Below are 72,089 nucleotides of genomic sequence, written 5' to 3'. Positions count from 1 at the left end.
CAGAACTCGTATCAGTTCGTGGATAAGAAAGGATGGAAGGAAGATTGGAAGGATCCAGATGAAGCGGTAACCATGGTTAACGAAATAAACCCACCCTGGTTATACACTATTCCTAAGAAGTGCTTCCCTTTAATATATATATATATATATATATATATATATATATATATATATATATATATATATATATATATATATAAAAGAATTCTTCTATTTTTTGTGAATAACTATTTTATTTATTTATTTATTTATTTTCTTTTTTGTAACCAGCCCTCCGACTTTACGATGGAAACAAAAATTTACCAAGAACCTGAGAGGGATCCATAAACCATGGAAGCTTCAAAGGAATCAAGAAGAAGAAAGCAGCAGCAGCAGCGGGGGCCTGAGATTGTTCGGGAAATCTGCTCCAAGCCCGGTATGAAGATGAATTCAATTCCAATCCCCCCTCGTTTGTGTAAATGACTGAATTTTCCAAAACCCTAGAATTTTACAACCAAGGCCATCTTCTCCTTGTTGATCTGCTCACTGTTTCGACCTGCCATCTCTCTCGCTCTGCTCTTTGATCTGCCCTCTCGCTCTCCTCCCCATAGCATCAGGTAAACAACACCTCCTTTCTGTAGCTCCTCCTTTCGTAAACTGTCTGTTCGGACACTCTAGACTGTATTTTTCGAGCCATGGAATTATCCGGGGTTAATCTGGGTAATTATTTGTTTGGTGATGGTGAGTTATGCGTCCTTTAAGTCTTGCCCACACTCGTCATTTTCACTCGCAAAACACACCACTACTCAATTACAGAGCTCAGGAAAAGAAGACAAGTATAGACAAAAACACACATTCTGTATCTATTTTGTTTCTGCAAGATACACCATAGCAGATTAAGAGTATGCTCTTCAACTCACCATCACTACTTTGTCTGTGCTTTGTATCTGCAACACATTCCTTTAAGCCCTGATTTTGTTTTATGTGTTTTGTGTCTTTATAATCATGAACTATACTGTATATTTAGGTTATTACTTAGTTGATGCCAATCACTTTTTCAAAACAAACATCGTTAATGGGTTTACTTTAGGAGATCAAGAAAATGTCTGTTTGAATTTAACTCTTGAATTGGATGTAAGATTAGTAAGAATCTTGGATGACCAAATCCAATTCCTTGAGGATTACAAAACCATTCTTTTATACATTTTGCACTTTAAGTTTCTATTCAATTCCACCTTTTGATTACATTTTCATGGGAACATATTTTAGCTTATGACACATACATGAAGCCATGAGTCGACATATAACTGATGTTATCGATGAAGAAACAGACAGAGATGCCCAAATTATCACATCTCCCACAAAAGACACCACAAACATTGAAATGGAAAAAGATCTTGAAGTCCCCGAAGGAATCGTATTCGAATCCCACGAGTCAGCATATTCCTTCTACCAAGAATACGCAAAATCTATGGGATTCACCACATCAATAAAAAACTCGCGAAGGTCAAAAAAGTCAAAAGAATTCATCGATGCTAAATTCGCATGTTCAAGATACGGAGTCACACCAGAATCCGATTCGGGGACAAGTAGGCGTCCAAGTGTGAAAAAAACAGACTGCAAAGCAAGCATGCATGTGAAAAGAAGAAAAGACTCAAAATGGTACATTCATGAATTCATAAAAGAACATAACCATGAACTCTTACCTGCTTTAGCTTACCATTTCCGCATCCACAAAAACGTAAAATTAGCCGAAAAAAACAACATCGATATTCTACACGCGGTTTCTGAACGAACAAAAAAGATGTACGTTCAAATGTCACGACAATCGGGCGCGTATCGTAACGTTGACTTTTCAAGAAACGAGTTAAATTACCAATTTGACCGTGGTAGGTATCTAGCACTTGAAGAAGGTGATGGTCAAGCTATGCTCGAGTATTTCACGCATATCAAAAAAGAAAATCCGAATTTTTTCTACGCGGTTGACTTAAACGAAGACCAACGTTTAAGAAACTTGTTATGGGTCGATGCCAAAAGTAGAAAAGATTACATAAATTTCACCGATGTTGTTTCTTTCGATATTAGTTACGTTAGAAGCAATGACAAAATGCCATTTGCTCTGTTTATTGGAGTGAACCATCATTTTCAAGCTATGCTGCTTGGATGCGCGATTGTCGCAGACGAATCTAAAACAACTTGTGTTTGGTTAATGAAAACGTGGTTAAGGGCAATGGGAGGGAAATATCCGAAAGTTGTGATCACCGATCAAGGAAAGGCGGTGGAGGCGGCCGCCATGGAAGTTTTTCCGGCGAGCCGCCATTTGTTCTCTCTTTGGAGTATCTTAGAGAAGGTTCCGGAGACTTTCGCGCATATTATCAGACGACATGATAAATTCATGACCAAATTCTTCAAGTGTATTTATAAGTCGTTAACAGACGAACAATTCGATATGAGATGGTGGAAACTCGTGGGGAGATTCGAGCTTCAGGATAACGAATGGTTTCATTCGTTATACGAAGATCGAAAAAAGTGGGTCCCGTCGTTTATGCGGGACGTATTTTTAGCGGGAATGTCTACACCTCAACGTGGCGAAAGTGTGAATTCTTTTTTCGATAAATATATTCACAAAAAAGTTACATTAAAAGAATTTGTGAAACAATACGCGACCATTTTACAAAACCGATATGACGAAGAGGCGTTAGCGGATTTCGACACGTGGCATAAACAACCCGCGTTGAAATCACCTTCGCCATGGGAAAAACAAATGTCTAGTATTTACACGCATACAATTTTTAAAAAATTTCAAGTTGAGGTTTTGGGGGTTGTTGGGTGTCATCCTAAAAAAGAACGTGAAGACGGATGCGTTACGATATATACGGTTGATGATTGTGAAAAAAACGAAAGTTTTAATGTTACATGGGACGAATCAAAATCCGAGGTTTGGTGTTCTTGTTTGTTGTTTGAGTACAAAGGTTTTCTTTGTAGACACACGATGATTGTTCTTCAAATCTGTGGGCATTCAGTGATTCCATCTCGTTATATTTTAAAAAGATGGACGAAAGACGCAAAGAATGATGATCAAAATAAAAATGGGGTGATGGAAAAAACACAAAATCGGGTGCAATTATATAATGATTTATGTAAACACGCGATTCAATTGGGTGAAGAGGGATCTTTATGTGAAGAAAGTTATGATATTGCATTTCGTGCACTTGTGGATGCTTTAAGAGCATGTGTGGATGTGAACAATAAAGAATCTAGTAATGGCACTGTTTTGATACGAGATGTTGAGGATGAAAATTTAGGAGGCGTTTCTGGAAACAAGAGTAAAAGAAAGAGTGTAAACAAGAAACGAAAGGTTTTTTTTTTTTGGTTTCATGTTATTGTTTTTTATAAATAATTTATACATATATTTAGTATAACTTGTATTTTGTGTGACATTTGTAGATACAATCAGAACCTGAACCTGTAATGCTTGAGGCACGAGATAGCTTGCAGCAAATGGTTAGTTTTCTTGAAATTCTATTTATAAATTGGATGTAATTTTATATAAAAAAAATGTAAGGTTTGTGTTTGGACTTTGGATTAAATTTTTTTTATCTGGATATGTTGGTGATAGGAAAGTATGAGCTCAGATGGAATAACTCTTCATGGGTATTATGGGGCCCAACAGAATGTACAGGGACTGGTATGACATTTTGTCAAATAATTACAATTTTTATTTTTGTTAATTAAAAAAAATTCTTAATTGGGTCAAATGTAGCTGCAGTTGAACTTGATGGAACCACCTCATGATGGTTATTATGTTAATCAACAAAGCATGCAGGGACTGGTATGTAAATTCAACCTTTACTTTTGTAGATATTTAGTCAAATTGATTTTTTTTTTAATTTTATTTTGGTATAGGGTCAATTAAATTCATTGGCACCAACTCATGATGGATTCTTTGAGGCTCAACAAAGCATACATGGTCTGGTATGTTATCAACATACTTTCATTTATTTTTCTATTACAACATTGATTTATTTTTAGATTTAAAAATTTTCATTTGTATGTATATAGGGGCATTTGGATTTTAGACCACCAAGCTTCGGTTACAGTATGCAGGTTGGTTAGCATGTGCATTTGTTACACATGACTGGACTGGATTGAACTGAACAGAACAAAACAAACTTTCTAGGGCTATTTTCCATGATAAATATGAGGAGGACATTCACGTCTTTTGCACATACGAGAGACTCAGAGAGTGTCCGTGTTCACCCACCATTTTAGGTGGGACAAAAAATTGCAATTTTTGTCCTATTGATATTAGTCTCGGTTTCAGACTAACATTGGGCTAAACACAGTACAACCTGTTTTGTTCTGAGAAGGATGGAATAAGCATATAACTTTGATTTTTGTTTTGGTGGGCCCAGGATGAACCTAGTTTGCGAACCAATCAGATGCACAACAACCCGTCTAGACATTCATGAGACATACACACACGTCATCTTTACCACGTTCTTTGATGTTATATATGTAAGAATCAAACCAATTAGGTAGCAATATTCCTAACATTTTTAATCTAACATGTTCATATATATATATATATATATATATATATATATATATATATATATATATATATATATATATATATATATATATATATATATACCAATCAAATTTGATTTATTTGTTGTAATGTGATTGGTAGTTTTTATTTGCGTTTTGGGCTTGTGGCACCGTATATACGAATCAAAGAATGTAACGATATTTATAAATTGGTAACAAAATTTGTTTTTGGAAGGTAAGATTGTCCACATGGTTTTTATAACTCGATCCAATCATATCCGAAATCCTAATAAGGATATGACTTCTTTTAAGTAATACTTTAGGTCAAGATATCGTCCAATTAATCCAAAATCCATGTTATGGTAACATGAATAACTACCAAATTTACTTTGAATTGAAGTTCGATTAATTCGGATTGTGGCAAAGTTACACATTTAGTCCTAACTTTATGAATAACTACCAAATTAGCCCAGAGAAATTAAATATCCTTTTATTTTTCTTCCTAATCATCTTTCTATCCATTTAAAATAATGACAAGTGTTCTCAAATCTAATGAATTTTATCAAAATATGATATTTGTTATAATTTCACATTGATAGAAAGTTAAGTAAGAGCAAAGTAGAAAGATATTTTGGGCGCATGATAATGTACAAACTTTTAAGTCAGAATGTATATTTTTTGAATTGTTGCCCTTAAACTTAAAAACATATGTTGAGATTTAGCCACTTGACTAATTGTTGACATGACTTTTTGTTTTTTATACTTTCCTAATGATAGAATGCTTTTTATTCAAATTCTTTTGTGTTTTGTCTTATTAACTTATTGAAGCACTTGACCGTTAATTTGCTTTTAAAAGATTTTGGTTATTTTCTTTTCAAATTTCCGTTTATATTTCAATAGATTAGGGACGAAATCTGGCAAAGGTAAATAGAAGAGGGGGCTAAAGTGAAAGTTTGATATCCAACGAGAAAAGAGAAGAAGAAAGGGAGCAGCGAGGAAGCCGGTCTAACACACACACAAACACACACACGCAGACGCACACGCACACACACAGAGAAGTCCGAAACCTTGAAATACATCACGCCACGGGAGTCGGGCTCTTACAGAAGAACCAAAACAGCCTGAATCATCGTCGGTTTTCCCTCCGATCAAACCAGGAGATCGAGAGAGACGGCAGAATTCCGTCTCCGATCACCGCTCTCTCATCTCCAATTCGACCGGAAGGACACATACTACTCAGATCATAACTTCTGCGTGTTTAATTAATTTTGTGAACTGTACATGTTCGTATGGTTCACGGATAAGTTTTTTGGATGCGAAGATCGAATGCTCGTGTGGCGCCAGCACCAGAAGCAGTCGATCGTCCGGATATCAACAATAAAGTGAAGAAGGAAATGGATAACTCCATAAAGCTTAAGTTTCGCCCTAATCAACCTCTGCGATCCACTAATCTCTTCTCCAGAAACCAAAAACAATCTCATCTTGCGAAATCGAGTATTTTTGCGATCGGATTCCTCACTTTGGTTTTTGTGTCGTGTGGTTATTTCTATCTTAATTCGCAGAATCCGTCGGAGAAACGATACCGAGTTGTGATTGATGGAGGGAGCACAGGGAGTCGGATTCATGTGTTTGAGTATGTGATTAAGGATGGAGCTCCTATTTTCGATTTGAGTGCTAAGAAGGGGTTGGGTTCAATGCGGGTTAGCCCTGGGTTATCGGCGTTTGCGGAGGATCCCAAGGGAGCGGGTGAATCTATGTTGAAACTTTTGGAGTTCGCAAGGAAGAGGATTCCGGGGGAGAACTTGGGTGAAACAGAGATCAGATTGATGACAACGGCAGGGTTAAGGATGTTGGAATTGAGCGTACAGGAGCGGATTCTAGAGTCTTGCAGGACGGTTTTCAGAACTTCTGGGTTTGCCTTTCGCAATGATTGGGCTTCAGTTATTTCAGGTATGAGGAAACTCTATGTTCAATTCATGATTGTTGTTTTAAGTTTGTGCATTTGTTTGTTCAACTTATACTTTGAGCTGCTATCAAGGATTTGGGACTGAAAAAGTGAGGTATTGTTTATTTTGTAAGGACTAGACACACTTGGTGTTGATTGTCTTTCAGTTTATGGTGTCAATATTACTGTGGGCATACCTTTGCTAATTCTTTTGATCTTGGAAGTGAATGATTGATGATTATAGGACAAAACAAGTTACCATATGTTACTTATTTGAGATGCAATTTCATGCCTCTGTATTGATTTTATCGATTTAACATTCCTTCCAAGAAGAATACCTGTAAAATCTAGCTGTCCTTCGAAAAATGTGTCAGGTGAGTGGTGACAATTTAGGCTGATTAGTGAGTATAGATGCAAATGTGAACATAAAATCTCATTAAAGGTGAATGGAATTGTTTAAGAATCCATTTCAACAAGTATTTGCAGGCTTAGAAAATCTTTCCTTTTTGGTATGTTTTGTGAGATACATAAACATAATGAAAGTCAATTTTATTGGAAATATCATTGTTTCAGGGTCTGATGAAGGAGTTTATGCATGGGTTGTGGCTAATTATGCTCTTGGAACTCTTGGAGGTGATCCTCAAGAAACAACAGGGATAATCGAACTTGGTGGTGCTTCTGCTCAGGTTTTCATTATTCTTCTTTTTCTCTACATTTCTAATAATACAAAAAAAAAAAAAAAAAAAAAAAAAAAACTTTATTATCGATTCTTGTTTCTCAAAAGAAACATAATCATATATGATTGTCTTTCAGGTAACCTTTTTCTCAAACGAGCCAATACCCCCTGAATTTTCAAGAACAATTAATTTTGGAAATGTCAGTTATAGTCTTTACAGCCACAGCTTGCTTGAATTTGGTCAGGTAAAACATCATTTACCATTCTTTATTCAATTAAATATTCATATTTTTCATTCTTTTTAGTACACCATATAAATTTTACACTATCTGATTGACTTTACATTCCTTTTTTTTTTCAGAATGTTGCATTTGACTTGGTTCGTGGGTCAAACTTTGCCAAAAGTAAAAATCTGGGTAGGTACTACATATGTTTTTTACTTGTTAATCTCCTAGTTTTGATGAGGAGGGCATTTACGTCTTTATATTTGTACAGTGGATCCATGCTCCCCAAAAGGATACAAAAACAATGTGATAATAGGAAATAATATGACTCCAACTTCTTTACTCCAAACAAATCACCAATCACCAGTTCTACATTCAACTGGCAACTTCACTGAATGCAGATCTGCCTCCTATAAATTGTTGCAGAAAGGCAAAGGTACAACTTTTTATTCAACATTCCTTTTTTTTTTTATTTATTAACATTTTATTTAAAAAAAAAAAAAACAGAAGACTGCGCCTTTGACCAATGCTCCATTGGGTCAACATATATACCCAAGCTCCAGGGGAAATTTTTAGCCACTGAGAATTTCTTCCATACATCTAAGGTTTGTTTCACTTTCTATATTAAATAAAAGAGTAAATTACACAAATGGTCCCTATGGTTTAGGGTAATTTGCATGTTTGGTCCCTAACTTATTTTTTTAACTCGGATGGTCCCTATTGTTTGTTTTTGTTACACGTTTGGTCCCTGTCTTATCTAAAAAGACTATTTTGCCATTGATTTTTTAATTTATTTAAATAAACACACCCCAACCCCACCCCCTCACCTTACCTTACCTACCCCACAACTTTTTCCTATTTAAATAATAGTTTTTTTTTTTTATGTAAGATAGGGACCAAGCACGTAACAAAAACAAACAGTAGGGACCAAACACGTAACAAAAACAAACGGTAGGGACCTTCCGAGTTAAAAAAAATAAGTTAGGGACCAATGGCGCAAATTACACCAAACCATAGGGACCATTCGTGTAATTTACTCTAAATAAAAAATAATAATATTTTTTTTTTATGTATAAATGTTTTTTTTTTTGGGTAGTTTTTTGGGTTGTCACCTAAAAAGTTTCTTTCGGAGCTGATGGTGGCTGGAAAAGAGTTTTGTGAAGATGATTGGTCAAATTTAAAGTCAAAATATCCAGGAATTAATGATGAGGATTTACATCGATATTGCTTTTCTTCTGCATATATTGTTGCTTTTCTTCATGATAGCCTTGGGATTGCTTTGGATGACAAAAGGTACACTTTTATTGGAATTAATATCCAAACATTTTTTATTGAATATATAAAATAAAATTAAACGGTTGTATACTACTACTTTGAAACAGGATTGGATATGGTAGTGAGGTAAATGATATTCCACTTGATTGGGCATTGGGAGCCTTCATTTTTCAAATCATGAAGGATTTAGACCTCGGGAAATTACACCCAACAACAAAGTCAAAATCTATAACACTCGGTGGTGTTGACTTTACGACATTAGGTGGATTAATATTTGTGATATTTTTAATATTTGGTGCGTATTTTGTATCGAAATGGAGGAAGCCCCACTTAAAGACAATATACGATCTAGAAAAAGGAAAGTATATAGTGACACGAGTAATAGGTAGACACTCATAGTTGTTGTTGTTCCTTTTTCTTCTTCCTTTTAGGCTCCTTGATTTTTCATTAGTGGCCTCAATGTGATATATATATAATACTTATGATGATAAATTGACAATATGATTTGAAATGGTATCGAGGAGAGGAGACGCCCGTGTTTTGCATATGGGATGATGGTAGGAGTGATTTTTCGGGGGTGGGAAACCGATGTAATTTAGCATTTTCTTGTTGTCGATTATTCTTTTTTGCTAGATTTGTAAAAGAGGGTGCTTAATTTTGTGTTCTATTGGCATCGATAGATATATTCATATCATATTGGTGTTGTGTTATTGTAAATGTTTGTGGAATGACTGAAAATCATTTTTCTTTTCATCTATATACATTGTCTTCTTCACCACATCTTTCAGACTTTGATCATATTAGGTCATTTAACGTTTTGACAATCGTTTCGGCAAAGTGCTAATTAATAATCCATCAGGTAAAGTATAATCTTATCATCTTCTGGTTAGAATTTTAAAATTCCATGAATGACTTATAGACTTTCATTTTTTCATTTATGGTTTGCAATTATGAGAGCAAAACCTAACTCCAAATCATATTTAGATTTTAAATTCATTGTCCGAATATTATTTAAGGAATTAGTGAGAGCTTTTCCCAATTGTGAACTCAAAAAACTTCATTAAAGCTCCTAACATTCCCATAGAATTCACCATAGGAATATGATTACGTCACTATAAATTATTAGAATTTAACCAAAACTAATCGACATCAAAACATCACTTGGATACATGAATGAATGGATTTTGGAAAAGACAAGTAACTGAAATAAAAATGTATATATTGTACTATAAATTATTAGTAGTGATCATATATAAAAAGTGATCGGCATTTATATTCGGTGCTGGTGGTTTGACTTTTTGAGGAACTAACAAGAAAAAGAGACCGAGTCATTAACTTCATAGAAATTAGAAAGAGACACGTCCAAGAACCTACTTGTTCATTTCGAGATTGACTTCTATAATTCAGTTTTTTGGAATTTATTTAATCACAAGTGGATGAAAACTATAGATTTTGTATTTTCAACTTATTTTATTCCAACAGAAAATATGACTATATCAACAAACTATATATATATATATATATATATATATATATATATATATATATATATATATATATATATATATATATATATATATATATATATATATATATATATATATATATATATATATATATATATATATATATATATATATATATATAATATTTTGTTTCCATATTATTTTTCATACAATTTCATAGTCATCCTAAATTGTCTTTTGAAAGAATGAGGCTTTCTTAATTACTATATTTATAATGAAAAAACATCTTTTTAGTCTTTATTAGGAGGGAAGAGGAAGAAAATAAAGAGAACATGTTTTTTGTTTTTTTCTTTCAAATCTTTCCCTATTGAAAAAGAAAGGTAGGGACATCTTTTTATGATAATTTAAGTTTTGTTTTACACATAAAAGGCAAATAATAAAAGTGTAAGTTTTTCCAGTCTTTTAATCAAACTTAAAAATATATAAAAACTGTCATTTTTTCTTTTTTAATTGTGATTCCATAGTAAGAGTTTGATTTTGTTTCTTTTTTTCTTTCTTTCTAAAAAAAAGTCAAGAACACAATGAAATATTCAATGTCAAAAATACTCACAATCGTACCTAGTTTCATTGCAAAATAACCATGAAAGCCTTACTATTACAAAAATAAGAATCCATTCGTCTCAAATATCACAACACTTTCTAGATTAATCCATTCATTTTATCTATTTATTTATTTATTTATTTATTTATTATTATTATTATTATTATTATTATTATTATTATTATTATTATTATTATTGTGTGTGGTGGTGGTGTGTGGGTGGGTGAGGGGAATCCAAAATGCAACACAGTTTTTAGTAAATTTTCAATCCCATATTTAGCGATCTATACGTTTAGTGTTTACTAATCACTACTTAAAATTTATAAATACTATGTGTTTTAAATGTAAAAACTAAAATACCATGTATTTTTTTATATAAAAAATATGACAATTACAATCAAATCACTAACTTAACTGAAATTTCCGATTTTGACACCGTATTTTTTTTCTTTAAATTAAATCACTATACTTGCAATTTTGTTGCACTATCAACCAAATGACCGGTTCTTCATGCTCTCCGGGTAACTACTTTTTCCAAATTACAATGAAGTCACTAAGTTTACCAAAATTTTGATTTTGACACCGTGTTTTGCTTTTCCCAGTTATGTCATACATTTACAGTTTTGTTGTAATGTCAACCAATTGAGTGGTTACCATCAATCTAGCATGTTACCAAATAAATGACATGACAATATTGTGATGTGGAAGCCACGTCATATCTTATTTGGCAAGATTGAGTTTCAAATATATGGTGTTTTGCATGTGCCTGCTTTAGTAAGAGTAAGGAAAAAGCTTAAAAAGCGTACTTTCTTTAACAATGGAAAAAGGTTCCTTCAGCGATTCAGTTGGTTTGCATCAAACCCATCACATATCTTCTTTTCTTCTTCTCGTCAAAGTATTTATTCACAAATGACGCCCGAAGGTCGTTCCAATGGTTCAAACTCACTTACTAGTCAACAAAAAGGGCATAGTCACCATTTTAGGAGATGTTATTGTGGTTTAGAATTTTCATTTGTATAACAAGTAAATGAAGACCCCTACAAGGTGGTTCATACTCACTAAGCATCTTCTGGATCGACCTTGTAAGAGGCTTCATTTAATTTTTGTAAAAATCGAGGTTCTAAACCACACTAACATCTCCTGAAAGGGTGAGAACGACCGTTTCGCTGACATTTAAGTGAGCTTGAACCACTGGATCGACCTTCATACACCATTTCGTGAAGAAATACTCTAATAAGAAGAAGAGAAGAAAAGAAGAAGATATATGAAATTAGGTTCGATCCACACCTTATATTTGAAACTCAATCCTGCCACATAAGATCTGACATGGCTTCCACATCACAATATTCTCATATCATTTATTTGGTAACTGTGACATTTCCAAAATCACGGCCAGAAAAGACCGGTTCCATTTATGCTTTTAAAATAGTTTCAGAGTAAATCTATTGATTTAAAAGAGTTGTAGAATTTGTCCCCAAAACATTACATGATAAATAAGATTTATCAAAGCATTTCTTAAAGAAATGTATTTTCATTATATATCAAAACTCTGGATGTCATGTTCCGATACAGACAGAAAAGCATAAACAATAAAACATAGACCTTACATAGTTATATACAACTACTGGTCTATAAACAAAAACATCTTCACAAGTTCCCCAACTTATGCTCTCGCGCCACTACCTGTAATACAAATTAAACTGAGTGGGTCAAGTTTGGGAGCGTGGTGAGCATATAGGGTTTTCAACCTACAATAAATAATTATATTTAATTTTCACCAACCAACAATAACCCGATTACCCATTCCCGTTATTCTCACTTTACGTCCCTATGACAACAACTATTACAAGGGACCTAATCTAGGGTTTTCATCGGTGCAGGCACTACTACAGAGGGGTTTCCTCAGCAATGAATGTCCTAAGGCAACCATGAGGGGGATATAATACAACGAATGAACGCCCAAGTTCACCAACGCCTACAGGTTATGAGCCTGCCAGCATTCCACAGAACTGTCTAGAAAAGTCTGTGGTCGTCATCCATATTCTGCTGAATGACTAGATCACAATCACATCGAGGAGTCTCATCATTTTTATTTCATCACACATCACTATCTACCCATGTTCTACCCAACATATTTGTAGATAAAAATATATACATTTATATACAGCTTAAAACCTGTACAAATCATTCATTCAATAATTATTTCAAATAATCAAATAATATACAAATACATAACACGTATTTTGTAGAGAATATTTCGTATCTATGTGTTAGAAGAAAAGGAATATACACTCACCTGATCAGAAGATGATCGGACAGTACCACGGCTCTAAGAGTAGTATTCTTCGGTAAAACCGAGAGATCTTCACAAAAACCAGGCTTCTCGCGGGCAGATTTTCTGTCACACCCCAAAACTGAAACGGCGGAAACGTTCTGGGGTGGAGGACGTCATGTTTAGTATCACAAGACATGCATCATAGTAATCAAAGTAAATAAACAACCATTTCTTTAGAAAGAAAGTGTTTACAAAGTGTGTGTTCACAAAACATAGAATACATAAGCAAATAACAAAACAAGACTTGAAGCTATTATGCTCCATCTTCTGAAATCCCAATACGAGTACCTTCCTACTAGTTTCCTGAGAATACAAGTTATTTGAAAGAGTTTATCAGCAATTAAGCTGGTGAGTTCATAAGATTTTAGTGATGTAAGTATGTTGTAGAAAGTTTAGTAAGTTGTAAGTTATGTTTTAGAAAAGTTCGCATGTTCCTCTAGAAAATCCTATATTTCCTGCTTTCATGAAAGATAAGTAAAATGACTCTACAATCCTTTCTATGAGTACTAAATGGATACAAGTTATATAAAACTCAGAGTAAACAAGCAATCAATTGTGTGTATCTGCCCTAAGCCCACAACCAAACAAAGAACAGGAAATGGGGTGGATGACACGCATCCCATTGGTTGTTAGATCATTGTTGTATATAACCCTAGTGTATTCACTTGGTACTCACGGAGTTAACTGAAATAGTTCCTTTATATTTGATGAAAAGATCCTTTAAGAAAACCCTTATTTCTTATAATAAAATATTAACCACAGTGGTTCCTCCTATAATCTCTTAGGTTATACATGCTATATATAATCTAATATCGAATAGATAGTTAATTGTGTGAATCTGCCCTAAGCCCATAACCAAACAAGGAACAGGGAATGAGGCGGAAGACACACATCCAACTATCTATCGGGTATTAATTATATATAACCCTGATGTATAAACTAAGTTATTATAGAATTAATCACGTAAGGTCCTTTAAGTTATGCTGGTTTAATAAAATGGATTAAACCCTTTATTGGTAAGTTTCTAGCTTTGAATACCAAAAGTTCTGTTTGAAAAGTATGTTTTGTACTAGAAAATTGTGCATTGATTTAGTGTCCTATGCCCTGACTCATACCTGGTACCCCTTATGATGACTTAATGTATACGGAACATATATATAACTAAGATCGAATGGATAATAGGCTGGGTGAATCCGCTCTAAGCCCACAACCAAACAAGGAACAGGAAATGAAGTGGAAAGCACACATCCTATTACCTGTCGGATCCTATTAGTATATATCCCTTTATGTATACATTAAGGAATCATAAGGTTAGCATTATGGTCCATTTCTACTGAATGTACTAGACTTGACTGTTCTGATTGTCATTTGTAAAATGTAAGTTTTCCCTAGTTTATAACAATCTTGACTCGAAAATAGTTTGCATTAACTTTCAAGTGGAACTGTCACTTTATGAAAGTAATGGGAAAAATATAAGTACTCAGTGTCTCATGAATTGACATCCTGACGTACTAATTACCTTAAAACATGTTTGTTTTATTAAGGTCATAATGTGGAGGCTAGTTCCCATACTAAACGCTCTCCCTGTCAAAATATTATGGGAACCAAACGCGACCTCAGCAAACCAGCTGCTAGCCGTGTAATCCATATTAAAGTTATATGTAATGTATACCCAATAAGTTATCACCTTTTGTTTAGAACAATGCGTTAGTGATTATTTGTATAGTTAGATCCTGTAGTGTTCCATGTTATAGCATCTTAGTATGTTCGTTATGTTATAGTATCTTAGTATGTTCTTTCTGTTATCGTGTATTGTATCTTTCTCCCTGTTTCTTTTTATTGTGTGTTCTTTTATGTTATTGTGTATTGTATCTAGTGTAAACTGACTCTCTAAACTATACCCTTTATAATTTACTAGTGTTTTGCTTGAACTGTTATTGAAAAGACTCATTTTACTACTAAGTTATGCTCGTACTTTAAAAATGGAGTTTTGGTTAAACTAAAAGTAACATAACTTTAAAATAGTTTTTGAAATGTTTTGATCACTTATAAAACGCATAAGCAACCTTTTGAAAGATGTTTATAACAAACAATTACACAATTATAAATTGTTTTCAACTTGTATCCCCCCTAAAAGCATTTAAAACAGTTTAAAAGATTGATTACGGGGTATGAACTCACCTGATGTGGGTGAATCAAACGAATACGTGCATAAGGATGAGAAGTTCATCGAATGAACTCCCAGGACTTAACGAGTCCTAAATGACATACAATGGCATATATTGACATAAATATAGTGTTTAGAAGCAACCAAATGCAAGGAAACACCTCACGGGACTAGCAAACACTTTGACCAAGTGTTGGAATCACATGTGATTCACTAAAGAGGAGTGTACAGCCACATGGAGGAGTGTGCGGCCAGGAGTGTACGGACAGGGAGTGTACGGCCGTACACTCATGGTAACAAGTGCACAAAAACCTTTTCCAAGGATAAGAATGTTTGTGGGACAATTGCTCTACAAGTCTTGAAGCTAGAAAGGCATTTTGGAGGCCCTTTAAGGGTGTTTTGAGGGGTGTACGGCCGTACACACCTCATGACCATGAATTATGGGCATTTTCTACAAGTCTTGAAGCACTTAAGCATAGGGAAAGAGTACTTACGATATGAAGGCTCAAAAGGGTTCACAATCACCAACAACAAGTGTGTGTTCTTGGTGTTTTTGGTGAAATTGATGAAGATTTGAAGATCTAGCCAAAGGATGATTTCCATGGATGAAATCAAAGGGTGTTACTAGGAAAAGAAGTATAACAACAAATCAAAACGGAACAAAGGCTTACATTCTTGAAGACCAGGATGAAAAACGGATAATAGTTGAGAGAGAAAGCAATGTTCTTGACCTTGAAACTGAAGAATGATTTGAAAATGAAGTGAATGCATACTTATGGAGGGGTGTGTTGATGGGTTTTAGCTATAAGAACTTTTCTATGTGCGCATGCAAAACCCTAATGCTTGGATCTAGGTTTTCTAATTAAACATGCTTTGAATCCAAGACTTCTAATAACTAATTAGGTATAAGAACAATACAAAATCAGATCTAGAAGTTTACCTTTGAATCGCTTGTTTGATCTTGTTGTCTTGGAGCTCTAGAGTCACAATTGTCACTCCTCTAATGGCTTACAAACACAAACTAGCAAAGAGGATGATTTAAGAGAGAGGTTGGGAAGAAATCGGCCAGGGGTTCTTTTCCTTTGAAGAGATGCCGATTTCCCTTGCTCAAGGGGTCTATTTATACTTGTAGATTCCTAGGGTTTCACCTTTAAACCCTAGCTGGATAATCTTTCCTTAAAGTAATCCAAATTCTTACCTTAGATAAGCCGTGGATGATTTTGAGTTATCCTAAGCCCTAGAATCCGTCCATCTTATCCCTTAAGGATTTACAGTCTAAAGTGTAACTATCAAACAATTGACAGTTTATACCCTCTTATTTAATTAATCTCTTTAAGTCACCAAATTAATACTAATTAATTTATGACTTATATTAATCAAATAACAATATTATTATTCATTATATTATTCTCATAATATATCAATAATATTTATTCTCTCATAATAAATCATCCTATCAAGTTGCTATGGTGAACGCAACCCAAAAGGACTATGCACAATCGGATCAAATACTTGCCTAATATAGTTGCAGCCTTAGACACTATTCCAACAGTCTCCCACTTGGATAAGTCTAGTAACTATATGCACAAGTACAATTCGATTTGCAATCGTAGCTCTCAAAGACGTTGTCAAACTCTGATCTAATCAATCTTGTCCTTTAGATAAGGGATCGTACAGTTCTCTGTTAGATATCATGCTAACAATTCTATGGAATGAATAGTCAAGCATTTAGGTTTCTCGATCTCCGATTTATTTGACATAGAACTTAATCGAACACATCAATTCAATTCTGACCGGGCCCGGCACATAAGTCAAATCAAATCATTGAGCGGCCGAGATATCGCTTTTACCTTCTTAGGATAAAAGTTACAGATAAACTTCGACTTATATGCATTTACTTATTCATTAATCAACTATACACAACAATGCGTTTTATAACACCGAGTTACTGATGCGTTTTCGCATTATCAATGTACAATCAATTAACAAATAACAAACCATATATCTAGGTTTTAAGACTATATGATATTATCGTCTTGCGATCACCCTTTTATATCATATTCCATAAGGTGATTCCAGCAAGCACGGGTTTGTTCCAATGCTCAAAACCAGTTCATAAGCACTCATGAATGTCGCAACAATCTTTTGCCATGTCTAATACCATTTAGACAATCTACGCACCAATTCACGACAATCTTCATTCATATCTACTTCCAACATATGAACGATTGTGGACAATTTGAATAATTCGATTATTCTTAATAAATTCAATTATTCTGGAAGTCAAGACATGCAAAATGAAACAATAGTTAAACAATTAACATAAGACAGTAACATTACTCATAAATAAAACTCCTTTATTTAATCATCAAATGTTAATTACATTTATCTATTACACGTTTCTACTACTATCTAATCTATGCTAATATCATCCTTCAGCCCAATACTCCTAGCATGCTGCAAGTGCTTAACCCTACTCAGTCCCTTCGTAAGCGGATCTGTTGGGTTATCTTCTGATGATATCCTCTTCACTACGAGTTGTCCTAAAGGAGAGTTATAGTTCTAGGAAAGAGCTACACAAATATATAAAGAGGGTAAGAAACAAAGTTCATATGAAGAAAATATGAATTTTTTAAAAATGAAGAAAGGGTGCACGTCAATGTACGTGCCATGCCCGTCACACATGACTGACCACATATTCGTCGAAGATTTGGAAACGTGGACCACTCAAAGGGTGACACGTGGTATGATTTGGATGGGCCACGAAGCGAGTGTACGCCACGCAGGAGTGTACTCGGCGTGCACCACCACTATAAATAGATCTGCTTGCTTCCTGATTTTTTTCATCTCAAACCAATCTCTAAACAGTCTCTCTATCTCGATACTTCGATACCTTCTCGATGGCAAGAGACTCCGGTTGCATCGGTTCAGGTGGTTTTCGATACGCTACTAGTGTGATTATGGTAAGATAAAAGATTAAAATATAAAAGATAAAAACCTACAGTTAATGTGTTAGTGAGTTGGTTATTCATCCAAAAGTCTTAATTAAATACGACATATCTCTAATACCTATAATTGTTAGTCTTGAGAGAGCTAGAAAGTTATGTATAGATCTATGCGGGGTCATGACAACCCCACCTATGATTGTTAGCTACAATCTCGGCATGATACCTTTCATATAAGTTATTATTCAATGTCCGATGAAGCGTCGTGATTGGGGTACATTTACAGACATAACGTCGATTATAGGGGCTCACGATAATACATTAAAAATTGCCTTAGAGTTTAGATTACCATTAGGGATGCCTGGAATGGTAATTAAAATACTTTAGAATTGTTACATATCCTAAAAAGATTGTAAATTAGGATTAATAAAATATATTCTAATTAAAATACGTTAGGATCGTTAGATATCCTAAAAAGATACTAAATTATGATTAATAAAAGATATCCTAACTGAAATATGTTAGGATCGTTACATATCCTAAAAAGATAGTAAATTAAGATTAATAAAAGATATCCTAATTAAAAATACGTTAGGATCGTTAAATATCCTAAAAAGATAGTAAATTAGGATTAATAAAAGATATCCTAATTAAAAGACGCTAGAATCGTGACAAAGTATTTTGTTAAAAAAAAGTGGTGATTTATATGAGTTTGGTTAAAAGAAACTATGTTGAAATGGGCTTTATGGTGAATTTTGGAGTTAGGTTATATATATGGGTCGTATCTTTCGAATCTTAAAGGTATGATGTTTAGATGAAATGTGTTTTTATTTTCGTTTGTAAAGATGTGGGGGAGGGGGTGGTGTTCGATTGGGTAGTGGAGTTTAAGCATTTTTATCCATTTTGAAAGAAAAAATATGTATAAATACAAAACTGGTAGAAGTCACAACGCACATTATGCCAGGGAACTCCTTTGCAGTTCATATATAATATGATTTCTAAATATCAAAAGTTCATATATAGAAAAATGTCGATTACATCATATCAAGTGGAACACAAAAGAATTAACATAAATTTTCGATCCAATAAATTAAGTATGGAGGAAGTAGAAGAAAATAATGTTTGAAAATGTATCTTGCTTGCTACAACACCATATAAATTCATACGTTTAAATAATAAAATTAATAATAACATCGTTATTTAGTACAAACATATTAAATAAAATTTGTGGTAAAAATGTGTACAATCTATTAAGTTAAAATGACAATAAATATCATAATTTTTCATTAACCATTATATAAATTAGGAATACGTAATAATATAAATCAATCACAATTAATTGTACAAATATATTAAATGATGTTGATATTAAGAACATATAAATTTTGTAAGTTATTACCATAATAAATACTATAAGTGTTTATAATGTTAAAATAGTTAGAAACATTGGATACTCCCTCCAAATGAATCACAATTAATTGGTAAATTATATTAATAAAAAAAAGTTATAAAAAATATATAAAGGGATCAAAATCATAACTTCAAATAAGGGATCACGCATCATGACTTTATATAGGAGACAAACATATATGGTTCGTCACTGGGGTGCAACAAGGCGATCCTTTGGGACCTCTTCTTTTTGCCCTTGTTTTGCACCTGCTAGTGCATAAGATTAGAGATAATTGCAAGCTCCTTCTCCATGCTTTGTATCTAGATGATGGGATTGTCATTGGGGGTGCAGAGGTGGTGGCTAGAGTGTTGAACATTATTCGGGTGAATGTCCAAGCTTGGGTCTCGAGTTTAATTTTAAGAAAACAAAGATTCTTTGGCCCTCATGTGATGATAGGAAGCTTCATGGCGATTTATTCCCAACACATATAAGGAGACCGTCGTTGGGGGTGAAGCTCCTTGGGGGGGGGGGGGGGAGGGGGAGGGGGACGTTAGCAGAGGCGCGAGGTTTATTAGTAGGTTGGCCATGAAGAGAGTTGACAATGCTATTGATTTGATGAGTCTTCTTCCACACCTATGTGACCCGCAAAGTGAGCTCCTTTTGCTTCGATCATGTATAGGCATTGCAAAACTTTTCTTTGGTTTAAGGACATGTCAACCTGTACACATGGACGAAGCAACTTTGTTCTTTGACAAATGATTGTGCGGATCTATCGAGGATATGGTGGTTCGTGGAGGCCCTTTATTTGGAGATATCCATTGGCATCTAGCTTCTTTACATATTCATTTCGATGGTTTGGGCTTGTACTCAGTATACGAGGTTTCATCCTATACATTTGTAGCCTCGAGGGCTCAATCCTGGACTTTACAAGATCACATCTTATGTGTTGTGACATATGTGGTATGGAATCTGATTACCTTTGTGCTTTGATTCGTCTTCATTATACGATTGTATCGGTTTCACTAATAAGGACAACCCCTAAATTCCAAAAAGCATTAGCATGTGCCTTTTTTAGCAAAATCGTCAAAGATATGGAAGTTGACTTGGGCATGACTGTTAGACAGAAAACAGTTTTTGAGTGTCTTCGAGCGCTTCATGCTCAAGATTTTATGCTAACTATTCCTATTGATGGCCTCGGCCAGCATATGTCTCCTATGGAAAACCATACTATCATTTGATATCGCTTCATGATTCCTGTATTCCCGATTGATGAGATATGCCTAGTTTTCCGCAAGGCATGTATAGAGACATTTAGGGAACATGTGGTTCATTATAGAGAGCTACATGGCTTTAAATACTGACATGATGTGGTTAGAGATTTTCTCTTTGATGTCTATCATCATGTTGGTATTTCTGTAAAGAAAGAAGTGTCTGTGCAGTTTTTGACGGACCCTATAGATGGAAGATCCACACTCAGAGTGGCTGAAAATTTTGTTCTTTAGATGAGTAAGAGGGAAGCACGCTTATGTGGACCTTACTGGGGCCTCCCCTCTCATTGATTTGATGATCGGGAGTTTCACAGCGGGACATGCTCCTTTGAAAGTTGTCGCCTGCAAAGTGACAAATCACGAGAATGCATGTATTGAAAATCAACATGTCTTTATACCTTTCACATTTGATGCCTTTGGTTTTCTCACACTAGAGGCGATGAAGCTCCTTTACAGATTTCAACGGGTCATACATTCTAATGTTATATCTCCTAGATCCACAGTTTTTGTTTTCAAAAGAATTAGTTTTTCCATCTAAAAAGGACTAGTGGCACAACTTATTGCCCGTTTGCCTTCTGTCAATATATATTGATATTTTATAAAAAAAAGATATTTCGTTTAAAAAAAAACTATAAAATTCTGAACGATGAGAAATATTAAAATAAAAACTTTTTGAAAGGAAAAAGTATAAATGTGAAAATCTCTTCGGGTAAATCTTTATTTTTAGAGAGATTCTTATTTTTTTATATTCGATTATAACTATTGCGTACCTATAACGTTGATTGTGGACCAATCATTTTAGTTATTTTAAGTAAGTGGCTAAAAATATTATTAAATTTAAGATCATACAAAAACATCATCTGAATTCATTATAATGTATTTTAGTCAATTAAGATAAATTAAAAAAAATGAAAATTCAAAATTTTCGGAGATAATTAATTCTCTTGATTTAAAAAATCTATTTAAAAAAAAAAGGTTAACTTAATTTCAAACGTAATTTGTAATCACAACCGATTTTATTCTATCAAATTATTATTTTGTTAGAATGATGTTCGGTACTTCTGTTAAAGTATTATTTTATTAGAATATTACTAATGAATAAAAATTGAATCCCATATAAATAGTAACAATATTATATATATATATATATATATATATATATATATATATATATATATATATATTCGAACTTAAATACAAATTCATACATATTCTTATAAAGTCGTAGTCTTATAATTATACAAATTCTAACAGAGTGTCTTAAAATATGAATAAAATTCTTAAAAAAATAACATTCTTAAAAATACAATTATTGAAAGAAGAACAAATACATTACTCATTAGTATTACCATTATTGATCTTAAAATACAATTATTGATCTTCTTCAGTGGTCCAAATAATCGACTTGATTACAATCTTTGATTTATTCTTCAAGATATTCTGAAAGAAGAACAAATACATTCCTTGTTAGTATTACTGGTTGCCCTATGAAATACAAATTATTAATTAATTTTGTTAAATAGATCCTGATGAAATCATATTTGGAAAAAATACAAGATATTTCGATATAAACATCTATTAAAAAAAAAGACAAACAAAGATTCTAAAAGAATAATTGCCTCAATATGCCCCGACACTTTCTTCATGTATCATATAAATCCAAATTCATTGATTTATTATAAAAATCCATTCGCACATAACAAGAATTAAACATATGAAATTCATTTACTATTAGTAAAATCAAAATCGTATATTATTTTCCACTTGTCATCTTCTCCTTCATTTTGACAAATGTCATTTTCTAGGATTTTTAAAATTGTTATTTTCCACTTGTCATTTTTTGGGGAATTCTTGATTTTCTTAAAATAATTTTTTCAAAAAATTCTAATGGGTTATATATGTAAGGTTATATTCGCACATGTCATCTTCCCTAAGGTCGAATGACTCCAACACTCCATCCTTTTGGAGTTGGGCTATGCGTTTCTTGTTGACATGTCCAAGACGACAATGCCACAAGGATGCTTTATCCATACTATTGGAAGAATCTATGTTCAAAACATCATTTCCTAAGTTATCAACAATTATAACAGTTTCATATATTCCATTACATGGTATAGCTTCAAAATAAAAGACACCATTTAGATAAGCTAAAATAGAACCATTCTCATTATTAAAAGAAAATCTAAAACCTTGTCTAAACAAACCATGAAATGAAATGATGTTTCTAGCCATTTCTGGCGAATAGCAACAATTGTTCAAATCTAAACATAAATTATTCCTAAGCACTAAAGAATACACTCCAATCTTGGTCACAGGCGACAATCTTCTGTTTCTCATGATTAGATTGATCCTTCCTTGCTCCACATCCCTACTTCTTCTTAGTCCCTACACATTAGAACAAATGTGATAACCACAACCGGTATCAAGAACCCAAGAAATAGCATGATTAGAATCGTTAGATTTAATTGTGTATATACCTGCGAAAGATGGCTTGATCTTTCCTTCCTTAATGACTTGCAGGTACTCTGGGCAACTTCTCTTCCAATGTCCTATCTTATGGCAGTGGTGGCACTCTGCCTCCTTTGGGTTAGGGCAGGGCTTAGCAGGATCAAATTTGGTCCCACTAGAAGAGGCACCATCTCGGGCTTTAACCTTGTGATAGTTCTTAGACGAAGCCTTCCTCTTTTTTCCCTTTCCTTGACCAATAGCCAAGACAGGAGCAGTGGACGGATTGGAAGTTGGTGCAACAGACTTGTCTTTGAAGTTGCTCTCAACGACCCTCAAGAGACCTTGGAGTTTGCTTAGGGTGACCTCTTCTTTGTTCATGTGGTAGGTCATCCTAAATTGATTATAGCTTGGAGGCAAAGAGTGAAGCACCATGTCGATCGCCAAGTCTTCCCCAAAGTCAACATTCAACTTGCGAAGGCGGTCGACATACCTTTGCATCTTTTGCAGGTGCACGGTAAGAGACTCTCCATGACCCATTTTAGCAGAAATCATGTTAGTGAAAATCTCATAACGCTCTTGTCTCGCGTTTTGGTGGTATCTCTCCAATAAGTCTTGATGCATCTCGTACGGGTACATGTCCTCATAGGACTTTTGAAATTCGGAGTTCATGGTGGCTATCATGATGCAATGTACCTTTGTTGCATCGCGCTCATGAGTTTCAAAAGCGGTCATTTCAGCCGGAGTAGCGATTTCAGGGTTAATTTTCTCGAGCTTCTCATCGAGGACATACTCCTTATCCTTATAGCGAGCAATGGTGCGAATGTATCTTATCCATTCGCTAAAGTTCGTCCCATCGAAAGTGACCTTTTGAAAAAGGCTCATCAATGTGAAAGAACTAGCAGCAACGTTATTTGCGTTCGACATCTACAAATAGAAGGAAAAAGATAGATTAGAATATGAATCCCTAATTATCACCCAATAAGAAAAATTAGGGCTAGGATCCAACAACAATATTTACATATTAGAAAAGGGATGTCGTAATCCAACATGCAAATAATATGAAGGTAAGTGAATGACGATTCACTAATTCTCCACCACAAAAACATAACTTTAAGTCCTAAATGTATTGAGAATTCCTAGGTTCGGATGAGAATCATTGAAACTAATCAATGGCATGTTTAAATCTCGATATGCCCCTCTTGTTTGTGACTGGGATACCGAGGATCACAAAGCGGGTGTGAATTACCATGCAAATTCACATGGTGCCTTCATTGTAACGATCACCTATTCGATGTGCCGGTAAACCACACACGCTCCATCGAACTATGATAAACAATGAATCACCCTTTGCCACCTTTGCTTAGAACCAATTAGTGTGCCGGTAAACCACACACGCTCCACTAACTTCTTAGCAAGGGTGCAAAGTGTAATTTCATGGGATTGCATCAATTCACTTTTCCTAAAGTAACTAAGATTGGGAAATTTTAAAAAAAATGTAGTTACTTTGTATTTCATATTATACTTTTAATGAGAGGATGAGGATGCCCTATCCTACCCGTTCGGCTAACTACCCTCCACCGATCAAGCAAGCGGTGGGTGTGAGTGTACACCCATTAAGCGCTATTTTATAGGCCGCAACCTTATACCCACCTTATAGATCGGCTTCATGAATGAGGCCTACTAACGGTAAGACTAGCATTTTATAGGCCGCAACCTTATACCCACCTTATAGATCGGCTTCGTGAATGAGGCCTACTAAATTAAAACTTTTAATCACAAAACATAAATTTCAAAAACTTGAGGACAAGTTTCAAACATTTAAAACATGGAGGATCAAATAACAAATAATTTTGATTAACAATTAATTTCATAATTATCCATATTTGATTTATTCAAGATTTCTTGTAAGATAATTACCAATTTAATCAAAATAATTAATTAATTATCATATAAGGAAATTAAATATTTTATTAGTTGATAAATATCTTTAATTAAATCAAGATTATAGTCATATATATCAAAAAATCAGATTAGGGTTGATCTAATATGATAAAGGCAAGTTTCCATAAGATAAATACCAAAAAATCCCGAATCTGGCCCTTACTGACGCTTGGACTCGCCGAGTACCCATTCTGGACTCGCCGAGTCAGGCCAACTCGCCGAGTCCACTGTGGGACTCGCCGAGTCCATGACTCAGAAACACAAAAATCGAATTTTTGCAAATAAGATTCAAACAAACAAGCAACAATTTAATAGAAACCAATCTAGGCTCTGATACCACTGATGGGTTTTAGCTATAAGAACTTTCCTATGTGCGCATGCAAAACCCTAATGCTTGGATCTAGGCTTTCTAATTAAACATGCTTTGAATCCAAGACTTCTAATAACTAATTAGGTATAAGAACAATACAAAATCAGATCTAGAAGTTTACCTTTGAATCTCTTGTTTGATCTTGTTGTCTTGGAGCTCTAGAGTCACAATTGTCACTCCTCTAATGGCTTACAAACACCAACTACCAAAGAGGATGATTTGAGAGAGAGGTTGGGAAGAAATCGGCCAGTGGTTCTTTTCCTTTGAAGAGATGTTGATTTCCCTTGCTCAAGGGGTCTATTTATACTTGTAGACTCCTAGGGTTTCACCTTTAAACCCTAGCTGGATAATCTTTCCTTAAAGCAATCCAAATCCTTACCTTAGATAAGCCTTGGACGATTTTGAGCTATCCTAAGCCCTAGAATCCGTCCATCCCTTATCCCTTAAGGATTTACAGTCTAGAGTGTAACTATCAAACAATTGACAGTTTATACCCTCTTATTTAATTAATCTCTTTAAGTCACCAAATTAATACTAATTAATTTATGACTTATATTAATCAAATAACAGTATTATTATTCATTATATTATTCTCATAATATATCAATAATATTTATTCTCTCATAATAAATCATCCTATCAAGTTGCTATGGTGAAGGCAACGCAAAAGGACTATGCACAATCGGATCAAATACTTGCCTAATATAGTTGCAGCCTTAGACACTATTCCAACATGTGTATGGCCTAACATGGGTGTACGGCCGTACACTCATGTGTACGGTCGTACACTCCCTCAAACGGAGTGTATGGCTGGATTTTGGTGTTTAAGGTGTACGCGATCCATTCCTATGCTCGATGCTTGAATGTACTGAGCTTTGAACCTTTAAACGGACTCTAAATAAGGCTAAATGATAGCAGAAACGATTCTGACACTCAGTTGAGTTGACTGTTGGACTTACAAAGCAAAAAAAATTCGGGTTGTCACAGTTTCGGCTTGGGATCTTCGGGGCTTCGAGACTCGCTTCGGGTCTCAGGATGATACCGGGGCTTCGGGGGTATAAATTGTACACAAAACGAGGAAATAAGGAGTGAGAGAGAAGAAATGAGCAACAAATCCCGGAGACCCTGCATTCTATTTATAGGGGGAGGCTGACCCTCCGAACGCGGGGCGTTCCCTCTATTTACGAGGGGGGTTCCTCCGAACGCGGAGTGTAGGAGCGGGTTCCGGTCCTATCTGATAAGACTTCCGAGTCAGCAGCGACGTGGCCGATTCGAGGCCTCGCAATGAATGTGGGGCGTTCCTCTTCCGAACGCGGGGCGTTCCTGCTTTGGGGTGTGTGCATTGAACTTCAGAAATTCATAACTTTCGTATACGATCTCCATTTTCGACATTCTTTATATCCGTGCGTAGATGAGATTATGATCTACAACTCTCGTTTAGAATCCGTCGGCTACTTTTCAATTTATTTTTATTATATTATTTTTAGTAGGTCGGGACAGGAAAACTTCGTTAGAAATTCATAACTTCTTCTTCTGACATCCGTTTTCATTTGTCTTTTCACTGTTGGACTACTATCGACGAGATCTTCGATTCTCGTTTAGATTGTTTCGGCCAAATATCACTCGATCTCAATTTCGAGATTTGAGCTGCATACTGCTAAGGCGAAACTTAGAAAAATCATAACTTCCTCATACGAAGTCAGATTTTGACGTTCTTCTTATGTACGCTCTCGGTTTAACTTATTCTACGACTTTCGTTTAGATCACTAAGGCTAGATATCGCTCTATCTTAAATTCATATTTTACGTCATTCAGCGTCGTGTCGGTTCTGTCGCGAAAATTCGACAGGTCATAACTTCTTCGTTATAACTCGGATTTCAGTATTCTTTATATATTCGAAAACCTCGTCACAACCACTACCACATACTTCATAGATATCGGGTTTATCTAACATTTCATTTTGATGCTTATTTTTATCTTTAATTCGTTTAAGTCACACAATTAAGCACAAAACACATAATACTCAAATAATACATCTTAATTATTTCAAGACAAGTTACAAAAGGTTAATCTAGACTATTACATCAACATTAATGACTAGCCCATAAACACATGTGTTACAATTCTCTCCCCCTTAGGATGATTTCGTCCCCGAAATCACACATCAACAAACAAATGCTGATAGCGACTCATCATGTCACTCTCCGTCTCCCAAGTGAGATTTGGCCCATTCGTATGTTTCCAACGGACAAGCTGTAACATCCCGAGATTCAGGTATATTCCTTTCATCCTTGTTCTTTATTGTTTGGGCATGTTTAGTCCTTGAGTGGAGGGCTTGTAGCAAGTAAGTACGTTGGGCGTACCAGAGGGGTACGTTGCGCGTACTCACATGCTTAATTTGGACGCGGAGTCGCCAAGGTACGCTGGGCGTACCTAGAGTTACGCCGGGCGTACCCGGACCAGGTGCAAAAACCCTAATCCTCCTTGTGCACTATTTAAAGGGTGTTATGGCTCATTCCTTAGCCTCCATATCAGTGAGTGAAACCCTAAAAAAGAGCCCCCTCGTTCTTAGAGTGTGAGAGTGTTGATTTGAGCTTGTTGGTGCTTTAGTTGCTTGGTGAAGAAGAAGGAAGGGAGTTCTTGGAGGCTAAAGCTTGAGGTGCCATTTTGGATCTGAGATCTACAGAGGAAAGAGCTGCACTTGGAGGTATAAAGTTCAAAACTTTCCTCTTCTTTTGGTTGTTGTTGTATGTGTCCTTTTTAGGGCTAAAAACCCCAAAGGTGGAGACTTTATGAGTGTAAAGTGCTCCATGGTCCGAGATTTGTCCCTTTTCAGTGCTACTAGTGATTTAGATCCATAAAATTCTCATCTTGGATGTTGCCTTGGAGTCATGCAAGTGTTTTAAGCCTTCTAGAGATGAAGGTTGGATCATTTTGGGAGTTAGTGACTTGTTCAGCCATGCAAAGGCTTAAAGTCCTCAACTTTATGGATTAAGGGGCTTAGAAGGGGTCAGATCTAAAATATGGACGTAGGTCTTAACTGTTTAAGACCTCAAGGGCAAAAGGGCTGAAGCAGGGGAGTACGCCGAGCGTAATTCCTAGTACGCGCTGCGTACTGGGAGGCGCTCCCCAATTCTGAGGTGCAGCCGGGTACGCTCAGCGTATACATCTAGTACGCGCAGCGTAACCCGGAGAGTTGACTTTTGGTTGACTTTTAAGGTATGGTCTATTGTGGGTCCTTTGAGCTATGGGAGGGGTAAAATGGTCTTTTACCCTTCCGAGAGTGTCATAAGAGAGCATAGTCTAGCCTTTGAGATTTATATTAAATAAAGTGTTATTTTCATATGATTAGGCGGAGGCTAGGCCAGTGTTTACCGAGTCAGAGATTTACCGAGATACCCGAGGTGAGTCTTCTCACTATACTTTACCTAGTGTGGTAATAGAGTTAAGAGACATAGTATTATAGAGTTATATGCCAGTGTGATTGCATGTTATTATGTGATGTGATTTATTGTGATATGTGATATGTATGATTCAGAGTTACAGAGTTGGGACTTTCGGGTCCCTAGAGTTAGGGCCAAAGGGCCCACAGAGAGTTGGGGCTGGAGGGCCCCACTGAGACACTTTGACCAGAGGGTCAACAGAGTTGCAGCCTCGAGTGGCTATTTTGTGATTAGTGTGGTATTTTGGGGAACTCACTAAGCTTATGCTTACAGTGTTCAGTGTTATGTGTTTCAGGTACCAGTGATGACCGCAGGAAGGCACCGGCTTGATTCGTACACACATTTGGGTTTGGATGTATTTTGATCTTAGGAGACATTTGTGAACTAAAAACATGATGTTATGACATTTTATGAATGAATGGTTTTATTTAAAATGTGTTTTCAAATGTGAAAATTTGTTTTAATTTTTACGGTGTTACACAAGCACTATCAAATGTGGTATGGGTGAGGTTAATGTTCCTGTTTGTTGCTTTCGAAGTTTTGCTTCCTTCTTTAGCTTCCTAGTAGTCTTCTCAATCTCTGGATCAAAAATCAGATTACCTGTACATGAAGATCTTGGCATAAAACTATTAGTGTTTTATCGTGTCCCCGGCAACGACACCAATTTGTTAAAACCGTTGTCGTGCACGCTTTAAACAAATAAAAATATAAAATAAACTGCTTTACTACACTAATAGATAGTACGGGTAAGCAGGGTCGAATCCTCAGGGACATGTCCTAAAGTTACACCTCTTTGCGTAAGGCGTGAACTAATTATTGACAAATGCAATAAACATAAGGGGGGGGGGGATTGTTTAGGAAAATTAAACTATTAGAAATTGAAAATGACAAGAAAATGACTAAAATTAAAGTGATGTAAATTCAAATAAAGAAAATAATTCCAGTTTCGTGGTGACACTCCTAATCATATAATTAACCCTTAACACAATATTTGACTATGCACTTGTTCAAACTGGTACTTAGGTTCATTAACAAGCTCTAATGACCTATATTACAAAAACCATTTAATCAAAATAAGATCTTTGAGTTAAACCTAACGTTTTACTAAATTAACCAAACAGGCTCTTGATTAACAAAGAAAAGTTGCATTAGACACAGTTTAATTCCCAGTAAAGTTCAATACCTCTCATAAGCTCGGAGGCGTTAAAACTTGTTTGATCATTTAATATTAGAGTTAACCCTAAATTCAGAATTAATCTAATACTTGTCACTTTTTACTAATTAATCTAGACAATTACGGATCTAAGCAATTAGATGACTAGAATGATTCACAAACAATTTAAGTGGCCAACATAAACTAAAATCAACATCAAACATTCAATTTATCACATAACTGATCAAACTAAATAGTAATCATAGTCAAACATAGTGCCTAATGATTAATCATACGAAAAGGTTACGTCTTGCGAAACTGAAATATGAGTTTTTAGCCTGACATGGCTAAAAACGGATTACAAACAATGGAAATAGAATCTAAACGATAAATCTTACTAAACTATGGATTTGTATCGAATCGTCTCCTTTAGATCTGCGTTCTTCACTTGAAAATCTCTGAAAATCGCCTCTGAATCGCCAAGAATCGCCAATTAGGGTTACTGGAAGAGTATGGGGCAGTATTTATACGTCTAGCTGTCAAAACGACATACCTGCGATCGCAAAGGGATATACCTGTGATCGCATGTATCACCAAAAATGTGTCACGAGACTCTTTAATGAAGTACGTTGCTATTTTGAGGCAATTTGACCAACCTGCGATTGCAAAGGCACAACCAAGGTTCTAAATGACGTAAGGTGTGACTTGGCGGCATTGTCAAGCCTCAAGATTTTCCGAGCCTTGGCGACTCACGACGTTTGTAAGGCGTGACTTAAGGCGGCAATTTTCTATATAATTAATATTTTTATATGTATTTTCAACTATTATTCATTTTTATACACATATATGAGTTAAGGCGGCGTTTTGGGAAAGCTTGGCGGCATGTGCAAGCCTTGGAGTCGTGGCACGCCATGGCGAGCTTTTTAGAACCTTGGGCACAACCTGCGATCGTAGGTTCTTTTTTTTTCTCATCTGATGAATTTTGTGACTCGTTGGAACCTCGATGGCAACCTGCGACCCAACCTGCGATCGCAAGGTCAAACCTGCGATCGCAAAGTCATAACTTGCGATCCCAAATGAGGCTTTTTGGCTCTTTTTGTTCGTCGTTCCTCCTTCCAAGTAGTTCTCGATCATTTCCCGGCATCCTTTCTTGGTCTAGACTCCAAATAAGCTCCTAAGCATCCACAAACGCATCCCGAACTTGCACAATCATCCATGTGCTCCAAATTGCCCTGAAAAGTCATAACAAACGTGAGCAATACAGACATTCTACAAAATAATCATGAAACACGAAATACATAAGAATTATCGGGAATTAGTTAACTTTTTATAATGAAATACGTAGGAAATTGTGCTAAAAGATGCATATAAAATGCGTTTAACAACTCTTAAATAATATTTTTAGTTTAGGGCTTTTAGTTTAAGGTTAATACTCATTTATCACTATAATTTAGATTTGTACTTATTTCGTTTGAGGGTAAAATTACCATATTATAAAAAAGGGGCATAATACTCATTTTAAAAGGAACTTAACAAAAGCATATGGATGGTAACTAGAATAAGGACCACAATTGATGGATTTGACAACCATTAGATTATCGGTATAAACATGGAGAACCAAACTTATATTTCGCTAAGCTATAGCCTAGGGTCTCCAATTCTAAAATGTCACACATTCTCCAAACTTTACCCGATAGTAATATATCTCAAATCTCAATTAGTCCATTACTAATTATCCAACATGCTGCATCACAGTGAACAATCTTGATTCTTGAAGACAAATGCATGTGGCACATCATTGCGATCTTGAAAATTGAAACACCACATTTATCTTATGTTCTTCTATCACGATTCTCAATTGTTCAAATCCTCGACGCCAAACGGTATGTGTTTTACTTATTTTCCAATTTTCCATTATCTATTAGGGTTAATTATTTTCAATTATCCGTTGATTACAAAATATATATATATTTTTAACTGTCAAATCTTGAATACTTATGTGTTGATTTTACCTTTGGGGCTTCCAAATTTGGGTTGGAACTAACTAAATGAAGCAGTCAACGAGTCAAGACTGTCAAGTAACAAGTATTTCTATTAAGGTCCATTACTTTCAGTATTCTGTTTGTTCATTTGTAGTTGTCTTGATAATTTACAAAAAAACATATAAATAATAAATAAATACAAATTAACTCCGCAATTTATAAAACTTTTTAGTTTATTATTGTTGATCCCAAACCTGAATAAAAATAGAGGGTTTATAACTATAAATATAATAAAAGCCAAAATGCCCCCATATTTTTAGTTGGGAGCCTCCAGATCGATTGATTTAGCCTAGATATAAAACCACGACTAAACCAGACCGAAAGGAAAGGACCAAAACTATAATTTACTGATTTTGGTAAAACACAAGGACCGTATTTGTAAGCCAGTCTAAATTATTTTTAAAAGAAAATCTTATTTTATTGTTGTCATTTATGGGGTAAACAGAACTCAAAGTCACCCCCTCATAAAAGTTCCAGCCGTTGAAGACAAAACAAATCCCTAACGTCTCCAAAATGCGTTAATGTAGGAACCTTTCAAAAATGAAAAAAATCATATCTTTATTTCTATCCATCCATATAAATTCTCTTTCACCATTTGCTACAAAACAACGCGGTTTTCAGCAAATTGGACATCAGTGTTAATTTGAGAGAGACAGAAAGATTCAGAAAGAAACAAACCCCGCAAATTCTTCATACGCTTCTCAATCTCTGCCATCCTCTCACATTTTCCTTCTTCATTCTCAGGTAATCAATCAATCAATCATTCGTATCTTCTGTCTCTTCCCAATTCCATTTTTTTTTTGTTATTATTCGATGCAACCCTTCGATCCAGCTTCTAGGGTTTTGTAAACAACGATCGTGGTCAAAATCATCATTTATTCCCATGGGTTTTGGGGTTTTATGTTCTGATTTTAGGGAAATTGCAATTTACATTATGATTTTGATTGGATGTAAAAGGTTTTATTGCCGACACGATGAACAATAACGAATATGAGAATATTTTTTGTTTTGTTATATAATGAGTTGAATCGATGATTGGTTCAGCCTGTGGGCGGAGAAAAGATAACATAAAAAAAGGAGCGAGGAGATGGCAGGCCCCTCATCTTGCACCGACGCCGGAGATGGTGGTCGTGCAGTGGATGAAAATGGGGCCGTTGATGATGAAGAAGCGCCTCTTTTAACAACAGCAGAGTGTCGTATTTGCCAAGAAGAAGATTCAGTTGATACCTTAGAGACACCATGTGCTTGCAATGGCAGTCTTAAGGTAATCCTCAATCCATCAATCAATCAATCGAAATCCATTTCTCTTCATTTTTTTTTTCATATTGATTATCTTTGATGTTTAATTGTTTATGCAGTATGCTCACAGGAAATGCGTTCAACATTGGTGCAATGAAAAGGGTGACATCACATGTGAAATATGCAATCAAGTAAGTAGTCAAGATTAACAAGAAAAAATCAGATTGCTTTTTAGGGTTTATGATGATGATGATGATGATTTGATATACAATTACAGGCTTACCAACCCGGGTATACAGCTCCACCTCCCTGCCCTCGTTTGGAAGAGACTACTATAGATATCGGGTAGAATTTAATTAAAGTATTATTTAAATATAAGATTTATATATATAAAAAAAGATTGAGTTTAATGATTTATTAATTAATTAATAATGAATAGAGGAGGATGGCAAATATCAGGGACACCTATGGACTTAAATGACCCACGTCTCCTTGCAATTGCTGAAGCTGAACGCCAATATCTTGAAGCTGAATATGAAGATTATAATGCATCAAATGCCAGTGGAGCTGCATTTTGTCGTTCAGCTGTTCTAATTGTAACTTTTTTTAATTTTATTTTCTAATCAAAAAAAAAAAAACGAAATCAAAATTCAAAATCACTTTTTTTTTTAATTTTTTTTACAGTTGATGGCTCTTCTGCTACTAAGGCATGCATTCACAGTGCCGGAATCTGAAGGGGATGGAGATGAAGATGCAGCTACTTTCTTGACTGTAAGTAAAAATAAAATCATTTTATTTTTTAATTTTTAATTTGAAAAAAAAAATAAAATAAAAAATGCAGCTTTTCACGCTTCGGGTTGCTGGATTTCTTCTGCCGTGCTACATCATGGCCTGGGCCATTAGCATCTTGCATCGTAGAAGGCAGAGACAGGTTAAATAAGAAAATTATAGTATTAATTTGAGAATAGTTTGTGGCAAAAAGAATAGTTGAGGGGCTAAAGTTGTTAATTTTACAGGAGGCTGCAGCGTTGTCGGCATCACAGTTTGCTTTTGTATGGCAAGCAGGACAAAGGCGGGGCCTACACTTTGCAATTGCCTCAGCGCCACCACCAGCAGCCGCCGCCACTCCCGCTGTGGCTCCACAGGAGGATATTGTTTGATCATTAATTTAATTATTACCAAAAAGCCAATCGGGGGGAAGAAATATACTACTCCAAATAACACATTGTTGTAACAGTTTGTTTTACTACTCTTTTCTGTTTTTTCTTGAGTCGTTTCTGTATTTCAAAGGGTATTGTTTCTGTATGTGTATAGAATTGTTTTGTCATCAACTTTTTAGACATCTAAATCTTTCACATCCTGAATGTGTCTTATAAATGATCGTTTTCTTATTATTTTTTCCCGTTGGGAATTGGTTTCTTCAAAATAGTCGTTTCATAGTGTTTAACTCTTATTTCCTCTTAGCAAAACGTTTGTTTACCTCTTATTTTTACATCTTAATCTGAAAAGTACATCTGAACGAATTAGTGTTGGGAGCAAGATAGGTATTTTTTTAGTAAGAACGAACCCAAGTATGGTATCAAATAGAGCAAGTGAGGATAGAAGTGGTTCTTTCACAAGGACTGATTAGGTTTCAACATGCCATATTCATGACAGTATATTCATGGCAAAAGAGAACCCCGATGAAATCCATTAAAGAAGCGAAAAAGGAATAGTTTTAGGAATAAACTACGCATTAAACTAATTCGTTTCTTTGTGATTTGGCCGGTTTGTTTCAACAGAAGTTATGGATTCAGGTGGGAAATTGGGTTTTATTTCACATATACATTGAATAGAAGAAGTGTAGTAGAAGGTGTAGATGAGAAGTCAACTACAAGAGATGTAGATCAGAATGTACTAGTTTGAGAGCAACAATGGAACACATTTGTTAAATTTGATGTTGTTTTGCTTAATATTGGTGCTGTTTTTATGAGTTTTGATGCTATTTTGGTGAAATTGATGGTGTTGAAAAAAATAGTTAAAAGGTAAAATGCTCATTTTTTTTTATCATTATAACATTGTACTTCCTATTTCTACCCGATTAGAATGCTAAAATTTGTTATAGTTTTTAAAATATGACATCTTAATAGGGAAAGGTTGAAAGTACAATGTTGTAATCGAAAGAAATGACAAAGAAAGGTAAAATGTTCATTTTTATTATTCAACACAGAAATTGAGAGATTCCAACTAAATATGTTAAAATTCAGATCCTAAAAATTCAGACTCTCTTACAAATTCAAATCCTGCCAAGTAGCCCTCAGACTACTAAGCCAACCACAATGCCACTTGGTAATCCTAAGAGAGTGTTTGGTTCGCAGAATGTTTTTGGAAGGAATGTAATTTATCACATGAATTGGAATCTGAAGGTATTAGAAGCTGTAATGCGTTTGGTTGACATAGAATGAAATTTGTTTTCTGTTTGGTTTGTTGATTTCATAAATGATTTTTTTTTAAGATATAATCCAGAATCATTATAAATTTTGTAATATGATAGAAATACCCTTAATAATATTTACAACTAATTATATTTTTTAATAAACATGACGATGTTTTATTTAATTACAACATTTTTTATTGAACTATTCTACAAAATTTAAATTAAAAAAACAAGTTTATCAAATAGAAATGTAGATGAAAGTGAAAAACTAAACAATTTGTCAATTTTATTTTTATGAAATTAGTGGTTACTAGTAATTGATTTTAAGTAATTTAAAGACTTTTGTCATTTTCTCCAAGAAAGCAAACATAAGTGGTAAAAAGGGGGACACAAAAAAATTCACGTAGGCAAAAAAATAATTAAAAAATAAAAAGTAAAAAAAAGACAAAAGTCACGTAGAAGGTATTTATTTATTTATTTAACTTATCTCATGGATAACCGGAGGATAATGTGTAATTTAAAATAAAGATATTGAATTGAATTTACATTCTTGATGTACAGTAGAGGAATTAGAATTCTTTCAAATGGAGAATTAAATGATAATTATGGAAATCTAATTTCATTCCTTTGGTAGCCCAAACATGATCTCCAATTCCTTTTGATTCCTTAATAATCATGTGAAACAAACGCACCCTAAATGTTTTCTTATAAGCCGCCGGTTTATAGTACTTTTAGCCGATGTAAGATCATAACAATACCGCACACTTTTAAGAGCCAACGTCCTTGTTGGTTACGATTGGCACTCCCTTTTGATCCAAGCCATCACTCTAAATCATTGTTGGTCACGGTTGACACCTCAAAAGATGGGGACATCTTTAATACTAGTTGATGCGAACCCATCCCATACTAGGCTCGTATCATGCCATAAGCACAAGTGTATAACTCACTCCCAAAAGCTAGCTTGTAGGAGGAGGGGGCACCTAGACTTATAAGCCAACAACTTATAGTACTTTCAGCCAATGTGAGATTTGATGGGTTTTATACAAAAGAACATCCTATGTGCTTATGCAAACCCTAAAGCTTGGATCTAGGTTTCTCTATTGTATATGCAATTCATCCAAGACTTAAGAACCCTAATCTAGCATATATATTTCGAGATTAACATATAAAAACAAATTTAGATGATTACCTCTTCAAGAATGGCTTGAATCTCTTCAAGAATGTTTGAATCTTCTTTCCTTGGAGCTTAGAGTCACAAATGTCACTCCTCTAATGGCTTACAAACACCACAAGCAAGAGGATGATATTGGAAAGAGGGGAGGAGCACCAAAAACGTCCAAGATATGCTAGAGAACACTTCCACACGTTTTTGGGGCCTTATGAGTTCCTTATAGTGAGGCTATTAGGGTTTTGAACTAGGAAACCCTAATCTGACTACATAGGCCTTAAGCAGCCCATAGACTCCTTCCTTAGAAGCCTTGGACGAATTCTAATGGGTTTCCCCATAGATTTCGTCCACTCCAACTTCTATAGAGTCCATTAGCCCAATATTCAACTATCACACAATTGACAGTTCTAGTCCCTTTTATTCAATTAATGTTTTTTAGCCACAAAATTAATTCTTAATTAATTCCCGTCTAATATTAATTAAACAATATGATTTATCCTTTAATATATTATTCATATAATATATTAATAACCTCTCTCTCTCTCTCTCTCCATAAATCATCATATCAAGTTGCTTTTATGAAGACAACCCAAAAGGACAATGCACAACAGGGTCAAGTACTTACCAAATATAGTTACGGGCTTAGACACTAATCCAACAAGATTTTCAAGAAAAAATAGATTTTGTTAAATCTTGTGAAGCCATGGAATTTTTTATAGAAAACTGGAACTTTCAAATCTCTATCAAGACTCAAGTGGATGTAGATCGTAGGGACGAACCCATTTAATTTTGTGAAGTCATTCAGTTTTCGAAGGATTGAAAGGAGGAGCTTGTGAGAATGTTGAACCTAGGATTCAATTTAAAATAAGCAATTTCTTAATTTTAGATTTTAGGTTAACCGAGGTTTTTAACCGATCACGGGTCACCCGTTCAACAAGTTATTTGTTATTTGTTTTTTCTTTGATAAACATGGTTGGGTCAATCCAAGTCACAAATATGCAAAAACTTGTTCCTAGTTGACTTGGTATCTTCAGCGGTTCCACCAGTAAAATCGGACTGAAATTTAAAACATTAAAAATAATTATATAAAAGTAAACCAAGGTGTAATCATAAAATCCCCCTTGGATATTCATTGATCAATATTAATTCACATGCATCCGGTTTCAAGATGTAAAATTTTCTAGAAATTTTTATTTGGCAAGTCATTTTGAAAACATGTATAAAATGCATTAATATTTTGTGAAACCATTTTAAACAGCGTCCATTTGGGAATAAAAATTGATGAAAATACGAACCGATGTTATAAATTAAGAACCAACTCCTACAAACATTCATATCATTTATCATCACTCACTCAGAATGTTCTACATTCTTCATGAAATATATTAAATGACAATCTTTAGCACTGTTCTAATTTGATCAAATCGATTTTAATTATCATGTGATTCATATATATTTTAATTTAATTATCATCGTAAAATGAGTGAATATGCAACTATACCAATAAACGAATATGCAAGATATTTATAAATACAACATTTTACATAGAGTCAATCAAATTATCTCAACATGTATATAGTCAATTTGGAAAGAAAAGAATGAACTATGAATATGTTAATAGAAAAGATTTTAATATTTAGCATAATTCAGAATTTGATATATATAACGCAAAAGACGTTGGGCCGAAATTGTTAAGGAATTGAGGCCCATTTATTTTAAAAGCCTAAAGCCTAGGGCATCCTTCACAATTCATATACATCTTATCGTTCCCACACATCGCTTCTCCTCCAGCCTCCCTTCGAAAAGCAGAGAAGAGTAGAGCGCCGCCTACCGGAAAATGGTTCAACGACTCACATACCGTAAACGGCACAGCTATGCCACCAAGTCGAATCAACATCGGGTTGTTAAAACCCCTGGTAATTTTCCTTATTCATCTCAATCTATTACCATTTTTGTTATTTCATCAATCGGGGTTTATAACTTGCGATGTTTGTAAGTTGTTTGATTTGTTTGGGAATTTCTTCAAGCGATGTTACATTTGCGCGTTGTTTGTTCGTATGCGATTGAAATTTTATATGATTGTTTCGTTTTTTCCATAGGTGGCAAGCTAGTATATCAGACCACCAAGAAGAGGGCAAGTGGACCTAAGTGCCCTGTTACTGGAAAGAGAATCCAAGGGGTAAGCAAGTTTGGTCTTGTTTAATGTGGCCTATTAGTAGTTCTTTCAGTTTTTTAGGTTAAACTATTGGTTAGATTTTCGTATAATCAAACTATTCTGTTTCTAACTCGTAACATTCTGGTTATATTCTATCTCTGTAATTTATCCAATATGAATACTTCTTCCAAGTGAAAGATAAATCAGGGGACTTAGCTATTTGATACATGTAGCTGTACTTAAGTACATTGTAACATTGATCTTAGTTGAAGGATTTAGGCCTTTGATTATGAACATCTTGTGGTATAAACATAGAGTGGGATAAATAGATATGAGAAGATGAAGAAATGATAATATAACGGATCCTTAAATTAAATACTATGGACAGAAGGATGATTTTATTTTTCTAGTTGATTTATTTGTCAATAGTCATAGCAAAGAAGATTGTAGACATAAATCTTTATAAATTATGAATCAACTGATCAATCAATTTTGTAAATTTTTGATATATTTAATTTGTTTTAGTGATTAAAGATGTGTGATTTTTATGCAGATTCCTCACTTGAGACCTACTGAGTACAAGAGATCAAGATTATCCAGGAACAGAAGAACTGTTAATCGTGCTTATGGTGGTGTGCTTTCTGCAGGTGCTGTAAGAGAAAGGTATGTTTTTTTTATTCTTTTATAAAAATAAAAAAAATAGTTATTCAATGTTAAATGTTGAATTGTTGTTTTGTAGTTGTGCTCAAGTGTGTTATTGTTTTGTGAATTTAGGATAATTAGGGCTTTTTTGGTTGAAGAACAAAAGATTGTGAAGAAGGTGTTGAAGATCCAAAAGGCAAAAGAAAAGACTGCTGGCAAGAGCTAGAGAGAGTAATTTTGGGTGAATCTGTAATCGGATCTATGCTTGCTTTGATTACTTTTTTAGATTTTTCTTCTTCCTGTTTTAATTGTTTTTTGATTTCCATTATGGTTTGGATATTCTGTTTTTGTTGTTTTTACTTTGAAATTACCTTATAAATTCCATGTTTTAGATATTACTTGCATCCATCATTATTGCTTTCAAAGTAACAAAACCATAATATGCATTTAAAGCCAAAGGATCTATTATAAAATTCGGGGATTCCTGTTAGTGATTGAATGATACAAGTTTTGATCATTTGTGTAATCCGAAAAGTCAAACATTTTTCATTATTAGTGATTGAATGAAACTAGTTTTGATCATTTTAAAAGATGAATTGATATGCATATTTGACTTTCTCTACCAATATATTTTTATGCCTCTATGATAGCATTGAGTTATTCAAGTGTGAGGGTGATACGTAGACTAGACAATTTCAGATACGAGACTCGAATACATCTTAAAAATTAAGATAAAGTTTATTTCTTACCATGTAATCGTATCGTGTCAAATTTGTGGCTGACACGTTTTCATGACACAAATACATGAATTATTAGGTCTAAATACTAGGGGTAAAATGGCCATTTTATGGTGGTTTTAATGGCAAGAATTAATGGATTTAGTAAGAGGGACTATCTATGCAACAAAGTTCATATTTAGTGACCATGGTTAGGGAAAAATATTGTTGGACTGGATTTGCAATTTTGAACAACCAAAGAGACAATTTCCCACTACATGAAATTGGAAAGATTATGATGTGATTGAATTATGTGTAATTAAGTATGTCACGAAATAAGATCTTGAATTATATAATCTTGTAGGATTTGACTTATAACACGATAATCATTTGAACTAGAGTGAACCTATTGATCTTCAAAACTTGAAAACCAAAAATTAAGAGAACCCAAAGAAGAAAAGTGGATAAAGTATCACTTCTACTTAATGTCAAGCCTATGAAAGAATCACAAAACATTTATTCATATATAAAGTTGTTAGGGTTAGTAAAATCCCATTGATCTTCAAAGTACACAACATCGTCAGAACTTTTAAACATCATGTCAACTATATGTTCTTGATTATGATCATCATATTGAGTCTTTTCTTGTATATCGGTAGGTAGGTCAGTAAACAAGAAACAATCATTACTAAAACCTTGTTTGTTTTCATTCGTCTCGTAATCTAAACCTTGTTTACTAAATTCTCCAAAAATCGAGGGAGGCATGTTGAAAAGCAAAGAAGATGGATTAATGGTGGTATTATAGTTAGGTTCAAGGATTGAAAAGGGGTTTTTGGTGTCTTGATCACTTGGTATGAAAGTTGGAGGGGCATTGTTTTTGTTGGTAGTAAGTGTAGGGGGTATTGGGTCAATCTTAAAAGGTTTGTGGTCCAATTGTTGGAAGTGGGAAAACAAGGAAGGGTGTTCTGGTAATACTGGAGATGCCCATGAATGAGAGAAAGGTCTTTGTCCATTTGAACTTGCTTTCTTGAATATTCTACAAATTGCCCATAATTCCTGCAAATTAATACAAACAATAAGTCGTAAGTCTTTGACTTTTGTTTTGCTTTTTCTTTCAGAAAGGAAAATTATATATTTTTTTAAATAACTTGTAAATACCAATCACTTTCAAACATTTCCACAAATCTAACACTTGTGTACCGGATGTATTAACTTTTTGATATGTTTCATTTTCAGTACAAAACAAACCATTTTCTTGAAATTTAAGATCGTAAATTCTAATATCATCCATTTTCAATTAAATGTCACATAAAAATTTGATAAATTTCAATAAAAAAAATGAAAAATGTTCTTGAAATTCCGGATTTTTTTATTGGATTTTGGATTTATTATTAAAATTCAATAATATATATTTTTTATCTGAAATCGAGAATATACTTTTTTATCAGAAAAAAATAGTCGGAGAAAAAGAACTTTTTCCAAAACGGATGATTTCAACTAAATGCACATGTTTGTGAATATCCCTTCAATTTAATGGGTTGATATTGTGAATTTTAAAAAGAAGACATACATTTGGAGGAATGGGTTTTTCAAGAAACCGGTTGGTCGGAGTGGTGTGATCGGCGGCAGAAGGCAGCCGGAACTCATGCATCATCCAATCGGTTTTGAATCCTTTAGCAGCTCTTCCTTTGTAAAACACAAGCGATTTCTTTAACCCGGCACACCTTGAACCATCGGAGGAGTAGATTGGCCGGTCAGTTCCGGTTGCTTTCCAGAATCCGCCGCCCGTCACACGGTTTGGCCGTGCACTGTTTCTGTATTTCCGGTCTCTCCGGCAATAGAAGTACCATTCTTTCTCTCCGGTCATTGCCAACTCTAGTTAAAACATTCCAACTTAATTTCATGGATTAAAACGAAGCTAAAATAAGAATACATATGGATCATGAAAGCTCACTTGGAAGATCCCATGGATCATGTTTATAGATATCTAATGGTTTAATGAGTTGAAGGGGTATTGGCTTTTCTTGAATCTTCCTCTTTAAGTAAAACCCTACAAGTTCCTCGTCGGTTGGATGAAACCTAAACCCCGGCAACATCATCTCCTCCGTCTTCTGATCATCATCACGTTTCTCCTCCATTATCATTCCTATATATTCAAACCCTAAACACTCTCTTTCAATAAACAAGACTAAGTTTTTTTTTTTTTTGCTTTGAAAACCCTAGAAGAAGAAAATGATGATGAAGAAGAAGAAGACGACCAAATCCAAGAAAAGAGCGAATCTTGTTTTTCTTGATTTTCTTTTAACCCTAAAACAAAAAACAACGATGAAAAACAAGACCAGTTTAATGGAAAATTAACCAGCTAGTTCTTGTTTTGCTTTTTTAAAGAAGAGCGTAAGTGATGATCACTAAATTTGAGGTTCCAGTAAATGCTTCTTGAGTAGGGTTTTTCCACCGAAGTATGAGCCGTTTTTTCAGGTTGTTAATAATATTAACGCTATTTAAAGATGCACATATCAAGAAAATAAGAGACTTTTGGTCAAGAAAACAACTCTATTTATTTATTTATTTTGGAAGATTTAGATACGACTCGTATTTCTCTCCTGTCAATGCAACCTATTTTGGGGTTGTACTTAGAATTAGAAATACAAAAGAAGGAATCTCAAATGCTCACATGCAAATTAATATACATGTTTAATTGTAGTATATATATAAGTTATGTTTGTTATCTATAATGAATAAAAATAGACTAGATCACCTTTTTATCCTTACATCTTATGTAATATTTATAACAAAAAATTAAGTTGGATTATAAAAATTATTTGCAATTGTTTTATGTGTAAGAGCAACCTTTTAATTATAATTTTTTAATCATGATAAAGACAAAGAAAGATTAATACATCTATGCGTGAACGGTTAGGTGGAAGTATGGGTTTTACATACTTTCATGATTTTCAATTCTCATACATATAATATTACAACTAACTGATTTTATATTATTTACTAAGTTCGTGTTTATATATTTAAAAATATAAACTGCATGCTTGATAAATTACGTACAAATAATACAAACACCTATAAGTATAAAGAATTGACTAAATCTTGCAATTAGAATCATATAAAAACTGATTATATTTTTTAAGTAATTATTGTAATATGACAAGTATTATTATTCGTTTATAATGTAATGTAGATTTAAAAAGCTGGATCGGTAATAGTCGAATTAAAACCCAAATAACTGAACTTATAATGTAATATTTGATTTACGAAACAGTTATGTTAATTAAAACCCAAAATATATCAACTATGCATAGAAAAGTCAAATTCGAATTAAACACATATTGTTTCTATTCCATTCCTTCAAAGTTTCTATTCCATTGACTTGTCAGAGTTTGAATACTTTGATGGTCAAATAGGCTTTTCAAGATTCCTTTTTGTGTATTTTTATTGTAAGATATTGTACATGTCAACAAAATTTTTATTGTAAGATATTGTACATGTCAACAAAATTTTTAAGTTTTTAACCGTCTTTTTCTCTTTCCATTATACCTTATAATTTTAACTTTTTTATTTTTTATTTTTTATTTTATTATTTTTTTTAAATTAGCTCTACCTCCTGTCCTCCTTTACCTTTTAGACTAAGGGGTATAGGCTACTCTATATTATTTAACTTAGACTTCATTTCTTCTTCAAAACTATAATTTCATATTGCAATAGTGCTTTCTTAAGTGACAAAAATACAAAAACGGTCACTGTGTTTGTTATTTTTTGTGGATATGGCCCAAACCTTTTGAAAATTAAAATTTTAGTCCTTTTTGAGAGGTTTGTGTGTGAAACAGGTCCTGGAGTTAACCACCGTTTGTTTTTGGCTATTAAACCCTTCATGTGCATTGCACACAAGGGCATAAATGTCTTTTTACTTGAGAGGAAACGATGGACATAAATAATCTTGCACATCACAATTGAATAGATTACCTGGACAGTTTCTTCAACCCAATACAACACTCAATCAAAACAACACTCAACCACAAACTAACAATGATAAAATCAACAATCCAAACAACCAACAACAATTGAACCCTTATAGTAAAAATTGATTTATTGATTCTTTGTGTTTGTTTGCATTTTCATTCCTAGCCAATAACAAATTGGTTCTTGTTCTCGTGTATACCTACAACAAAACAAGAAGGAGGTTCATGGAATCCCATTTCCTTCCCGACCACACAACAACCCCAACACCACCAGTCGTCTCTCACAGCTCCACCGCCATCTTCCTTCCATTATTATGACTGGAAAAGAAAGAGAAGAAACAACTGGATTAAACCCGCCTTAACCCTTTCAACCCACCCTCGGCCTCCCTCGCTGTCACAGAACACCACCAAGACCGAGTGACCGATGAGACCCCCGTGTCACACCCCCAAACCGGAACTGCGGAAACATTTGGTGGTGGAGGACGTCATGTACAATATCACAACAATTGCATAGTATTCAAAGTACAACAACCATGACATTGATAAAGTATAGTTTTACATTCGTGTTCAAATCAATATATACTTGACACCAAAATGTATAACAAAGGTTAAAAGACATGAGTCTATGAAGCTCCGTCTTCTCAAAACCTGTGGTTACCTGTTTACTGATTTTCTGAGAATACGAGTAGTTTCGAAAAGAGTGTCAACAATTAAGTTGGTAAGTTCATAAGCATGTTTGTAACTGAAATCTGTTATTTACTCATTGAAAATGTAGTATGTTTTCCCCAGAAAATCCTATATTTTGTGTTGTATTGTGTTGTAGTCTTAATACCCTAAGACCAAAACGTGTAAATGTTATTGTACTCTAAGGTAGTATAATGTAGTTTTAATTCACATAAAACCATGAAAAGTATGTTTTCTCTTAACTGGAATAGTATTATGTATTGGTACTTGTGTAAAAACTGTGTATTTGTAGGTGCCTGGATTAACCAACTGTACTTGTAAAATACTGTGTTATAGTTTTATTATTTAATAAAACTATGTGAAGTTGTTTACTTATTCATATATTAATCGTATTGTTCAATACCAAATTATGAGTTATCATAACCATGCTTGATGACCTAAGATGGTCTGAACACGATGTTCTTCATGCGTCACAATCGGTACGACATTTGTCACCCCAGGCCTACCGGCTTAACTGTAGCGAACAGTTAAGGTGCGAGATTGTCAGTCCCGTATAGATCTATACACAAGTGTCACGCTCTTCCTTTACGAGACTTTGGTTATAATTTTAGGACTTGGTTGGTACTTAGATAACTACGTGAAGTGTGTCCATAAATGTTATATTGATGGTTATGTGTAGAATAATGAAAAGTTACTTTGTAATGGATAAACTATAAGTATATCTCATAAACTATATTTATTATAGTTTATATGTTTGTTTTCCATAATGTTTTCTGAGTATGTAAAGTAGTGCATATGATCCATAAACTATACATATTATAGTTTATATGTTTGTTTTCCGTATTGTATTTTAAACTTTGAAAAAAGTAATATGTAAGTTTCCATAAACTATACCTATTATAGTTTATATGTTTTTGTTTTACCGAAACAAAAACCTTTGTATTGTTAATAATTCGACAAGTTTAAGTCGTAAAATCCGTGATACGGTTATTCCGTAAAATTCAACATTTATGTCAAAATAGTAGTAAAATAACTCTTGCAAAAATATTTGTTTAACACATTTAAATAGTTTTATAAATATATATAAATATAATATTTATATAATTATGATTAAAAAGGGAGTCGAATAAACAATTCTACCTTAAACCCACAACCAAATAAGGAACAAGAAATAGAGTAAAAATGGCGATGTTCTTTGCGTTAAAATACATGAAATTATTCGATGTCCTAATAGTATTTAAACATATAATGATATGTTATTAATATTATACAAGTAATATAGGTGTTGAATAACACAATTTTTTATGAATAAAATTTACCAAAACTTGTAAGTATTTGGAAGCAAAAATAGTTTCTTAGAGTTTACTTGATCCTAAAGTCGAAGAAATTTGGGCTTAATATTTGAGAGAGAATTGAGAGTATTTTCATTACTGTAGGTGTGAGAATGAAAGTGATTTCCATTATGTGACTTAAATATGAAATAAAAAGTGTTGGGTTATGAAAATTCTAACACTCCTAAGTGTACATGCAACCTTAAATACCTTGGATCTATGTTTTCTCTATTATACAAAAAAAAAATATGAATATTCCTAGGTATTACCCTAACAAGCATACAATCTTTTTGATACTTGGATAATAAACTAGATAGAAACACATACCTTGTTGATGTAGCTTGACTCCATGAAGCTTGAGAGCCTAGTGCCCCAAGTGTGACACCTCAAATGGTTCACACAACATCAAATGCACTTGGAATAACTTAGAGAGAAATGATACACTTCATGAAATCGGCTAGCCCTCACCATTCCTTCATAGTCTCTCATGGTAGCGATTTTGACAAGAATAAGATGCTTTATATAGTGTGTTACAATTAGGGTTACACCATGTAAACCCTAATTGTCATGACCTTTCATTTCCATGATCCATGGGTACAAAAACACCATGGAGCATCATATGGGTTTTAGCCCAACCTGATAATCCATGGAGCATTAGCCCACTATACAAGTATGGATGATTTACACAATCAACCCATGTATTTAATTAGTCTCCTTTTGATCACTTAATTAATTCTAAATTAATTATTGATCAATACTAATTAAATAATCTTATTAATATATTAGAACTTATAATATATTACCAAACCTTAAGTGTTATTTCTCCCATTTTAGTCTATCCAAATGCATGATGCCATGCAACCCAAATGGACCATGCCGAGTCGGGTCAAGTACATACCAAATATAGTTATGGACTTAGACACTAATCCAACAGTCTCCCACTTGGATAAGTGTAAAACTATTATTGAGTATGACTTCAAAAACCAACTGGCAATCGTAGCTCTCAAAAGCCGCTGTCGAACTCTGACCTTTGTCAATGACTTGTCCATTAGATAATGGATCATATATTCCTCCATTCTAGATATCATATGGAACGAGACATGGATTATAAATCATTTTCTCTGTCTATTTGTTGTTTCCTGATTTCCAATTTATGATGACTGACTGATTAAATAGATCAAATCAGTCCTGGCTTGGCCAAGCACTCACACGTGTCATCATTAAATCATCAAGGGGCCCACATATATCACTTTTATCCTGAAGGTAAAAGGAATGGATAAACTTCGACTCATATGGCTTGTTCTACTACTTGTTGAATCATACACAAACACAGATTTTATAACATTGAGTTACCAATGTGTTTTCGTGCGATCAATGTATAACCAACTCATATTAACAACTCATATCTCTAGGTTTGAAGAATATACGATATTACCGTCTCATGATCACTCGTGATAAGATCCATGAAGTGATTCCAATGAGCGTGCGTTGAATCTAATACTCAGAACTTATGAGCACTCATGAGTGTTGTAGCACCACTTTGTCCAACATCTTAGACCTTTACAAGCCAACCCATGACAGTCTTGATTCATATCTACTTCCAACATATGACCGACTGTGGACGGTTTGAATAACTTAGTCATTCAGGAAGAATGACCTAGTTATTCTGGAAGTCAAAACATGCAAAGTGAAACACAAGAATAATCGAATCCAATATGGTCTCAGAACTTATGAATATAAATAAAACACCCTTTATTTATCACCATATTGATTACACATTATTCATTGCAGTTTCAAACTATCAACTTTATACTTGAATTAAAATAATAGTTGTCCCATGCTCCAAGCATGTACACTATGTTTTCTAAACACTAGTCATGCCATATACCAAGTATGCACACTATGTTTGTCTAAACGTTAGTTATGCCATACTCCAAGTATGCATACTAAGTTTGTCTATGATCTTTACTTTGTGAAATAGATCGATTGCACATAACTCCAATGATTCTCATTTCACAGTCCCGAATCCTTACCGCAAATGCAGGAATTCCAAATTCATGCCATTTACCGAAATCTATTAGATTCTAAACTTATATGCATTGATCCTCTTGTAATAATTTTGCAAAAAGTCACAAAGACTTGACAACAAACATTACAGAGCATTCCAAAGGAGATCAAATCCTTGGAGAAACATTAAGTTTCCTAATCTTACACATATTTATTGAACAACTTCCACCTTCCCATATTCCCATTTTGACTATCACTTCTGAACAATAGTTGCCTCTTTTTAGAATATGTCAATATGGTCCTTCCAAAAATTAACACCATACTTCCAATTGTCCTTGAGCAACCAATCTTTGGTAAACCTTAGATTGTCATCGAAAATTGCTTAATCATTTTAGTCATATCCAGTTCTAGACTTTTCCCTTCTTAATGCCCTAGGCATTTGGAAAATTTTAGAAAGGATGAATATTATAGCACATGCAATCGATCCTATATCCGAAGCATATGGGACACGATTCATGATGTCTCACATAAAGACATGATACTAGACCTGTCCTTTTGCTACAATATTTCTATTTGCCAAGTTCTCATAATTCAGATTATGAAAAGGGATGTCGTAATCATAATCAATTTAGAACGCAAATAATAGACCCATATATACAATTTTCTTATGTTGAGCAATTCCAACACAAAATTAAAATATATCATTGACTAAAGATTATTAAAACCTCAATCTAAGCTTTTAGAATTGAAATGAAGTATAATTTCCTCTCCCTTAATTATAGCAAAACAACTTTTGCCCAGTTGAAACCTTTTGTTTTCAATAATTAACATTGATAACTTGCAACCTTTATCATAATTATCATGCTCCCACTAACATGATGATTATTAGCATAACACTTATGCTCCCACTAGCTTTGACATGTACTCAGAAATCTGCTGGACTTCTAGAAATCAATACTTTATTGACTTTCTTACCAAAGTTCAGACTTCTGATACAAGATGTTTTGATAAAAACTTTATCAAAATCATACACCTTTCCTTAGATAGCATGCATGTGTGTCTAAACAATTTCAGAACTATGAAAAGGGATGTCGTAATCATAGTCTCAATTGTTTAGATCTTTTGCCATATGCTTCAAATCTACTTGGTGGAAGTGTTTCCTCACCATCATTTTCATGAATCGGAGAGAAACCTTATGACCCTTAGATTTTATGGTGTATGTGTTCGTATCCATGTGAATTGTTAAAACCATAGTCACAACACAAGGATAATGACAAATCCAAACTCATATGGACTGAACTCAATCTTAATTTCTTGCCACCTAGCAACTCAAGGGCCTACCATTGCTTTCAAGTTGTTATGCAACCAATCGAGAACTCTAACTCATATGCAAAGCCAAATTTAACTGGAATAGGCACAGAAATAGAAATATGTCAATAGGATAGGTTGTAAACCTCACATCGTGTGATAGTGTTAAACTACATGTTTTAATTCTTGAGTAGATCTTCAAATTCTTCTAGGGTCTTTAAGACTCCCACTATCCTCTTGACATATAAGACTATCTTGCCAAATATTCAAGAGATAGTTTGGATTCTTTATCAAGACAAACACTTCACACAATTGGTCTTAGTTGGTCTTTGTTTTGTCCAAAACATCACAACTTACCAATTCCAAATGTACAAGAGTACGATACTTTTACTCTTACATTTGACTAGTGTTTTAAACCTTTCTTTAAGATATGTCACTCAACTTACAGTCTTGGAGTATGACTCTAAGACTTGTTTTGGACCGAAGTATGAATCATCTTCTTGATTTGACCACTTCAACAATTCATAGCTCCTCTTCTTAGCTATCTGATGTGCACAAAAGTACCCACTAATTTTAATATTTATAACCTAACAAACTTAACTAACTATGCACTTATAGGCAGTGTACCTAGTCAGATTATAGTATAGCTTGGGTAAGTTGGGTGTCGATCACAGGGAACGGTGTTACTAATTAATTTACTTACTATTAAATTAACCTAATTATTAACTAGTTTAAAAGGGGTTTTATCTGATTTTACAAGATCAGATGAACTTAAATTCAAATTCAATAAGTAAAAACACACACTCTTGTTTAGTTTGAATCCACTTCTTCCTTATGGCTAGCTAATGATTACAGACTATTAAGTTGGTTTTTAGTTGTATTAGTAATTTAGTTCTAACTTTACTAATAATTAACTAATTCATGTCAAACCATGTATGTTCACACATAATTAAACACAGAACTAATTATGAATGTAAATATTCTATGTAAGATTTGTTATATAAACGCAATTATAGTCACAATACGCGTTCTCTAGCGCAACTAAGCTTTTTTACTCTAATTAGTAACTAAGATTGGTCAATCCTAGCTCTAACAATTTAATGTTCACTAAATCATTAGGTAAACAAATTCATGCAGTTAATGGTCACTAAGCTACACAAAACATGCAATCAATCAATTAGAGAAACAAACAATAGCATGCTAGGTAATACAAATCAAACACAAGCAATTTTTACCATCTAAACTTAATCCATAAAAATTGAGCTATTCATAAGTTGGAAGCTTCATCTAGCTAAACAAGAGTAGCTAGATTCAGCTGCTCATCATAGCAACTAACAAACCTATACAATTTGAAGTAATAGAAAACATGTTCTTAATTAACTAAAATATAGACCTTTATTCTTTTTGGTGTTGAAAACCTTCTTCCAGAACCTTTCTTTCGCTCCAAATCGTCTCATGGAACTCTTTCCTTCAGCCAAAAGGTCCTCTCATTCGTAATGATCAGGAACACTTAAATAGACTCCAAAATCCCACGCCACGTCGTGGCTATCCAGACCACGTCGTGGGCTTCAACTTATCCGTACCGGGCAAGGATTCCTCCGAATCGCGATCTTTATCTTCTAGAATTCACTGGCCACGTCGTGGCTAACTTAGCCACGTCGTGATTTTAGTATCTTTCGTGGATTTATTCTTCTCTTATCTTCCAAGTCTCCCATGTTCTGCATATTGTCACTTTTGGTCCCTTTCTTCGAAAATCCTTTTAATTGACTGAAAATAACAATTTAAAGTCATAAGTACCATTATTATAAACATATTATCAACTTATTAATAAAAATGTACTTAAATATTGCCTAAAAATAGGTATAAATATGGCAATATCAAAATACCCCACACTTAGGCTTTGCTTGCCCTCAAGCAAATTTAAACTTAACTCTTAATTACTAACACCACATAGAACAATCTGAATCTAGCTCAGCCATTATGCCAAGACCTCAACGCATGCATTTGTGTCTAAAATTTTCCTAAAGTACCCCCCATACTTTAAATACTCACAATCTTCATAAACACTCGCCCACTTTTTCCGAACAATGCTCATTTTATGCAACCCTCCGAATCCATCCGCAGAAAACCTCCTTATCCTCAAGGTATTTTTAGTTGAGCAACCTAAGCATACATAATCTAGAATTACAATCTATGATACCACTATGGAGCTCTTTTGGAATTCTTCACTTCTTTGACATTTGATCTTTGATTTCTTTGAATTCACCACCTCTGTTGTTTAATCTCTGGTATCTTCAACTTTTTAATTTCTTGGAATTTTGATCTTTTGATCTTCACTTTGTTTGCTCCAAAATTTTTCAAACTTTTCTCGTAATTCTCTTTTTTTCTCTCTCTCTCTCTCTCTCTCTCTCTCTCTCTCTCTCTTTTTAACATGTACCTCTCTTTTTTCACTCAAAACCTACATGCTTAAGCAAAGGCGTTCAACCTCAACCTTTATCGGTTAATGATAATAATTTTCCTGGATACATATCAGGTTTAGGCTACTAAACATATTGCATCCCTCAAACCAAGCGGGGTTATGTTTTTGTTCCATGATTTCACTAAAATAAGGGAGGCCACAAATGCACTATAACGTGTATTGGCTCAACAAAACATTTGAACTTTCATCGGATCATCCCACATAATACTAGCAATTATAATTCAAATTATTATTACTAGATTCAATTATTAAAAATTTCAATTTTCAAATTTTCAATTTTTACTATCAAATTCTATGATTATCTAGCAATTTACTTTTTCTACCCCTACCCCACACTTATTTCATACAATGCCCTCATTGTATGCATAAAAATAAATCAAAATTAAAGAAAAGGGAGAAAAAGGAACAGACTCCCCTGGGATAGTGGCGTGAGCATCTCCAAAATGTGCATCCTTAATATGGAACTCCAAAAATAGAAACTCTGTGTAGAACTGGGTGAATATGTAAATAAACCACGAACATGACTCGAAACTTCAATTCTTCAAAGTGGGTGCTAGTATGTAGAAATGTGGGAAAGGAAAAACTGATACACGTCGTGGCAGAGAGCACCACGTCGTGATATAAGATGAAAACGCGATCAAAAGGCTGCTTTATTCTTCAAATTTCATTAGCGCCACGACGTGGCGAAAGTAGCCCACGTCGTGGAAACTGGACATCAACAAAAATGCCTTATTTCTTCATGCACCTTAGTAGCTTGACCAATGTATAAATGGTTTAAGACGCTTCTTTGTAAATATAATTCCCAACTGTAACCTCTCTCCTACTAACGTACCCCACACTTATCTTGAATTGTGGGTTCCAACTCACGACTCTAAGCTTCCTTGACTTGACTAGACAAACACGACTCTAAAGTTAACCTTATATGCTCCTCAGAATTCCAATGTTAATCTGAAAAATGGAACAACCCAAAAGAAATAAAAGAGTAACATCATAGTTCAAGAAAGTTTTACATTACAAACCAAATTCAAACATAAAAAAAACTACTTAAAACAAAACAAAATAAAAAGAAAAGAAATGAAAATCAATCATCATCTCCTTGGTCCTCCACTCCACTTGGTCCTGCCCCGTCATTCTGCGGACGCCAAAGCTCTTCGCATGTTGTAAAATAAGGATACTGTGGTGGCATAGAAGGTGGTCGGGTCACACCCAAATGCGAATAAATACCCTCAGTAAGCTGGGTATGATAAATGGCATGCCCCCGGAGATTATCCAAATAAGTTCCCACCCGACTCTGAAAAGGGTCGGTGGGCACTCCCTGTACATATTGTGAAGTAGCACGCTCTCTCTCGACCTCACCTCTAGCTCGCACATTCCGACGCCGCGGTCTGGCTGGTGGTTGCTTCCCTGGCTACGCCTCCTCTTGCTCCTCATCTATCGGCGGTATAATAAAAACGACCCCGACATTCACCACTGCCCGCATAACTCCCAAGACTTGAATGGTCAAATCAGTTTCCGGGAATCGAGCAAGATTCCTCACAAAATCATGGGTCAAAATATGATACGACCTAGCAAGGCGAGTAACCAAATGCCCCCCCGTAATCGGACTCCCGGGCCTAGAATTAGCCGCTTTCTTCCCCACGAACCTCGCCAACATATACGGTAAATCACAGCAAACCCCCAGGGTAATAAGAGTCCACAGATAAAACAAATTGTGAATAGGGACTTTATCGCCATGATGCTTGTGATTTATAGAAAAAGTGATCAGGCGATGTAGAAATCGGAAAACAGGATTCCGAATTTGTGACTCACTCGAGTCACGAGTATTATACTCATGGCTATAAATACCCCGCCAGAACTGAACATCCATAATACCGGGATTAAAATCCCGAACGCATCCAAGTAAGAATGGTATGAAAAACGGAGATTGAGTCTCCACTTCGGTATAAAGCCCCATCCGTCAAGCGAATTCCCGAAGACTACACTCCCTATAAACACCACCCAAACGAAACACGAGTGCCCGGTTGTAAGTAAAATCAATGGTGCGTTCCTCGAAGCATACGGTAGAGAAAAACTCCACCGATAATTCCCGGTATACGGGTTCTTGAATTACAAACAAATTCCTCCACCCGTGACAAGTGAAAGAAAATTGATCCCCTTCGTATGTTTTCGACCAATAGTGTTCCAAATCAACAACCATTCCCACACCACCGAGCCATCCCCAATCGATAATTGGGGCTATCGCAAATTCCCTATTGTATAACCATCCCATCCAATTCTCATAAGTAGTCAACAATGGTCGGGGAATGTTTTGAGGAAACTGATATAAAGGATGTATACTCGCCACATCAATCAGGTTTTCCTCCTGTGGAATAGCTCTTCGTGGTCCCATTTCTGCATACAAAATCAAACCAAAGCAACAAACACATAAAATATTAAAACAAATTAAACTGTCTGTTCAGAAGTCACGACGTGGCCAGGCTCGCCACGTCGTGGACCGCAGTCGCAAACTGTGTATCGATCGGTTACTCTACCTGTGATTTCCACCAAAAATACTGCTTAGGGTTTGTTCCTATGGACATTTAAGGGACATGCAACCTAGAATCAACAACTAGTCTTAACCAATTTCGTGAATCTCATTATTCACATAAAACCTAACCATGAAAATTTAAAATTATAATAAATAACTACAATTGATGGGTAGAACACATACCAAGTAGAGTTAATTGACAAGAACTTGCAAGGAAATTGGAAGCAAATTAAGAATTTAGTTGTGGGGACCTTGTTCCCGTTCGTGCGGCAGTAGCAAATGGGGAATGGGGATTATTGGTCAAAGGGTTTTAAGGAAATGGTCGCCCCGTGACTTTTTAAAGGCCACGTCGTGGCTGGCTATGCCACGTCGTGGACTTTGAAACTGTCATCTATTCCTGTGATTACACTTTTACCACGACGTGGTTGAATCAACCCACGACGTGGCATATGCCTGATCGCTAAATTTTGAAAAATCATACATTTTAACTATCTACTTTGCATTTCATTTATTAATTAAAGTTCCCCACAGCTAATTCTTTACTAAGTATCAGTTATTAGATGATGAGTTGATATCTTTCCTAATTAAAAACTAAAAAAAAAATAAAAGAAAAGAAAATGCAAACCAAGCTCGGGTTGCCTCCCGAGAAGCGCTTCTTTTTCTTGGAGTCTTGAGCTGGACTCCATGCCTTCTACGTTGAATCTTCTGAAGAGTCCACCACTAAGATCTTTTGTTCCTTGAATCGCCTCTTGTAAGCTTGAACTCACCTTTTATATGCCTTCTTTGAATTCTCTTTTTTAGTTTTGCCCTCTTCTTCAAGCTTGCGTTTTGTGCCCTTAGTTTGTTCCTTACACTCTATAGCATCCTCCTCCTCTTTCACCACCGGCTTTGTCACTCTTGAAGTGACCTCCTCTTCATCACTTGTCATCTCCTCATCCTCTTTGCTCACCCAAGAAGGTGGACTCTTGTAAGCTATGACTTCAATCAAATATGGAACAGATGCCCTCGGTTTTGTTCTTTTGACTTGATGAACTGCTTTGATCTCTTCTTCCATAAGCTTTTCCAGTTCTTCTAGTTCATTGTCTTCATTAATTGTGAGCACCTCTTCTTGAACATGATCCTCTTGGAAGTCATCTTGTATTCCAAAAACTTCTTGTTCATCTCCAACCCTCAAAGTGAGCTTAGACTCACGAATATCAACAAGAGCCACAACAGTGTTAAGCAATGGACGACCAAGGATAATTGGGACATCGGGATCTTCCTTCATATCCATCACTATAAAATTGATTGGAAAAACAAATTTTCCAATTTTCACCAAAATATCCTCCACGATGCCCCGGGGTTGTGTAACTGAACGATTCGCCATGTGAATCTTCATTTTTGTAGCCTTCATCTTCTGAATTTTTAATTTTTGATAAAATGAAAAGGGCACCAAATTAATGCTAGCCCCAGAATCGGCTAAAGCATTAACCTTCATTTTATTACCAAACTCACACGGAAGAGTGAGGCGTCCAGGATCCCCATCTTTTCTGGTGTCTCTCCCAACACGGCTTTTGAGGTTTGTTCACTTAGAACCACCTTAGACTGCTTCTTTAATTGCCTGCGAGTGTCTATCAAATCTTGCAGTAATTTCTGATTCTCGGTAGTTTTGGATAAGGACTCGACAAAGGGAGTATTAATCGGGATCCCCTTCACATACTTTACAAACTCTATATGCTCCTTCTCCAGTAGACTAAGTGCAGCTCGGGGTGGAAATGGCAACGGTGGCTTATAAACCGGAACGGGTTCAAAGACTTTTTGATCAGACATGCGCCACGTCGTGGCCAGAGAAGTGCCACGTCGTGGCGAAGCATGTTTCAGCAACCTTTTCACTTTCGAACTTTGACTTTTTTGGTTTTGGATCAGGCTGTTGTGGTTCTTCTTCCAATGCCTCCAGGAACTTAGAGATTGCATCTTCTTCAGTATCGATGGCCATTACATGAGATTGGGTCTTTACTTCGGGATTCTTCGGGGACAATTTTTCATGAACCAGAGTGGCTAGTTGACCAAATTGTACTTCAAGGTTATGGATGGAGGCTTGCTGATTCTTTATTAAAGTTTGTTGTTCTATAATAGCAGAATCAGTGGCATCATGTCTCTTTTTTGAAGCTTCCATAAACTTCATTATAATGGTCTCTAGATCGGGTTTCTTCTCGGCTGGTGGCTGCTGCTTTTAATAAAAGCCTCGACCTGTCTGCCTATACTTCTCTTCTTTTTGCTTCTTATACTCTTCATATGGCGGCCACTCCTTCTTCGGTTTCCTCCAGTCCTCATCAAACTTATCTCCACTAGAGTAGCACACTTGAGCTTTTCCGTTCCCAAACTCATCTACATTGCAGTCCTTGGTCAAGTGTGGACCACTACATCTCTCGCAACCCACTCTTATGGCATGTATTGACTGGTCCATTTGTGTTATCCTTCGATCCAAATTATTCAGCATGGCCATTATAGCTGCTATTTCTTCAGTTTGGGCCCCTCCACCGCCTTTGATTCCATCTTGCCTAGGGTTGTGGTATTCGCGAGAGTGCTTCGCGAATTCTTCAATTAGCTCCTTGACCTCCATTGGATTTTTCTTTGTCAAAGGTCCTTGAGAATCAAGGAGTTGTCTTGTCATAACGTTGACCCCAACATAAAAAATTGACATCTCTTGTTGCACATTTAGATCATGCTGAGGGCAATTTCTGAGCAAGCCCTTGTACCGCTCCCATGCTTCGTATAATGACTCCCCCGGCTGTTGCTCAAAGTTGGCTATTGCCTTCTTGAGTTTGGCTATCTTGGATGGCGGGCAAAACTGGTCTAGGAATTGCTCATGCATTTGAGCCCAAGTGGTAATTGTACCCGGTGGAAGTGCTTTTAACCACTCCTTAGCAGCTCCTTTGAAAGTGATGGGAAGCATCCTAAGCAAGACTGTGTTTCTGTTCACATTTGGGACATTGAAGTAATCCTTAATGTCGTTGACTTCATCTAGATGCTTAAAAGCATCCTCATGATCTTTCCCGAAAAATGGGATGTCCTTCAGTGCAGTCAATATGTGCCCCTTCAACTTGAATATGGCAGTGGCAGGTATTGCAGGTTGGACTAAACCGGGACCCACATCTTCTCGGATCTGCTTCTTGTAAGCTCCCATGGACATCTCTTAAATTGCTGCCATCTCGTTCCTTGGCTCGTTCTCGGGTTCGCTTGTGTGTTCTTCAAATTCCGGCTTGGTATTGGTTTGGACGGGCGTATGATCCAAATGCTAAAGATTGCTGTTGTGCCTCGAGGATGAACTTGACTCTCCTGTCTTCTTTCCCGACTTCCTAGAAAAAGCTGACTTCAATTCTTGTAAGGGCGTCTTTTTCTTGTGAATTGCGACTCGGGATCTTCAAGTGGTGGGACTAAGGGTGTGTTTGAGCTTCTGGTCATGAACTCCTGTAACTCTAACACAATAAAAAAAACATAACATTGAAATAGAAAAATAAATTAAAAACTAAAAACTAAAATATTTTCAGGAACCACGTCGTGGCATGTATCTGGCCACGTCGTGGGCTCTGTGACTGACAGAAAAAAAATATTATAGTTTGCTGAAAAATTAACTTTTTGTGCTTTTTACTTCACAAGAAGGATCGATTAATTTAATGCAAATAAATAAGCTAAAAACTAAGCCGTTCCCCGGCAACGGCGCCAAAAACTTGATGTGCACAAAAGTACCCACTAATTTTAATATTTATAACCTAACAAACTTAACTAACTATGCACTTATAGGCAGTGTACCTAGTCAGATTATAGTATAGCTTGGGTAAGTCGGGTGTCGATCACAGGGAACGGTGTTACTAATTAATTTACTTACTATTAAATTAACCTAATTATTAACTAGTTTAAAAGGGGTTTTATCTGATTTTACAAGATCAGATGAACTTAAATTCAAATTCAATAAGTAAAAACACACACTCTTGTTTAGTTTGAATCCACTTCTTCCTTATGGCTAGCTAATGATTACGAACTATTAAATTGGTTTTTAGTTGTATTAGTAATTTAGTTCTAACTTTACCAATAATTAACTAATTCATGTCAAACCATGTATGTTCACACATAATTAAACACAAAACTAATTATGAATGTAAATATGCTATGTAAGATTTGTTATATAAACGCAATTATAGTCACAATACGCGTTCTCTAGCACAGCTAAGCTTTACTAACTAAGATTGGTCAATCCTAGCTCTAACAATTTAATGTTCACTAAATCAATAGGTAAACAAATTCATGCAGTTAATGGTCACTAAGCTACATAGAACATGCAATCAATCAATTAGAGAAACAAACAATAGCATGCTAGGTAATACAAATCAAACACAAGCAATTTTTACCATCTAAACTTAATCCATAAACATTGAGCTATTCATAAGTTGGAAGCTTCATCTAGCTAAACAAGAGTAGCTAGATTCAACTGCTCATCATAGCAACTAACAAACCTACACAATTTGAAGTAATAGAAAACATGTTCTTAATTAACTAAAATATAGACCTTTATTCTTTTTGGTGTTGAAAACCTTCTTCCAGAACCTTTCTTTCGCTCCAAATCGTCTCTTGGAACTCTTTCCTTCAGCCAAAAGGTCCTCTCATTCGTAATGATCAGGAACACTTAAATAGACTCTAAAATCCCGCGCCACGTCGTGGCTATCCAGGCCACGTCGTGGGCTTCAAGTTATCCGTACCGGGCAAGGATTCCTCCAAATCGCGATCTTTATCTTCTAGAATTCACTGGCCACGTCGTGGCTGACTTGGCCACGTCATGATTTCAGTATCTTTCGTGGATTTATTTTTCTCTTGTCTTCCAAGTCTCCCATGTTTTGCATATTGTCACTTTTGGTCCCTCTCTTCGAAAATCCTTTTAATTGACTGAAAATAACAATTTAAAGTCATAAGTACCATTATTCTAAACATATTATCAACTTATTAATAAAAATGTACTTAAATATTGCCAAAAATAGGTATAAATATGGCAATATCACTATCAGAATGCACTTAGAGGATGAATTGTGATAAGGTCTCTTAATCATTAATATGATCATATAACATGATACTAAAGTACTCTCCCATCTTTTCGGATTTGAGAAACTTTTATCCTTCTGCCTAATTTGATTATTCTCATTCGTTCTGCCATACATCGAAAATTTTCCAATGCTTCAGAATTATACTTAAGCCTGTAAGTATAACCATATTTACTAAACTTTAGTAAATTATGACGAATAGTCTTATCGATCTTTTGTGGTGGACTTGACCAGTGCACAAGAATGTTTACTCGATCCCTTAGTCCTTCACTTGACTCACATACACATGTGAACAAGGAACTAGTCTTAATTTTCCAAAGCTGAAAGTTCTCATTCATCATACTGTACAACTTGTATGATTCCAAGTTTCTATCCAACTGAAATCTTGGGTGATGAGAAGCTTTCCTTATTTGGTAATTTAGACACTACCACAAATGAAAGGACCAAATTCATATTTCCAATATTGCTAGAAACATACACACATCAAGTTTTCATAAATGTCATTGCAAGGATATATAAAATAAAGTAAAACAAACTTTTATTTATTCATAAAATGTGGAAAAAACTTTTCCTTACAATGCAACTTTAAATGAAAACTACCATTACATGTTTCCTAGCAATTTATCATAACTCCTAAGACTAGCTCAAGAATCCAATCTTCAATCAAGCGATAGAAATCCATCTTCGCAGTCAGATTCAACATACTCTTTCTTTAAGTTTCCTTCAATTTTTCTTTGATTCTTCAAACATCATCATGTGACCCAGTCACATCATGTAATAAGAATCTCAGAATAGAAACTTAACAGAGTTAGATAGTGGGCTTTATCTGAAGTAGAGTCAAACTTCTTGACTTGATCAACCTTATGATTTTCAGGTAAATAGGCAGCTTTGCAATCAATACCCCTTCCTCTGGAAAGAGAATCATATGAACTCTTTGGAAATGGTACATGGGACTATCGCAGACTTTCCTTTCTCTTTACCTTTTGGTCAACTGAGTTGACTATGGTCAATCCCTTTTCTTGGGAAGAAAAGGCTTTTCTAGATATCCAATGTTCCCATTGTCAATGTCCATTGGGAAGTTGATCTCCTAATCAAATTTTCTTTTCTAGTCCTCAAATCATTTCTGATTCAGCAGCAACAAGCAAATAGATAAGATCATTAAGGGTCATGTCATAGTCTGTTTCATAGTAGTCCCAAAGGAACTCACTATGTGACTTAGAAAGTGATTGAACATCCAACTTTCTTAAGACTTTGACACCCAACTCTCCCGGTTTGTCAATATGTGACTCCATCTCCAAGATGTGAGTATACATAGACCTTGCTTGCCAATAGGGCTTTAGTGACCTTGAACTTGTGGGTTAGGGAGAATAATTGGAGAGGTGGAGGAAGTGAAGTTCCAAGAGATTTAGGAAGATCATAGATGTCTGGACTAGACATCTATTGGGAGATATTCAAGATAGTTGATCTAAAGTCCTTAATATAACACCCAATATGAAATATTAAGGCTAGGACCCAACACAATATTTTATAACTTGGAAGAGGGATGCCATAATCCAAGCTATATAACATTTGAAGGTAGGCGAATGACGATTCACCAATTTCCACCATGAAAACGAAATAATTTAATTAGGTTTTACTTAGATTTGAAACTCCTAGATCTTTTGAGATTCATTGAAATGTTCAATGGCATGTTTCAATCTCGAGTGTGCCCTTCAGGTTTTGTGACGGGGATGCCGAGGATCACAAAACAAGGTGTGAAGTAACCATGCAAATTACTTGGTACCCTTAATATTTACCCCTTAACCGATGTGTCGGTTAATCATACACGCTCCACCGATACTATGATAAATATTAAGTTATCCTTTGCCTACCTTGTTAAATCAAGCTAGTGTGCCGGTTAACCACACGCGCTCCACTAACCGACTTCAGCAAAGTGCAAAGTGTAATTTCATGGATTATCACCTTGTTCACATTTTCCTAAAGTAACTAAGATTGGGAATTATAAAAACATTTTAGTTACTTTATATTTATCATTAATACTTTTAATGAAGGGATAATTATAGTCCTTGTCCTACCTGTTCGGCTAACGACCCTCCACCAGTCAAGGAAGCGGTGGGTGAGAGTAGACACACATTAAACTGCCATTTTATAGGCAGTAACCTTATACCCCTCTTATAGATCGGCTTCGTGAATGAGGCCTACTAATGGGAAGACGACTTGCTCTTATACACACACACACACACACATATATATATATATATATATATATATATATATATATATATATATATATATATATATTATTAACTTATAATATTATAAAGTATAAGGATTGAATTTTAACTTTTAAAATTGTAAGGGCTTAACTTGGAATTAAAGTATTCATAAAGGAAAACTTTTCAAATTCCAAAACTTGAGGGTAAGTTTTGAAACTATTCAAAACTATTTAATTTCCATAACTTATGTGGTTAAAGTAGTTTTAATCCAAAAACTCTTCAATTTCCACAACTTGAGGACAATTTATGGAAGACTTAAAACTATTAAAAGAATGTGACTCTTCCTTATTCATAACTTATGGAAATCTTTATGAGTTTTATGGATCTTAAATGTGACTTTTCATATAACTTGAGGACAAGTTACAAAAACACATTTTAGAACCAACTCTTAGATTAATTTTGATTGAAAACAACAATTTCACATAACTTTCCTATTAATCTAAGCAACTCATAAGAACAAGATAATTCAAATCAAACTTTTTCATGTAATTATCCTAAACCTTAAACTAATACAAAACATGAATCTATTGAGAATTATCTTTGAAATTGGATTAGCATGAACATTACCACATCAAAAATAGGTTTATAAGTTGAAAAACAGCTTAGGGTAATGTTCCTAGTCCATTTCCAGCAAAAACAGTCGAAGATATGCTGTCTGGGGGTCCAACTCGTCGAGTGGATGAACCAACTCGGTGAGTTGGATCGTTTTGAAAACTTTTAAGGCATGGACTCGTCGAGTCACCTGATGGACTCGCCGAGTCCGTTGTTCAGACAGCAAAAAACTTTGATTTTTAAGCAGATTTTGCAAGTATAACAAGAAAACAAGCCTAGGCTGTAATACCATTGTTGTGTTATGAGCATTCTAACACTCCTAAGTGTACATGCAACCCTAAATACCTTGTATCTATGTTTTCTCTATTATACAAACAAATATGAATATTCCAAGGTGTTACCCTAACTAGCATACAATCTTTTTGATACCTGGATAATAAACTAGATAGAAACACATACCTTGTTGGTGTAGCTTGACTCCATGATGCTTGAGAGCCTAGTGCCCCAAGTGTGACACCTAAAATGGTTCACACAACATCAAATGCACTTGGAATAGCTTAGAGAGAAATGATACACTTCATGAAATCGGCTAGCCCTTACCATTCCTTCATAGTCACTCATGGTAGCGATTTTGACAAGAATAAGATGCTTTATATAGTGTGTCACAATTAGGGTTTCACCATGTAAACCCTAATTGTCATGGACTTTCATTTCCATGATCCATGGGTACAAAAACACCATGGAGAATCATATGGGTTTTAGCCCAACTTGATAATCCACGGAGCATTAGCCCACTATACAAGTATGGATGATTTACACAATCAACCCATATATTTAATTAGTCTCCTTTTGATCACTTAATTAATTCTAAATTAATTCTTGATTAATACTAATTAAATAATCTTATTAATATATTAGAATTTATAATATATTACCAAACCTTAAGTGTTATTTCTCCCATTTTAGTCTATCCAAATGCATGATGCCATGCAACCCAAATGGACCGTGTCGAGTTGGGTCAAGTACATACCAAATATAGTTACGGACGTAGAAACAAATTCAAAAAAAAGTAGGCGGTTTGAAGCTAAATATCTAGATATTATGGGATTTTCGGCCATAAAGTAGATGATTTTGGTGCATGTTCTCGGTCCAAGGTTTGCGGTGTGAAATGGAGTTTGCGGTTAAGTTGTTTTTGGTCTGAGCATGTTTGCGGTCCGAAGAAAAGGCGGCTTCGCATGTTTGCGGTTATAACCGCAAACTTGATTTCGGTCCGAGGGGGTGGAGCCTGCGAAGGTTTTCTGTGAGTGGTTCTTGGTGGGGATTTCGGTCTTCGCGTGGACTAACTTTTGGGTGACTAAATTCTAAAAATCAAAACACATATATAATAAAGTTATTTCCTTTATATTAAATCAAATAATTTTAATTATTTGAATTTGGTTTGACGTTCCTTGACTTTTATTTACTTGCATATTAAGTTAGTTTTCAATATATACATGTTTATAACTTATATATAAGTATGATTATCAAAGTATGCAAATAAAATAACGTATATAAGCATGCTCTTAAGGCATTTAAGTTCTTATTGTATTAATGCCATGATATGGATTTACTTGTATACGATTGTAGTTTACACTTTTATTCGAATAAGTTTGACTTGAAATAACGGGTTGTTACACCTCGCTACTTCCATTCTTCTTTCTCTCTTCGGTCGAGCCAAGCACCACCGGTAGTGGCGGTGTTGTGGTGAACCATCGAGGAGCTATCCCTCCTCCTCCTGCCGAAAAACATCACCCCAAAACACCCCTGATACTGTCATTCTCCCTCCCTCTTTCCTCTTCATTTGCAGTCGAAGAACCTCCACCTGAGGCGAGGTTTGTCGGCGATCAAGAGGGCGATGACCCTCTTAAGTTTCCATGTGCTCCTAGTTGGCTCCATAGCATCAAACACCTCCTAAATCATCGTGTTCCCTCCCCTATCGTGATGTGCTCGCCGATCGACCCATTCGTTTTCTCATTCTCGATCAAATGACGATTAACCCCACAAGGGTCGCTAGTTATCGACGCCCTTCCCTCCCCTCTTGATATCAGCCACCACTGGAGCTTCCATCGATGAATTTGGTTCAACTGTTTCCTCTCGAGTAAAAAGACATTTATGCCCTCGTGTGCAATGCACGTGAGGGGTTTAACAACCAAAAACAAACGGTGGTTAACTCCGGGAACCAGTTCGACACACAAACCTCTCAATAAGGACCAAAAATCCAATTTTCAAAAGGTTTGGACCATATCCATAAAAATTGACAAACCACAGGGACCATTTTTGCATTTTTTTTATTTTGGTGTTTCTTAACTTTTTGTACGTCTGAAAGAGAAAGAATTTATACCATTGAATAATATCATGTTCTTGGTTAAACCACTAATAAAAATTCATATTTTAGCCTTCTTCGAGACAATGGATTTGGACACACTAAAAAGCTTCATGCAAGATGTACTTTTTCCTTGAAGAAAAACTACAATCACAACGAATATAATGGTTGTAATGGGATTGAAAATTGGGGTTTGAAAACATTAGAACTCGATGACATTATGATAATGTGGAAGTAGAGATTGATTTCTTGGATGCATAGGAACTGATAGCCTTTTCTTTGGCGATTAAGTTTTCTTGTAGTTGTTGTGTGTGGATTAGGGCATAAATAAATATATAAAGGATGCAAATGGTGTTTTATTAAACATTAACATAACTTAAATCCGGATCGATACAACATAGTTTAAGATAACTCAACAAGCCCACATAGCCTTTTTATTTACAAAATTAGACTATTTCTATAAGAGAAGTTAAATATACTCCTACATTTTGTTTCAACTCATCTTCCTAAGCTCATATAAGATTATAACATGTGGAATCCATTAATTATCTTCTAATCTTCTTTCTTGATTTTGACACTTATATTAATCTAGTAAGTAGAAAGATGAATAGGAACAAAACGTAAGAGAATATTCGATTTCTATAGCAAAAAGTTATTTGTTACCTTGTGTTGGCGCTTTGTAAACATTTGAAAAAGGTTGATTACCTTTTATGATTTTATTACTAAATGTTATTTTGTTTTCTACTTCAAGTTTAGAAAAATTGGTTTCAATGCGACTTGATCCTATTTCTACTTTGGAAAAGCATTTACCTTAGTCATTTTAACTACAACTTGTCTTTATTTATCTTTTCAAAAATATTTATGTTCACCATAACTTAAATTTGGAGTCTTTGAGTTTATTAATGAATTTGAACGCATTCATAAATTCGAAGCTAAACTTTTGTAAGTTTTTTATAATATATATATATATATATATATATATATATATATATATATATATATATATATATATATATATATATATATATATATATATATATATATATATATATATATATATATATATTCGGAATAAATAATCCTCAAGCTTTTGTTATCCATTTAAATGATTATCAAGTAATAAAGAAAAAAAAGTAAGCGTATTTGTATAATAACTATTATTATGATTATTGTTCTTATTTATTATTAACTTTTATAAGAGATAACTGTGATATTGAATTGAATATCTTTCTTAATTAATACAAAAGTTGTATATGGTATTTATACACAATAATGAAGTGAATACATCCTACCTATACACCACTACATAACGGTATACAGAAGACTAGGAATAATAATTGAACTTTTCAAACTTATGTGATTCACGTGGTTATTAGCCCCCAACAAGCTGAAGGACAGACTTGAAGCTTGGAACGAAGAAGATAAACTCGATCTCACGACAATGGTTTGGTGAATATATCAGCCAACTAATCAACGGGTGAGATATAGTTGATTTTGAGTGATCCGGTGTCAACTTATTCTCGAATAAAATGAAAATCTAAAGCAATATGCTTGGATCGAGTACTGATTATGGGATTTTTGTTCATGAATATGACATCTATGTTGTCGCAAAGAATCATTGGCTATTTGAGAATAGGAGCCTGAAGTTATGTAATCAACTATTTTAGCCACAATAACTTAGCTTTTGTGTATGCTAATGACTTGTATTCTGCCTCGATACTTGAGCGTGCTACAACTCGTTTTTTCTGGATGTCCAACTAATAAGATTTGAACCATGAAATGTTGCATGCTCATATTGAGATCGACTATACTATTAGCTTGAAATCCAGCCGACATCCGAGTAGGCAAGAAGAGAGTCGGATTTAGTTGGTGAAAAATGGAGAAAGTGATGCAAGGTGCCTTTTAAGTACTAAAGAATGCGTTTTGTAGCTTGTCAATGTTGAATGGTGGGAGAGTGCATGTGTAACATCCCCAAAAATCATGACCAAAAATTTCTTTTTAAAATCATCAATCAACCATAATCAAGTCATACATAGGTCCTTATATAAAATCAAGTAGCATTTCAAACACTTTTATTTTATCAGAGTAAACATCTCAGTCTCAAAACTTCTTGGTGTGTGTCATGCGATCATCTCGAGCTCTTCCCTTCGCTACCGGAAGTACCTGAAACCAAAACTAAAAACCGTAAGCACGAAGCTTAGTGAGTTCCCCATACCACCACATACCAGACATATAACAACAAACTGGGCCCCGACCCACTGTATCGGGACTTGCCCGGCATCAGGCCTCGCCTGGCATCGAGCCCCGTCCGACATCAGGACTCGCTTGGCATCGAGCCCCGCTTGGTATACATGTATGTTTCTCTTAGGCCCCGCCTGACTCTGGGCCTCACCCGCCATTCACATACAATCATATAACATGTTAACACATAACCAAACATACCCTATTGTATTCCTGTCCTAAGGCATCGCCTAACTTGGGCCTCGCCCCTGACCTGCTAGTCATTGGACCCCGTCACACAAACAACAAGTATAATGAGCATATTAACATTCCTCGGGCTTACCCCGGCATCGGACCTTGGTCCGAAAACATACTACCAACACATGCAAGAATCACAAAGACCTTTAGCATACTAACATACCTCGGTCCTCACCCGACATTGGATCACAATCTGGAATATATATCATAATAATGCCTAGGGCTAACCCTGGGGTCTTCTTACTATACACCAACATAATGGGCCGGCATTGTGGCCGTAGACCCATGCACACAATGAGGAGACTCACCTTGCACTGCTGAAGTCCTACTAAAAACTCCTCTGGCTGCTAACTGGAACTTCCCGAACTACTGATCCTTCGGCTCCCCGAGCTATCAATACCAAAATAACACTTAGCCCAAAACAATAACCCTTCATAGGGTAGAATGACCATTCTACCCCTAGGCCAACTTGGTCCATAACTAAGGCACAAACCATAATGAAAAGGCCCAACACTAAGTGAGCTTCCCAAGCCCACTAGTGGCCCACTAATGGCCCAATTAGCTAAATTGGGCCCAATCCTTCTAATGGGCCTTACCCTAAGCCCAAACATCTTCTTGGCCCACATCATCTGACTTATGCTGGCCCACTAAGGCCCAAAGTCCAAAGCATGGCCCAATCTGAGGCCCAAAATCACAAAGCCCAAACTGACAGAGTACATGGGGCGTACATTCGCGTACGCTAAGCGTACTAGCCAATGGTGTGTACGCTGGGCGTACCTACATGTACGCTTAGCGTACTCCCCCTGTTAAGTCACTTTCCCATTAAGTGCTTAATACTCTACTCCAGGAGCTACAAACACAGATCCAAGTCCTTTTCCATGTCTTAATCCATAAAGTCACTGACTTGGTGACTTAACTTGGCCCAAACAAGCCCAAACTCCCAAAAATGATATTCCTCTTCCATAAAGAGGCTAGATCTCATGCGTGAACCCATTAAGTCATTCAAGATGGAGACTTTACTGCTTAAGGGACCCTTTTAGCTCTGAGGGTGGCAACCCTAAGCTCATAAACGGGATTTCATCACAAAGATCCATTCTTGGGACCAAAATAACTCCAAAACCACACTACACTAGATCTAAGCATTCTTAAGTAAAGTTATGAACTTTATACCTCCAAAGAGTTCCAAATGATGATGTTATTTCAGATCTATAAGCTCCAACTTCCCAAGTTCTTCCTTGCCAACTTCCTCTTTTCTGCTTCCAAGCTTACACCACCAAAATGAGCTTCTTGAAGTCAAAATCACCCAAGGATGAAGAGATGAGGCGTTCTAGGGTTTCTTTGAGGTTGGGAAACAGATAAAGAGGCTAGGGTTTGAGCCATTATGTTCTTTATATAGTGGTTCACCCTAAAAGTTGGGGTTTCTGTACACTGGACGTATGCTGGGCGTACGCCAAAAACACCTGTGACCTTATGACCTTATACGTTGGGCGTAACCCAGCCTTACGTTGGGCGTACTCTAGCGCTGGCCAACTTGCATGCATGGCCCTTTCTTTCCATCTTTCTCCATTAAGGACCAATATTGCCAATAACTTCAAAGTGCTATAACTCCTTCGTTCTAAGTCCGTTTCCGACGAACTTTATATCCATGAAAAGGTGGCAAGAAACCCTACGCTTTTAGCAATACACCCCGGCCCCAAACCTCTCAAATAAAAACTTCAAGACCCATAAAAGACCGAAATGCCCCTAGCCTGGGCCTCTGAAATCCATAATCAAACATTTTCAGAACAGGGTGTTACAGCATGAATTGACATACGCGATTAACCACATATGCAATGTCGGGACATGTTATTGTAGCATATTAAAGAGAACCTGCAATTTTCAGAATAGCATTGGATCATGAAATGGTTTGCTTTTTGAAGATAGAAGAGAACTAGGATATTTTAGTATAACAAACTCTTTTGAAAACTTTTTAGAAATCTTTATGATTCTTAATTTTCTAGCTTCCTATGTTTTATTATATCACCTCTTGGATTATTGTTTTTTTTTTGGGACATTCTGTTAATCATATCTTATTATCTTTTTAATATATTTTATTAATCCTAATTTACTATCTTTGTAGGATATTCATGATCCTATCTTATTATCTTTTAGGATGTCTAACGATCCTATCTTATTGTCTATTAGGATATCTAATTATCCTATTGTTAGGTTATGAGCATAACATCATTCCTATGGTACCCATGCAACCCTAAAGATTTGGATCTAGGTTTTTCTCTACTTATACATGCAACAAAATATCCAAAGCTATGAACCTTATGCTAGCATAACAATTTCGAAATCTACATCTAACACATAGTTAGAATGTTACCTTTCAATTGTAGCTTGCTTGATCTTCAACCTTTGAGAACTTAGCACCTCAAATGTGATGCCTCTAATAGATCACAAACACCAAGAGAAATGGAGGAATATTAGAGAGAGGCTAGGAATCACAAAACTTCGGCTGGTACTCTCCTTAGGGTTCAAGTGACGAAAATAGGAGTCATAAGGGTTCCTTATATAGCTGAGTTGCTAGGGTTTTAGTCAAAACCCTAATCAGATTGCTTAGGCCTTAAGCAGTCCACATGATCCTTCCAAAAGGCCCATACGGACGATTTCTATGTGGGCTTCCCCATAGAATTCGTCCGTCCCTTCTTTAAGGATCCACAAGCCTAACTTTGCAATTATCTTATAATTACAGTACCAGTCCCCTTAATTTAATTAATCTCTTTTGACCAAAAAATTAATTATAAATTAATTATTGACCAATATTAATTAAATAATATGATTTCTCTTTTAATATATTATTCCTAGAATATGTTAATAAATCATAATTAACCTCTTTCGCCATAATTCATCAAGTCAAGTTGATATGGTGAAGGCAACCCAAAATGACCATGCTACTATCGGGTCAAGTACATACCAAATAAAGTTATGGGCTTAGACACCTAGTCCAAAACCTATTTTATTATCTTTTAGTATATCTAATGATCTTATCTTATTATCTTTTAGGATATCTAATGATCCTATCTTATTATCTTTTAGGATATCTATCTAATCCTAACGTATTTTATCTATTGTTTCTAAGGTGTCCCTAATGATAGTTGGATCTCTAAGGTGTTTGTAATGTATTACCATGAGCCCCCATAATTGATGTTGTTTGACTAATAATTTCCCCACCACAACGCTTCATTGGACGTCGAATAGTGAATAATAAGAAAGTCATCATGCCGGGATTGTAGCTATCTTGGTTTTAAAAAGCGGAGCTTTGGACCGCTTAAAGTGCTAAGCGCTCATATGAAAATAAAAATCGCTTTTGAATTAGTAATGCACTCAGATTCCTTAACTCATCGCTTAAGTCGGCGCTTTTTCCGATTAAGTAAAGTGGCGCTTAATCGCGTTTTTGGTATACTGTGCTTATTTAATTAGCTGGGCCAGGTTTAGTGTATTTTTAATTAGATACGTAGGTTGTAGGGTTATTAAAATGAGAATTCATACGTCGCAAAACAAAGACAACATCAGTAGGCAGGAAAACGTTTCTTCTTCTCCATATTCATCTTCAGCCTCCTGCCCTCCTCTCTCTTCTTAACACAATGGTTTGAATCAAGTGAATCAACATTCAAGATTAAAACAAGGTATATGTTCGATTTCTTATGTTGTTAATAACTATTCTACTCTAATTTTGAATAGTGAATACAACGATTTTAATGATCTTTCAAGTTTCATCTACTTACTTCTTCTGTTATTAATCAGTTACTCATAAATGACATCTGTTATGTTATGTTTTTATTGTTGTATCATATTGGACGATCTTAATGTTACTAGTTAGTCATATAGTTAGTTTATAGTTGTTAAATCATTAAATGTTATCACATGATGTCTTGATTTGATCAGTTAAAACTTAATTGTTATGTTGCTTACTTGCTTGCATGTTAGCATGTGTAGACTATAGAAAGTAGAAACATATAATACTAATATATAATGATATATAATGCTATTTTACAAAATTGGTTCTACAAAGAGTGGATCAGATTACTCGGTTAAGAGATACGGGGTACAAGATCCAACTAATAAAAACAACTTTACATGCAGTTTATGTGGACAAGTGGTGCAAGGAGGTGTATTTCACCTCAAACATCATATGGTTGGTGGTTATAAGCACGTAAAGAAGTGTCTGAATTGTCCGAGACATGTACAAGAAGAAGTAAAAGCATATTTGGAAAAGAAACAGAATTTAAAAGCTCAACAACAAATGGAACAAGCACGATTCCAGATGTATGAACCTGATGAATATGATGATGTTGATGAGGAAGATGTTGTTAAAATAGGTAATAGTAGGAAAAAGCCCCCTCCAAAAAACCTAGGCAAAAAGGCCCTATGGACACACACTACACCCCTAATCCGCATGAAGTCGTCAAAAGTAGGAAAGGAGGGAGACAACATACAAT

General features: G+C 35.0%; 5 protein-coding genes, 1 long non-coding RNA gene and 1 other non-coding gene across 11 annotated transcripts in view; 5 read left to right on the top strand and 2 right to left on the bottom strand.

The window, feature by feature from the left end:
• The window catches only part of LOC111880343 (uncharacterized), a 2,886-nt gene extending 2,760 nt beyond the window's left edge, over positions 1-126 (bottom strand). For all 3 annotated transcript variants that reach the window (XR_008232083.1, XR_002846449.3, XR_008232084.1), the window contains exon 1: positions 1-126. This exon is cut by the window's left edge and continues 1,322 nt beyond it. This is a non-coding gene — a long non-coding RNA (uncharacterized LOC111880343).
• Positions 127-257: 131 nt separating this feature from the next.
• LOC111880042 (protein FAR-RED IMPAIRED RESPONSE 1) lies at positions 258-5,571 on the top strand. 3 transcript variants are annotated; one of them, XM_042900844.2, is made up of 9 exons: positions 258-596; positions 1,249-3,337; positions 3,427-3,483; positions 3,599-3,667; positions 3,743-3,811; positions 3,886-3,954; positions 4,042-4,086; positions 4,395-4,497; positions 5,434-5,571. In XM_042900844.2, the coding sequence occupies exons 2-8, from the start codon at positions 1,271-1,273 to the stop codon at positions 4,449-4,451; spliced, it is 2,433 nt and encodes an 810-aa protein (XP_042756778.1). In that variant the 5' UTR covers positions 258-596; positions 1,249-1,270; the 3' UTR covers positions 4,452-4,497; positions 5,434-5,571. The 3 variants fall into 3 exon arrangements, with proteins under 3 accessions (XP_042756778.1, XP_023732233.1, XP_023732225.1); XM_023876465.3 differs by lacking the exon at positions 5,434-5,571 and having other exon boundaries at positions 259-596; positions 3,749-3,811; positions 4,395-4,547; XM_023876457.3 differs by lacking the exon at positions 5,434-5,571 and having other exon boundaries at positions 259-596; positions 4,395-4,547.
• A 229-nt stretch (positions 5,572-5,800) lies between these two features.
• On the top strand, positions 5,801-9,431 carry LOC111880034 (probable apyrase 6). The gene is made up of 8 exons (XM_023876449.3): positions 5,801-6,483; positions 7,052-7,164; positions 7,292-7,399; positions 7,516-7,570; positions 7,650-7,814; positions 7,886-7,983; positions 8,475-8,671; positions 8,761-9,431. The coding sequence occupies exons 1-8, from the start codon at positions 5,847-5,849 to the stop codon at positions 9,050-9,052; spliced, it is 1,665 nt and encodes a 554-aa protein (XP_023732217.1). The 5' UTR covers positions 5,801-5,846; the 3' UTR covers positions 9,053-9,431.
• Positions 9,432-32,684: 23,253 nt separating this feature from the next.
• On the top strand, positions 32,685-34,855 carry LOC111880024 (uncharacterized). The gene is made up of 8 exons (XM_023876443.2): positions 32,685-32,966; positions 33,267-33,486; positions 33,581-33,652; positions 33,739-33,806; positions 33,901-34,057; positions 34,146-34,232; positions 34,303-34,392; positions 34,478-34,855. The coding sequence occupies exons 2-8, from the start codon at positions 33,310-33,312 to the stop codon at positions 34,619-34,621; spliced, it is 795 nt and encodes a 264-aa protein (XP_023732211.1). The 5' UTR covers positions 32,685-32,966; positions 33,267-33,309; the 3' UTR covers positions 34,622-34,855.
• Positions 34,856-38,800: 3,945 nt separating this feature from the next.
• Positions 38,801-40,237, top strand: LOC111880018 (60S ribosomal protein L34). Its single transcript, XM_023876437.3, has 4 exons — positions 38,801-38,961; positions 39,145-39,224; positions 39,754-39,863; positions 39,975-40,237. The coding sequence occupies exons 1-4, from the start codon at positions 38,883-38,885 to the stop codon at positions 40,066-40,068; spliced, it is 363 nt and encodes a 120-aa protein (XP_023732205.1). The 5' UTR covers positions 38,801-38,882; the 3' UTR covers positions 40,069-40,237.
• An 837-nt stretch (positions 40,238-41,074) lies between these two features.
• Positions 41,075-43,162, bottom strand: LOC111880333 (protein FEZ). The gene is made up of 3 exons (XM_023876759.3): positions 42,513-43,162; positions 42,129-42,433; positions 41,075-41,614 (listed from the first exon to the last, which is right to left on the bottom strand). Exons 1-3 carry the CDS (start codon positions 42,700-42,702, stop codon positions 41,075-41,077), a joined length of 1,035 nt encoding a protein of 344 aa, XP_023732527.1. The 5' UTR covers positions 42,703-43,162.
• Positions 43,163-57,564: 14,402 nt separating this feature from the next.
• LOC111880728 (small nucleolar RNA R71) lies at positions 57,565-57,671 on the top strand. The gene has a single exon (XR_002846560.2). It is a non-coding gene; the product is annotated as a small nucleolar RNA R71 (small nucleolar RNA).
• The last annotated feature ends 14,418 nt before the right edge of the window (positions 57,672-72,089 follow it).

Source organism: Lactuca sativa, chromosome 4, assembly GCF_002870075.4.
Source record: "Lactuca sativa cultivar Salinas chromosome 4, Lsat_Salinas_v11, whole genome shotgun sequence".
NCBI classification, from domain to species: domain Eukaryota; kingdom Viridiplantae; phylum Streptophyta; class Magnoliopsida; order Asterales; family Asteraceae; genus Lactuca; species Lactuca sativa.
The sequence above is the reverse complement of the archived record's forward strand: the minus strand, read 5'-3'. Positions and strand labels throughout refer to the sequence as shown.

What these genes read in the sequence shown, in the direction of transcription:
- LOC111880042 (XM_042900844.2), top strand. Translation starts at nt 1,271, where the DNA reads ATGAGTCGACATATAACTGATGTTATCGATGAAGAAACAGACAGAGAT. An exon ending in AACAAAGCATACATGGTCTG is followed by an intron (nt 3,955 to 4,041) that starts GTATGTTATCAA and finishes GTATGTATATAG; the next exon opens with GGGCATTTGGATTTTAGACC. An exon ending in GCTTCGGTTACAGTATGCAG is followed by an intron (nt 4,087 to 4,394) that starts GTTGGTTAGCAT and finishes TGGTGGGCCCAG; the next exon opens with GATGAACCTAGTTTGCGAAC.
- LOC111880333 (XM_023876759.3), bottom strand. Translation starts at nt 42,702, where the DNA reads ATGATAATGGAGGAGAAACGTGATGATGATCAGAAGACGGAGGAGATG. An exon ending in TGATCCATGGGATCTTCCAA is followed by an intron (nt 42,434 to 42,512) that starts GTGAGCTTTCAT and finishes TGTTTTAACTAG; the next exon opens with AGTTGGCAATGACCGGAGAG. An exon ending in AAAAACCCATTCCTCCAAAT is followed by an intron (nt 41,615 to 42,128) that starts GTATGTCTTCTT and finishes ATTAATTTGCAG; the next exon opens with GAATTATGGGCAATTTGTAG.
- LOC111880018 (XM_023876437.3), top strand. Translation starts at nt 38,883, where the DNA reads ATGGTTCAACGACTCACATACCGTAAACGGCACAGCTATGCCACCAAG. An exon ending in CTGGAAAGAGAATCCAAGGG is followed by an intron (nt 39,225 to 39,753) that starts GTAAGCAAGTTT and finishes ATTTTTATGCAG; the next exon opens with ATTCCTCACTTGAGACCTAC. An exon ending in GCAGGTGCTGTAAGAGAAAG is followed by an intron (nt 39,864 to 39,974) that starts GTATGTTTTTTT and finishes TTGTGAATTTAG; the next exon opens with GATAATTAGGGCTTTTTTGG.
- LOC111880034 (XM_023876449.3), top strand. Translation starts at nt 5,847, where the DNA reads ATGCGAAGATCGAATGCTCGTGTGGCGCCAGCACCAGAAGCAGTCGAT. An exon ending in TTGGGCTTCAGTTATTTCAG is followed by an intron (nt 6,484 to 7,051) that starts GTATGAGGAAAC and finishes TCATTGTTTCAG; the next exon opens with GGTCTGATGAAGGAGTTTAT. An exon ending in ATTGCTTTGGATGACAAAAG is followed by an intron (nt 8,672 to 8,760) that starts GTACACTTTTAT and finishes ACTTTGAAACAG; the next exon opens with GATTGGATATGGTAGTGAGG.
- LOC111880024 (XM_023876443.2), top strand. Translation starts at nt 33,310, where the DNA reads ATGGCAGGCCCCTCATCTTGCACCGACGCCGGAGATGGTGGTCGTGCA. An exon ending in CATGTGAAATATGCAATCAA is followed by an intron (nt 33,653 to 33,738) that starts GTAAGTAGTCAA and finishes ATACAATTACAG; the next exon opens with GCTTACCAACCCGGGTATAC. An exon ending in GAGACTACTATAGATATCGG is followed by an intron (nt 33,807 to 33,900) that starts GTAGAATTTAAT and finishes AATAATGAATAG; the next exon opens with AGGAGGATGGCAAATATCAG.